General features: G+C 38.1%; 6 protein-coding genes across 6 annotated transcripts in view; 3 read left to right on the forward strand and 3 right to left on the reverse strand.

Moving 5' to 3' along the window:
• LOC122087316 (transcription termination factor MTERF15, mitochondrial-like) overlaps positions 1–561 on the reverse strand; it is a 1,537-nt gene extending 976 nt beyond the window's left edge. The window contains exon 1 of the mRNA XM_042656398.1: positions 1–561. This exon is cut by the window's left edge and continues 976 nt beyond it. Within this exon, the coding sequence (XP_042512332.1) occupies positions 1–264 (264 nt within the window). The 5' untranslated portion in view covers positions 265–561.
• A 582-nt stretch (positions 562–1,143) lies between these two features.
• On the reverse strand, positions 1,144–9,529 carry LOC122085802. Its single transcript, XM_042654386.1, has 9 exons — positions 9,123–9,529; positions 7,001–9,035; positions 6,786–6,884; positions 6,509–6,655; positions 5,774–5,937; positions 4,167–4,314; positions 3,938–4,060; positions 3,761–3,848; positions 1,144–1,953 (listed from the first exon to the last, which is right to left on the reverse strand). The coding sequence occupies exons 1-9, from the start codon at positions 9,500–9,502 to the stop codon at positions 1,787–1,789; spliced, it is 3,351 nt and encodes a 1,116-aa protein (XP_042510320.1). The 5' UTR covers positions 9,503–9,529; the 3' UTR covers positions 1,144–1,786.
• An 11,032-nt stretch (positions 9,530–20,561) lies between these two features.
• On the reverse strand, positions 20,562–21,617 carry LOC122087649 (late embryogenesis abundant protein Dc3-like). The gene is made up of 2 exons (XM_042656848.1): positions 21,341–21,617; positions 20,562–21,258 (listed from the first exon to the last, which is right to left on the reverse strand). The coding sequence occupies exons 1-2, from the start codon at positions 21,389–21,391 to the stop codon at positions 20,812–20,814; spliced, it is 498 nt and encodes a 165-aa protein (XP_042512782.1). The 5' UTR covers positions 21,392–21,617; the 3' UTR covers positions 20,562–20,811.
• An 8,034-nt stretch (positions 21,618–29,651) lies between these two features.
• LOC122087693 (late embryogenesis abundant protein 2-like) lies at positions 29,652–30,504 on the forward strand. The gene is made up of 3 exons (XM_042656894.1): positions 29,652–29,778; positions 29,874–30,008; positions 30,107–30,504. The coding sequence occupies exons 1-3, from the start codon at positions 29,719–29,721 to the stop codon at positions 30,221–30,223; spliced, it is 312 nt and encodes a 103-aa protein (XP_042512828.1). The 5' UTR covers positions 29,652–29,718; the 3' UTR covers positions 30,224–30,504.
• A 3,071-nt stretch (positions 30,505–33,575) lies between these two features.
• On the forward strand, positions 33,576–55,632 carry LOC122086684. The gene is made up of 10 exons (XM_042655669.1): positions 33,576–33,911; positions 35,917–36,039; positions 36,166–36,253; positions 37,120–37,205; positions 37,295–37,510; positions 40,067–40,251; positions 53,731–53,889; positions 53,998–54,078; positions 54,171–54,225; positions 55,249–55,632. The coding sequence occupies exons 1-10, from the start codon at positions 33,801–33,803 to the stop codon at positions 55,453–55,455; spliced, it is 1,311 nt and encodes a 436-aa protein (XP_042511603.1). The 5' UTR covers positions 33,576–33,800; the 3' UTR covers positions 55,456–55,632.
• Positions 55,633–65,785: 10,153 nt separating this feature from the next.
• Positions 65,786–67,754, forward strand: LOC122085541 (protein kinase PINOID 2). Its single transcript, XM_042654016.1, has 2 exons — positions 65,786–66,433; positions 66,752–67,754. The coding sequence occupies exons 1-2, from the start codon at positions 65,787–65,789 to the stop codon at positions 67,605–67,607; spliced, it is 1,503 nt and encodes a 500-aa protein (XP_042509950.1). The 5' UTR covers position 65,786; the 3' UTR covers positions 67,608–67,754.
• The last annotated feature ends 3,795 nt before the right edge of the window (positions 67,755–71,549 follow it).

The following is a 71,549-nucleotide window of genomic DNA, read 5'->3' on the forward strand; positions in this document are numbered from 1 at the left end:
GTTTCTGAAAAAGGAAAGAATCGTATCTGGTCTTTCTGAGGTTTCAAAACTTATCTTCTTGGAGGCAGAGACGGCAGCTGCAGGTGAGAACCCACATGAGTTTACAAGGTAAGAGACCACCAAAGGGTTCGATATCTGAAGTGTAGGGCCCTTCGTGGAGATGAATTTGAGAAATGAAGCGTTTTGTAGAAAACCCAATTGGATTCTTGAATATTGCATAGTTCTTCCGATTGGGAGCAGTTTCTTATAGAGGAGATTAAGCATTGGGGATTCGATGCTAACTTACCGGATCTGGGAAGAGCGCCGGAGGGATTCCCCTTGATTTCTCGTCCTTCTGCCCGTCTAATCCTTCTGTTCGTCCGATAGTAAAGCAATAGACATCAAATAGTCAACATTGAAACAGAACTTCTGTATCGTGCCCTCTGTTTTGGTCGTGCTGGGTTACCATTTAGCTAAAAGCTGTTGTGTTATCGAAAGATGCGTCGTACCGATTATTCAGCCGCATTTGCAATTCCATCTATTTATGTCTCAGAGTGGGCGACCATTGAGGCACAGTGGTAAAGTTGTATTGCAATATGTTGGTCAAGAGTCAAAACATGGAAATAACCTTTTTTACAAAGCAGGCGGAAGGTTGCGTATACTTGCCCCTCCCAAATCATGCAACGCTGCAATAACGAGAACCTAATGCACTGGGTTGCTCTTTTTTCCCTTCAAAAGTTTCTCAAAAGTTTTACCATGTGTTTGGCTTTGGTCATCATAAAACAGAACCAGATCCTCTCCAGCACGCCCAGATGCTATCAACCTTGGGATGTGCATTGCGCTTATTGGATCGGATATCAGATCCTCTCCAGTGCATATTAGACGGCTGGCAGCACCAAGCATGTACCCATGACTGCCGGATGCACACTAGGCGCACTTAAGATCTGATTTCGATCCGGATCCTCATATAACCCATATGTCTAAACGCAAGTGTACAATATTGGTGAAGTTAAAACAATTATGTTAGCTTAACATTGAGTTGCCCTTGAAACAATCTGGCACACTTCAATCTACTCGGTGTGAAGAATTTAAATAAAGGCTTTGTTGATTTGGGATTTGCAATCTGTGCTATGTTGCAATTAGTGGAACAACATAATCACTATGTGCAAGGAACTCTCATTAATGCTGAAAATTTAAGGCTGAATTCAGTTTGCAGTTCTCACCCATATCTTACATGAATAGTTTTTAAAAACACTCTCTCACACATTAGTTTTGTCCCAAAAAAACAAAGGTGCAATTGTCTATCATTATTTGGTAGCAGCATACACAATTGCAATTACCATTATCCTTATAATCATACAGGAAAGACCTCCACTGGTGGGATCTGGATTTCTCTCTATTCGTGCACACAGGCGAGAGAGAGTACTGAAATCACAAATCAATGAATATTAGCATTCTATAAAACATTCAAGGATCAGTAGCCGGGACTACCAGGAAACATACAAGCTCTCTTTTACTTGACCAATTTTTCGAGTACTCATCTGAATTCCAATCGTCCTTCCTCCTATATTAACTATAAAGCTGCAGAACCAGTCCCAATACATTCGAACTTCAACGGTTCTACCTGAACCCAGTCAATATGTTCAGGACTTCAGGTCAAACATGAGACACCGGACGGCGAATTTGTTCACGTCTCAGGATGCTTCTATACCTGCTGTTCTAATCATATTTACATGATCAACCTTTCAATTGGTTATGCTCAACTAAATGATCAATATCCATTTCAACTAGTGGTCCAGCTCGGTAGTCACTTGATGTTGATAGCCGCTGACATGGCACGTAGCTCCTTAGCAATCTCTGGAAAACCTGGCCTTAATTCAGGATCAGATGACCAACACCTCTCCATCAATGACCTCCATGTAGGTTCACACCAGCTAGGGACCTCAGGTCGTAGATCACCTTTGATTATACCAGCTGAAAATGCCAGCCCAGGAATAAAGTTAAAATAGAATCAAACCATATAACAGAAACTGAACAGTTATCCCACATTTTTCCATCTTCTCAAGTATGCAACTGAAACCTTAAACAACAGACATTGTAATAGATTTCTGATTATAACATAAATATAACATATAAGAAGCAAATCCTAAAGGTACATGGAGATGCTAAAAATGAATGGCAAACATGAAAATGGTCACTCAACGAACAGGATCAAGCAGAGGGCAAAGGCTGTTGTTTGCTGAGATACGTATACTCCAGCCTATCTTTCCTGGACATCATGTTTTACCTGGAGTTTCACAGCAAGGCTGTCTTAAGCTCAGTCAAATGGAAAAACTAGACCTCTCTATCAAATCAAGTATTTGAAACTACTGCACTCCATCTTATTCAATGGATCTGATCGTTATTTTTCCACCCACAAACTCTTCCCTTGAGACTTCCCAGTATGAACGAAGATGCGGGAAATTTAATACAAATTATCGCACATAGTGACACCCTATTTTATTGGTTCGCATTCTCCTACATCCACAGTTGCTGAAGCTCTAGTTCCAAGGTACGAGAATCTAAAGAAGGAAGGTGCATCGGAGACTTTCCCAGCTGCATGCAACCCTAGATAGACAAAGAGACCATTCGATCTAAGCTGTGGTCAGTCAGTCAAACTAACCTCGATCCAGGTCGTCCAGAAACATCAACATAACCACTACTATTGGGCACAGAAACCCCTCTGTCCATCTTCTGAGGCAGAGCTCAGCAGTATATCCACTGGTTTTCTGTTTTCATTTCCCTATTGTTTCCCTTCTGTTTGATCTCCTCTCTTTGCTTTTAACTTCTGATATAACATTTTTCATTACTGAAATGAAAAAGGAAAGCAGTTGTCAATATTTCTGCTGTATGTAACACCCTCAGGAAGGTGGATCCACCAGAAATCAGTATAAACTCCAAGTGCATTACTGCATCCGGTACAACATTTGGGCAGCACAAAGGACAATGACACCCAGGTCCAGCATGGATATTTCAAGGTAGAAAAGATGAATTAAATTGAACATCTGTTATAAAACCACTGTGAGCTGTATCATTAATCTATTGCCAAGTTTTCTTGGCACAAGCTGTACCATGAACCCATTAGTTGTCAGTTTGACAAACAATTGACAGTTCCTTGTGAAACCAACTATAGGATCCTTCAGTAGGTAGGCAGACCATTATATGTGTTTTATAAATCTGCTTGCAATGAGCATAGTGATCATTCCAAACTGGATCAGAATTTCAGAAAAGGAACCACAAGATTCATACTTCTCTCTAGTGTAGTGCACTAGTGTGAATGGAATAACAGACAATATGACACATCCTAATGATAAGAAATCAGGTATTCAGATCCATGAATGTACTTTGTGATACGAAAGCAATATTTAATAAGCCAAATATTTACAGCAACAATGAACTACAAGTGTTATATTAACTACTACGCCGAGTGGTAGGAATAGGCTGAATTAACATTTGTTGCCCACTGACAAAACCAAAAAAGAGTTCACATTTCCCTACACCAACTGGGTGGTACTAATAGGCTGAATCAACATTGGCTACCAACTGAGATAACCTGCAATGGTTGAACAATATAGTCACATGACCCAAGACTCTACGATAACTAGGTCAATTATTTCCAGTTTCTATTGATAGTTGAGTAGTTGATAACATAGAGGCAATTTTATTGCCTAGTTAGCATCCAAAACAATCCAATTCATCATAAAAATTAAAAAAATTAAAAAAAAATCCAATTGAAATATACCGATTATCTCCTCTGAACGCATGTCTGCATAAGGTTCATCCCCAGTTAAAAGTTCCCACATAACTATCCCAAATGAGTACACATCAACCTACAGGAAATATTTATCACACCGGTAAGCTAGCAGAAACAGAAATAAAGCATTGGCTTCTTAAGAATTCAAGCATGGAAAAAGAATACCTTTTCAGTTACCATCCTGTCTTTACTGGTCAAAAGCTCAGGAGCCATCCAAGGTATAGTTCCTCTTACCCCACCAGATACTAGTGTTCTCTGTTTAATTTTTGACAAGCCAAGATCCCCAATCTGGAAAAAAAAAAATTGGAAGCTCTCAAATTTAAAGCAAGGAAGGAAAAAAATATGAATACAAACAGTAACCAAATGGTCCCATGGATATTCTGGGGCTGATTACCTTGCATACTGGTCGGTGGGGATCCCTCATATTCACCAAGAAGTTATGAGACTTCAAATCAAAATGGACAACGTTCTTCTCATGCAGATATTGCATGCCAAAGGCTGCATCCATTGCTATAATTAGCCTTTTCCGACGATCAATTGTTCTGTAGATATGAATCCTTACAGATTTAGGGAAAAAATCAATGACAATAACAAGAATGTAACAACTTTAGGACTTATGGGGTACATAATTGCAGGTCACAGTAATGTTTTGAATAGGAGATGCATTCTGAATCACTAATACTGAAAAAGTATGCACAGTAAGAATAAGACTTCATAATTCGTCTTTACATAAGTCGAGAGGAGTTAAGTTCAATACACTTTGGATTTTCCAAGCATGATATCCTACAGTGTGTGCTCTAGCCCTTGCATGGTTACTAAATCTTCTGGGATTTTAGAACCTGGCAAATCCAGTTAGAGAACTGGTGTGTCATATTAATAGATTATTACCACAAATAGAATCATATGCCAGTTTCTAATTTATATTCCTCACTATTCATCTTTCTAGGCTTCAATGCCTTGTATGTTACAGCTTTGTAAATTTTCCTGTATCTTTTATAGGTCTGGCTGTGTAGGATGATTACGAATTTGTAAGCAAAGCTTATCTTTGACTTCTCAACTATAGTTTTGGTGACTCCTTCAAAACAACTGGTTTTTCACTCCAAAAATACAATAAAATTAGACCAAGAAAACCTTGAAGTAGGAGGCATTCACCACCTTGTTGATACTCAACCCAAAACTCATTTATTTTCAGCTTCGGTGTAATTCCATGTATTTGTGATATAAGAATTTTGAAATTATGTGCATGAAGAGAACATCCTGTTGGCCAATTACATTGAACTATATCTCACTTCTTTCTACAAAAGTAATTAGACTTTCTCTGTCTTGGGTTCGTAGCTAAAATTTAGAGATGGAACTTTAATATTCTCTCTAATACTTCATTGACTCCTTGTAGCTATGTAATTCAAATTGAGCCAACTCAGGAGCTTCTCACTGGAAAGAACAAAAAACTTTAACAAGATATCCTCCGGTCAACTTTTTCATAAATAAACATATTCCCACGTACCTTCTATATATTTGACAAGAACCTGCAAATCATTTGGATGGGTTCTTCCAAACCATCTAATTTACATGTTCTAATTATTCTACACTGTCTGATTTACATGCATTAAACCATCACTTTGCTTTAGATTCTGACATTCCACAGATGGGGAATAGCATCTGCAAAGCTCGTTAGATTTGTTGTTTACTTGTCATTATTATTCTATGAATTGCAGGTTTTTTCATACATTATCATGTCCTTTTCAGTATCAGAGTATATTATATTATATAAAACTATTGCATACGAAAACACAGCCAAATTGTAGAACCCCATATGTTTGGGTTCACTGAATCGAACAATTTTCTACCATGTCTAACACAGGAACAAAAAAAATAAAATAGAGCTGAGTTATGCACCCAAAATACAAGAGACTACATAAAGCATCAGCCATGTCCCACATCCATAGAAGTAAGAACCCTGCACTTCTATAGAAACAAAGAATAATGAAAAATATAGCATACCGATCTTTTCTTCTTAGAACATGCCTGAGGGAGCCATTCACCAGGAACTCTGTCACCGTTGCTAAATTTGTCACTGGTCCATCAGTAACCACACCATAGAATGCCACCACATTTGGATGGTGAAGCTGACTTAGCATATGAGCTTCCTTCCAAAAATCTGCAATCTGCACAGAAGATCAAAAAAAAAAAACCGAATTTGATCAGGTGTCAATGATGTTTAGATGTCAGGTTTGGCAAAAGACAATTGAAGAACTAGATGCTGGACTTTGAACTTGACCAACTCAATGTTTAGCTGTAAGGAATTTAACTAACAACATAAGGCTGTATTTGGATGTTTTGAGATGAAACTCTAGCCGGTTTAAATTCGGTTCATAATAATTTAGAAGTAGATTAAGCTTTAATTGGAATACAGTTGGTAATTCCTGCACTTATAAGAGTGTAGGACGAGTTTCAAATTCCTATTGTTTTTGGAAGGCTGGAAGCTGGATTAGGGAGACAGTCATAATCCCCATCGTGCAGATCATCTCCGCCTTATCCAACCTAAATGTCAATCTTGAGAGAATTCAACTCTAAGGATTGAAAAACTGGCAAAGTGATTTAACAATCAAAGCCCATGCTTTACTGGTACAAGTTCAGTAGAAGTACATGAAAATATGGCAATATCCTAAAAAAGCAATCACGTAGAAAACAATTTTCCCAATTGTAGTATAAAAAAAGGAAGGATAAAATAATTACCAATCGATCCTCTTCACCTCCAGTAAAGCAACTTGGCTTTATGCGCTTGATGGCAACATCAGATCCCTTCCACTTCCCATAATAAACAGTTCCATATGTGCCAGAACCAAGCTCTCTTATATTTTCAAGGTCAGAATTTTTAATGGCCTGCGGAACAAATAAAACTTCATATTCAGAAGAATAGTAGGAAGAAGAAGCATTTTGTTTCATTTTCCATTCAACCTAAGATTTTAGTGGAAAGGACATTATCCGTAAACAAGAGATAACAATAAATTACCTGCAATTCTTGAGTAGCTAAATGGGTGTAAAAGGATTCAAGATCATTACGGATTCCACCATCTATCTTAGAGCACGTGTGAGATCCCTTGAGCTCAGCCTGCACATCAAACTAATTACTTAAACTGAAGCCCAGAGGAGTTTACTATTTACCAGCTAAATAATGTTTTTATGGAGAACCTTTTCATCAATACTTAAACTGGATTGAGTATCTACCTGGTTGTCCTCTTTGAGACCAAGATCTTTACTCAACTTTGCAGCTGGATTCTTGATGGAACAATTAGATCCTAGTCCATTTGATTTCCCAATGCTTGAGTTTGAGCTAAGGTGGCCTTCATCCATGGTATCTGGAGAACTTTGTTGGAGATCCATTTCACACCTAGGCAAGGATTCCAAAACATCATCTCTGGCAGGGGAAGGTGGAAGAGTTGGGGGCTCCAATTCTTTGGATATCGACAGTGAAAGATTATCCAAAGAAAGATGCACGCCCGATGAAATATCAATACAATCGGGATTACGGGTTAATGTTTTAACACCTGTCTTGGGATCTAGTCCTGTTTTTTTATCCGACAAAGGACATCGGCTCTTATCACCCAACTTGGAGCCATTGAAGCAGCCTCGGTCAATGGAACATGTACTGAACTCAACGTCTTCTATTGGATCCATGAGTAATGGCTTCTTACTCAACTCATGACCATTTTGCTTACCAATTAAAGGGTGATGGAAGCTATCAACTGGAATTGCATGGGAATTGTTGCACACCGTCTGAGATGGAGTTTCATGCTTTGTGTGATTTAGATCACTTGAGAGATCCTCTGCAGTAGTCATATGCTTGAAGCACTGAACTGGGTTCTTAACTGAATTATGAGGCTGGAGAGGTTGGTAACATGAGCCATGGCTCATACCATGGAAAACTAAATGGTCCCTAGGAGGGTTTGGACTTCCTGTAGCTAGTAGGCCGCCCTGCCCACTTACATGATCAACTGGATATCTCCCATCAGTTGGCTGCAAAATTCGTGTTCTCAAAAGTCCTCTACCACTTTTGAGATTGAAGGGAGGTTGGGCATCCTTGCTAGATTCTATCTTCAATGCCATACCTTCCTGTGCATGCTCAAGGGCACCTGACCAAGGCTTCCAATAAAGGGCAAGATTTGATCGCATAGCCTGCCCATGTTTCGAAATGTTTGAACTCGGCCTAAGCCCAGGATACCACTTCGAGAAACAAGGCTTGCCATCAAGCCCAATGGCTCGATGGTTCCCCATCTCTAGTAGTAGATTACCACGATGGTTTCGCACATAATGTGAATTCAGCCGTTGATTTCTAACGTCTCCTGCACCAAATCGATGAATTCGGACTCCGCACTGATAATTTCCTGATGCCCTGTCGTAGGTAACAGAAGGCTTCAACGGAGAGACCCCTCCAAAGAACTGATTGCTGCCTCCAACCGGAGTTCTACATGTCTCCACTGAATCAAAACAGGTAGTCCATGGCATAACATTTTCCCCATTCAGTACTCCCATGGGAACACGCTCAATGTTTTGGCGACCCTGTTCAACATTAATGCCAGCGGTCATTGATGCTATATTAGGACTCTGTATTTGCTTCAAGAACTTAACTGTTGCAACCGATTGATCAGAACTGCCAGCATTGAATTTACCACCATTAGCCAAGCCTTCACCAAATCTACTAGGCAGAAATTGAATAGAACGATTCCTCTGCAGTCCTAGATGTCCACCATTCAGATTTAAAGACTGTAAGTGAGATTCTGGTGAGGGGTTTAAACCGCTCAGAGAATGACTCAGTTTGCAAGTCACAGGGAGATTGTAGTCCAACACATTCAAGCCATAGGAGTCGCGAAAACTATGAACATTGGTTGGGTGGCTTGATGGAACTAGTGGTTCATAGGTTATTTCTCCTTGGACTCCAACAGAGCAGGTGGACGGAAACGGATTTTCCCGTTCAGAGGTTTTCGAGATGAAAAAGCCATGAGGACTTTGAAATCCAGCTTCCTGTCTTGCCATAATCTGTTGTTCTAACACCATTTTTCTGAGTGAATCCTCGGAACGGAGTTCAACATTCTGAATCATGGGAATCTTGGGTGCTAAAGAGTGGTTTGGAAAGAAGTGATCAGAATTCTGAATTCTGGCCAAATGGGGGACAGAGGACTCAGTTTCTGCTGCAAACCCACACAAACGATCACCCAAACCAACGACCCCGTTCATGCAGGGTTTCGCCTCTGTTTTAACTTCCCTGGGAACAACCACGGTTCCCACATTAGGATTTCCAAGTTCAGAGAAAAACCCAGGTAAAGAAGAATCAGGGTTGGGACCTACATACCCGTTATCGTTGCAGACGAATAGCCAAAGACGTCGAGGCTTGCCGTGAGACAGGAGCTTATCGTACTCATCGATCATGCACCTAGCATCCTCGTCCGTGGTTATTAAAACTAGGGGGGCATATCCATCGACACCGTCAGATTCAGGGAGCTGGTACTTGAGAGAGAATGAAGGATTGAGAGGGCAAAGCTCCAATATCTTGGATCGAAGTCGCAAGAAACCAACGTTCCTGTCGACAGAGATGATACGAGTTTCGCCACCAACGTAGCGTAGCTTCCCAGAAGGTGGCCTCGGTAGAAAGGAACCATTGAAGCTGCAAAGAAGCTTGATTTTCTGTACAGATGTAGGCTTCTTGTGGCGAGAGAGTGGAAGTTCTTCCATTTCTGCAAAGAGAGTGAGAGAGAGAGAGTCAATTGTGAGATAGTTGAGGGGAGGGAAGAGAGGTGGCGTTTTCTTTTATAGTTGTTACGGATTGGAAGACAACGACCAATGATTGCCCTTGTGGGTTATTTAAATTACGGAAATTGCCCCTTCAGCTGTTCTTTATGTTGAGACTTGAGGCTTGAGAGAGTTGGGATCCCCACACAAGGGGAGCGTGGGGCCAAGTGGGAATCTTGTGAAAAGGTTGACAGTTACTGACTTACTGCAAGGGGAATGAGCTTTTGGTGGGCCGACGTGGACACCACAAATGAGATGGGCCCCCCACAGGTAAGCTTATTGTGATGATAATAATAATAATAATAATAATAATAATAATATTAAGGGAGAGGGATAGGAATAGGAATGTTTGCAGGATACATGTTAGTAGGATACCCAAGTATCAAGTATGTTAGTAAGCTTAGAACCGTCAGATTTAATTAAGTTAAATTGAATCGTTGGATGTGCATATCACTTTATAGGGGAAAGTGACATAAATCTGCCATAAATACTCTGCTACACTCTGAATCATACTGTATGATTTGTGTTGGGGGATTAAAATACATACACTTTTTATAGTATATTTTTTCTTTGACATCTCTTTGAATTCAAGATCGAGAGGCGTTTTGTTTACAATTCAGATCTCGTCTTGCTTCTTCTGAATACGCCTTCCTCTTCCCAGCGACTCCACCATTATGGATCTCAACCTCTAGTAGACATTAATCCTTTTATCATTGGAGGTACTACCAGTACTCATCTCAGAAATCGAATGCAACCAAGTAAACGTATATCATGACACATGCCGACGGCCTCCCGGAAAATGATTTACGAACACAGTACATCGATTATGGAAGTCAACAGTAACAGAAAAGCAAAATAGCTACAGCACTTGCAGTGGCAACCCTCACATTGCGACACAGATGTCAATCCTTTAAATGATTAAACACTGCTCAAGCTTAAACAAAAGAAGCCATAGATGATAAATCTCTTGTCTTGCCGCTTTAGTGAATTAATTTCGTCTGGTTGAGTAATGGATTATTTCTCAAATTTATGTCAAAAGTGTGAAATATGATATCTGATCAAGTCCTTACTGCCAACATTAGCGGCAAAATTGGCATGTACAATGGAACCAGTGACCTTCTTCGGAAATCAGTAGCAACAACAAGAGAGAAAACCAAGCACGATCTCCAATGGAACTTTAGGAGATGGAACAGTAGCAGTTTCACAAAGATACGTAGCTTCTCCCAATTGATCGATATTAAAAGTTGAGACAGATAAGTTAATCAAAACCATTAGCAGAGGCAGTGAAAGACGAGGTTTCACCAAGATAGAAGATTTTTGTTTTGGAAAAGCGAAAGTGCACCATAGCAAGAGAGAGTGAGGGGGGAGAGAGATAATGAGAAAGAGAGAGAGAGAGAGAGAGCGACGTAGTGTGTCAGTACTTGCAAGTGTATTTTCGCAGGTCATTTGTCTGGTATTTTCATTGTATATACTTTTATAGTATATAAAACCAATGGTGCAGATTTGGCCTTTCTAATTCAACGATCTAGGTTTCGCTAGTATACCTGCTGATTCTCGGGTATCCTGCTAGCATGTCTATCCTTTTCCTTAATAATAATACTAGGGAAAAGATTAGGTATGCTACGTATATCTAGATCTGTATTCATCTCTCTCTTTTTTCTTTTTTCTTTTTGGAAAAAATTCTTATATCGCTCTATTGCTCCTATTAGTTGAGCCATGAGCTCTAGAAAAATCAATGACATATCTAATCTCCTCCCTTATTAAATACCTTTAAATTAATAGGAAAGAAATAAAAAATTCTTACATATCATTTTCTAATGTAAGATGTTGTTTTGTCACATCTAATTGGTTAGCTTTTTTTATACTACACCCAAACATAATGAATGTAGTAGCACACTGGTAGTTTAACATAGGAAAAAACGGTTCTTTGAGCCCTCAGTGGAAGGTACGCAACGTGCCATTTCTCTATCTCTCTTCTACGGCATCTCATTAATGTCCTCTCTTAAGTCTTTTACATGGAGAATTCTCTCTTTTTCAGAATTTTATTTTTCTAAAACTAAATAGATTGTTTTTTTTTTCCAAACAAAATTAAGTTTAAGAGAAAGAAGTTTCTCATGACTTCCGAGTGAGAAATCCTTTTCATGCCCTCTCACATAATAAGTCATTGAATTTATAGTGACACTTTCCTCAAACAAATATTAACTCTTACGAATCCAAGAGTCCGCCTATTGTCTCTTGCACTCTCAGTGATGTACTTTTACATTTTGAGGTTGTGGATGTGACAAAACGTCACATGATAAAGTATGCACTAAATTATTGTCTAATTTCTTAACAAATTGACCATTAAGCATACATTTTTGTGAATTAATACTATGATCATATTTGTGACATTTGTCACACATATGACCTATTGAAAAAAAATTAAAATCAGATTCCAAAAACATAGTATGGTCGGCTGGACACATGTGTGGTTTGTGATTAAAGCTGTGAGAGAGAGAGAGAGAGAGAGAGAGAGAGAGAATGGATTTCATTATTTAAAAAAATAATAATAATATCAGCACTATGTTGCTCCATTTTGCTTGGGGTGAAATCGTTTCAATCCATGTGGCAACCCATGTCGCAAAATGTTAAAAGAATATTCCAAGGGAAGATTTAAAGAATCTTATCTAAATGGCATTTAGTAAAGTTGTTTTAGACCACTTAGGGGGAAATATATTCTTCTATTCTTTTAGGAAATATATGTTTACTCTCTATGATACTTACAACCTCTACTGAGAACCTTTTATATTTTTGTGTAATTGACAAAAAAAATTGAACCCTTGTTTGAATAGAAAAAAATCTTTTGAAAATCAAATTTTATTTTATAAATTTACTTTTTATTTCTTTAAATATGTTTATTTTTTTTACCTTATATGAAATGAAGTATATTTAAGCATATTGATGGAGGTTAAGGATTGAACCATTGGAGCCTATGGTCCCCTTTTTTTTTTTTTTTAAATAAAGTATTTTATGAGTTTTTAGGCCTTTTTTGGGGTGAGGGGACTCTTCAATGCTCAATTCTTTGGTGAATTGCCCCAAAATTCTATAATGACTAATCCCAACCTTTATATCCAAAATAAAATGTAAATAAATAACGATAAATTCACATATATTTTTAAAAATACAGATTGTGTAAAATGTTTTATAAAACTTGTATTTTTTGTGATATTTAATACATTGAACAAAGAAGAGACCTAGTTCGTCAATGACCTAATGCTTGGGTGGTTTGCAACATTATCTTACAAGAGGTGGGTCACAAATTCTCGTCTTATTGTATGCACCTCGAAGATTTTGTTCAGGGTAATGTTCACATGTAATTACGACGAAGATGGACTCACTAGACCAATAAGACAATACAAAAGTTTTAGCAAACAAGGCATTCATGTGAAAAGTTGTGGGTCTTTTTTTTTTCACCTTCGAAATCATCCCTCATTCTCTCCCCTATGACATTGTTATTTACTTTCTTTATTGGACCCAAAAGAGGACCCAATTCCTTTATTTACATATATATATATATATATATATTTAAAATAAGTTCGGTGTATACTTCTCTTCTAGAGTGTCTCATTAAATATATGACACATCCGTGGGTTGCCCAGATGGTTAGGGCGAATCGAGGATTGTGTGGATAAGTTCGATTCCCTATTTATGCATCTGCGATTTAAGTGGAGACCGTAGAAGTAGGTTACTATACTAGTCTCCCCGAGGATTAGTCGAGGTGCATGTAAACTGATCCAGACACCTTGGTTAACTAATAATAAAAAAAAAAGTCTCATTAGATATATGGACCCTATATGATACACCAACATTAATCTAATTCTCTTCTCTTGTTCAGGTACTCACTCCTATCGACATGTAAAGATGTCCATATAAACAAACAACATGTGGATCTCTTTCTCATTTTATAAGAGAATTATTTAAACAAGTGACAAAGAAGAGGACACCAAAGACATGCCACAAGTACCATACATTAAAATACGACAAAATAATTCCACTTAAGAAAGAGAGATGAAGATGTGATGACACCCTCCAAGATTTCATTCTCTTTTTTTTTTTTTTCTTAATAAAAAAATAGTTAGATAGGCTTAGACATTTATATATGTAAAAAAAATGGTACCCCTCACACACAGAAGATGCTCTTATGCGTTCTCTCATTACTTTACGTGATAGCATATTCTTATGCCAACAGAATAGCATTCTTTTATCAAGTTTTTTATTTAATTTTTTATGAGTTTTAAGAAAGAAAAATCTTAAAATTCACAAACATCTTTTGACGTGTAACCAAATTTTTTCAGAAAAGAATACATGGAGCACTAAAATCGATCGAGACGTGGAGAAATTGAAAAATGGATCTACTGTTCTTACGATTTAATGATCAACACTTGTCCTTTCTGTTCCTAGATATATTTTTTTTTATTTTTGTAACGAAAAAAAATTGAACACGTATTAATCACTGATCCGTACGATTACGTGATCGACTTTTTCACGAGAAATTGAACCAAAGAAAACCAAAGGTGATGCGACAGTTTCACCAATGACTCTATCACTATCTGCATGTCCTCTCAGCCGGTCCCACATGCCTTCCCTTCAGTTGGGCGGACAACACCACTGAGAGCCGCCAGTAGGACCCACTGTTACCCTATTTAGATGATGACACGTGATTACTGAATTGATAACAAAATGCGCATAGCTTTACACGTCTTCCATGCGGCTGCTTTCAGCTAATGGGGTTAGGATTTCCATAATTGAACACGTGGTAAGAAAAGGGAGGTGTTGCTTCTTTAACGATAGCCCCAGGGCCCCAAGGCCCCAACCATAAAAACGGAATCAAAGAATTTTTAGTTGGGGTGGGCGGTGGGTCTTATCGAATCGAAGGAGATCGGTCTACTTGGCAGTTTGCATGGGATTTGATTTGTCAATCATCTATTACAGGCCACCAAGGCACCAACCACCAACTACCAAGAGGGAATGTAGTCTGGATACACTGCACCCACGTGGCAGGTGCCAACATCTCTGTTTTTAAAGAACCGCGCAAGGGCACTTTTCTCACATACATTATACAGGATTAGGAAGGAGGGGAAATACATGGGACATTGAGCTTTAGATCTTTCGTACTTTTGACGCGTGTTTTACAAGTAGAGGTTAAAATTAAGGGTAATTTACAACGTCATCCCTTGGAGAATGTCAGTATTATAGGGATACCCCCTCTCTTTCACCAAATTAGATTCGGATCCCCTGCCATCAGTCAGTGTTAAGTGATACTATAAATGACACTTTAACCCTTATGAGTAAAACACCGTTATCTTACAATACCAAAAATGACCATCCATTTCTCACCGTACTCTCTTTTCCACATCTCCTTCTTTCCTTCTCTCCCTACGAGTTCAGCTCCATCCGTCCCAGCTGAGTTCAACTCCATCCGTCGCCGACGAGTACTGCTCCTTCTGTCGCCGACGGAAGTGCTCCATCCGTCGCTGCCATCTTAGGTATCCGTGAACAGCTCGTTGGTTTTAAGCAAAAGAGAAGAGCAAAGTAGAGCTAATGGACAATTGAGATAAGAGAACACTTTACTGTAAGAATTTGATCAGTTTCTCCCTAGTTCATTTGGAATTTGATGACATGCAATAATAGTGGCGATGTCGGATTTGGGTTTGATAATCTGGGTGTGTCTTGATTTTGGGTTTGACAATTCGGTAGTAATAAAATCCATGAAAAGATCTTTGAGCATTCAGATTTGGGTTTGATAATCGGGGTGTACCTTGATTTTGGGTATGGAATAAGCCAAGTTTCCCAAATTCGACATTTGAGCGTACAATTTGATCTCTACCAAGGACACACGGCGGAGCAACCTGGAGAAAGAATCCCTATCAAATTTAATCTCTTGCTGCTTAGCCAGCCCTTCCTCCTCTTCCTCCTCGCCATCAACACCACAAACTCCAGAATTTCCGTCACGACAACAAGAAGGTCTTCCAATTTCCCCACCCCTACCTCCACCGTCACCCCTGATTACTATTTTTCTTTACAGTACTTGTTTCTTTTTATATCATTTGGCTTCTTCCCCAAATTCCCTTTCGTATTCTTGTCCCTATCACCACCACCGTCTTTGGCGTCTTTGTTGCTCTTTGACATGGGTGAAATGAGTTCAACTTTCTTCTTCGTCTTATGCTCTATCCTCTTCTGGAGCTTCCCTGGGTCCATCGCCCATATCACCGTTAGCTTGTTACTGCTGAAGTCCCATTTCACGTCTTCTGTTTGAACCTCTCAAACAGAACAAATTCGAAGGACCAAAAGAATTATAAGTAGATTTAGATTCTTAAAAGAGGGAGAATAAACGGGTCTGAACATTCCACATACCTGTGCTCCTTGAAGGGGGTTCGCAGCCGCCGTCGCCGGAAGGAAGAGTGAGTTAGGTTTGTTTCTTCAATCGATTTGGGACTAAAACTAATGAGGATAATTTTGGTACTCCCTTATTTTTAAGGGTAAAATGGTATTTAGAAAAAAAATGAACTACTGATGTCAGCATTATTGGTATATTCTATAACACTGACTGACGGTAGGGAGTCCGAGTTTAATTTGGTAAAAGAGAGGGGGTGTCCCTATAATACTGGCATTCTCCAAGGGGTGGTGTTGTAAATTACCCTAAAATTAATATGCTATATATGGGATCCAATGATAAATATAACTGAATAACAAAAAAAAATTTCCAAACTTCCAATATAGGCAGCAAACAACAAGGAGATAATCCAGAAAGAGGAGAAAGAAAACAAGACGACTCTACTTGCGATGTAACAGCCAACGAGGCAAGGTAGTCTATGATGGTGCTGGTTTCCCTAAGGCTTTTTCGGTTGCAAGGGGAATGCAAATTTTTTATGTAAAGTAGAATATTTTTCCTAAAAAAAATAAATTTAGATGTTTGATTGCAAGGGAAATATATTTTTCATATAAAAAAATTTCACTTAACCATTAAAAGTTTCCTTTCTATTTCCCTACCAAAATAGGAAGAAAAAAAAAAACATACTCTCACGATCTCTCCCACTCTTGTGACTCTCACCCCGCTCATGACTATCAATAATCTTTCTCTCTCTCTCACACGACTCAATGGGGTTTGTTTTGACCAAAAGACTTTGTGTTTGAGCCAGATGGAGTATTACTAACATGTTGGGTTTGTTTTGACCAAAAGACTTTTGGAATGGGCATTTCAGTCATTATCACTTGTAATCTATTACTGTTTTCTTTGTGATCATCTTTTATATTATTTAAAATATTTATTTATGCTGCATTCATTTGATATATAGAATGAAATGATTTATTATGGTTAGTGATAGAACATAGTATCTGATGACATTTGGTTTGATTTGGTACAGACTTTGAATGACCTGATTCACATAACCAATATAAATTTTGAGGAGCTGGGTGGGTTCTGGATTGGAAAGTACTCTCCCCCCCCCCTTCCTCCCATATCTTTTGAGGAGTTTGGTTGGATTATTAGTTTTTTAAAATTTTAAATCTATTTTACATCAATTTTACATCCAACCAAACAATTATGGTAAATTAATTTCACTTCACTTCTGTTGCAACCAAAAAGCTCAAAAGGGAAAAAAAAATTGCTTCACTTGCCTTCCCTTCCCATTTCCCTTGCAACCAAACGCAGCCTAAAGGAATGCTTGACGATAAGCACATTGAATTGAAGAGTGAGGTGATGGTGGCCGAAAATGATAGTTGCAATCCTCCAAGGGCACAAAGCAGACCTTTCGCTAAGAAGGTTGGTGACTAATAAGTTGTCATTTTCAATGATGAGGTTGAGATGTTTGTAATGTATGGCATTGATGAGAGCTTGACGGATCTCAAGAGCTTCAGGAGAGAGGAAAATTCACTTCAACCCTGCACATGAAGCTGTAAATAAAGGACGCACTGGAATACTGGCACACACGACCAATACCAACATTACCTAGATTACCTTTACTGGCTCCATCCAAGTTAAATTTAACATATACGTGCAGGTGAATATACGTGTAAAAAAAAAAATTCTCTCACCAATACTTGGAGCATTATCTATCCATGGTTATGGAATCCATGTCATATGCAATGAGGGCCATTCGTCACAAATGGTTTGAAAATTGTTAAAATATCCACAAGTATGCTATTTTTCCAAACATCACAAGACATCGAAATTTTTTACCACAAGAAAAGATAGGGTGTCCATTTCGATTGTTGGATAAAAAGGCTATGATCTGTTAAATATCAAAAAATTTCAATATAATATCTTTCTCATATAATTGCATGCATCCCATTTATCTCAATGAATGTGTTATCAATTCTCTAACCATTATTATGCGTCTATATCACTTTAACTAGGAATAGATGATTTAGATAGGAGAAACCATGAAAATGAATAATTCAAATCTCTAACCTACAAAAACAGTTACAAACATATGTGACATCAATAATCACCCTTTTTGATAGACCACTAGAGGAAAAAATAAAAAATAAATAATAAATAATAAATAATAATAATAATATAGACTCTAGATTTGTAAGAGTGTCAATTTGAGCAAAAAAATCCTTTGCCACGGATGCAGTGGTGCGGCAAACATCCGATGGCCGGAACGACATTTGGACACGTGCCGATGTCATCTCGGCCGTCGATGCTCGCCACACCCATGACAGACAATCATCGAAGGAAACACATTTATTATCACTCCTCTACAGTTTAACCTATATTTTAATTATTTAAAACATCAGGGAGAAGGCGTGGTTGAAGTTTGAATGTAATGTTGCTGATGGGCATGTTTGCATATTCGGTGAATGTAAAGCGATCTGCTTACTTAGAATCTTCCCCTGCCCCCTCTTTGGCTTCTCTTTTGTCTCTTGATTAATTTTCTGGTTTTGAAACTAAAACCTAAAAGGATATTTGAACCCAAAGGAAAAACGGAGAATTAATTATTAACTTTCTCTAGATGGAAGAAGGGTTGAATTAGTTATTCCATTTTTAGCTGTGTTACTATGCCCATTTTTTCCTTTGCAAATAACAAAACTTGCTAGGAAACAAAAGATCATCCCAGATCCACATAAAAACAAAGGATCATCCCCATCCACACCGAGCTATATTTTTCAGATGAATAATTAAATATATTAAAATACAAAAAAAAAAAAAAATTACAAGACTATAAGATAGCATGAAGAAGAATTAGGTCCAGACCAACCGAAAAAAGAACAAAACTAAGGGACAGCGACCGATATATGTTATTGACTATTGATTGACGATGATTCTCAAATAATACAATAGGAAGGAAGACTACTATGTGAGGCTACCATTGTAATTAATGTTCATCTTTGTAAATATTAATAAGGGATTTAGCCGCAGAGATATATATATATATATATATATATATATTTGACCTTTTTTTTTTTTTAATGAAAAATATATTAAAGTAGGAAAGAAATATAAATACAACCTACAAAGTCAAATTGACTAGATCAGGCTGAAACCCTACCCAAGCCTTGAAGAGATGGGCCTCAAATCCCTAAGAGAGGGGACAAACCCAAAAAGGAGGGGGAAAGAAACAAGCCAAAGAAGGGAGGGACATAATGAAAATAGGGGGAGGGAAAAAACAAGCAAAGAAAGGAAGGATACAATAAAAAAAAAAAGGGAAGGAGGGGGAAACAATTAAAAAAAAAGAATGATACAAAAAAATGGGAGAAAAGTGATGACAAAGGTCCCAAAAAGATGCCTAATCTAAGGGGAAAGAGAGAAAAGAAGAAGGTCCCACAAAGAAGTCAGGAACCGATTTCTATTTGTATCCGGGCAAATAACAAAATTATGAAGAATTTTATTCCTCACATCAAAAGTAATAGCATCCCTAATCTGTTACAGTGAACAAGAATTGATAGGGGAAAAAATTCCGTTGCTGCCTAGGTTACAACCAAGTAGCTGCAACCCCATGGTAACAACCAAGGAAATAGAATCCCAGGGACAGGTTTGAAAATACTAACCCTGAGTGAATTTTTTCACCTCTACCCCTGAGATTCCATTATCCTGATTGGTACCAGGGGTTGCAGCTATTTGACTGCAACCCAGGCAGCAACCAAGTTCGTTCAATTGATAGTTCATATTTTTTTGTTTATTTCCCACCAAATATGATATAATGTTACACTAAATGCCAACTTGCCAAAATGATCACAATAAATTTTACCATTAAAAGTATTTAAAATCCATTTCCATTCTCTTTCAAATAGAAGAATAATTCTAGAACTCAAACCACTGGACGAAATCAAGAAATAACCCCTCACTTGTGAAATTATAGAAGATCTCATTTAAGAGCAAACCAAAACTTAGTAAAGAATGCTTCCCCATTCCGACTTAATTAGAGAAAGAACAATAAAAAAACAAGTGGTCAAGCCTTTCATAAAAAATCCCAACATAGACAACAATTAGGGATATAAATATTTTTATGCATAAGAAAGTCTACAACAATTAGAGACAAATATTTCTATGCATAAAAAAGTCTTTAAGTGGGAAGACAATTGATCATAACTCTCCAGATTGAGAATGAATGATTTGAAATAAAGAACCAAACAATTTTGTACAATGCATGAGACAATCGAGGCAATAAAACGAACCAAATTCCAAGCAGAGATTGAGATAAAAAAATAAGAGGAATTAGCCATCCACTGGATTATGTCGCCACTACCTCAAGGTCTCAACTTAATTGTCATTTATTCCAAGTCTCAATCAAAACATTTGAAGTTCAAGTCTCAATCAAAATATTTGAAGTACCAAGACCTTGATCCTGGACACCATCTCAAAGAATGGAAGACACCTTCGCCAACCTATCCAATCCCATACCATATCTAATTCTATCACCATTCTTAACAATTAAAACCTGACCGTATTTGACGATTAACCCATCACGGTGCCGATTATGAAGCCAGATTTGATTTGAACCCTTTTAGAGCAGAGAAGTTAAAAACCACGATTGCATTTCATAAAATGACAAAACCAAATTAAGAGATTGTTACAGTTCTCCTCCTGCCTTGAATTTCACTACCAAAAAAGAAAAAAAAAGATACAGAACATAAAACAACACACAGTAGCAGCAACCATGGCAGCAGCAGTAGTAGTAGTAAAGTAGAAAAACTAGAAATAAAAGCTGCTATATATAGCCATATATCAATTAGAGCTTGCTTTCTTTATTCAGACTCGATATTCTTGATCATTCCCTCGTATTAGTGCGAGTTGTGGTGGGTGCATCTCCGGATTCCTCAGTACCCGCCATCCCAAGTGTCTGCTTAGCAGTTTCAGCAGCACCTTGCGCCATCTCCTTCAGCTTCTCCCCAGTCTGCTGCAGTATCCCAGCTGTTTTCTCCTTCCCAGCCTGGCCCGTCTCATTGGCTTTCTCCGCAGCCTCCGCAGTCTTCAGCCTCGCCGTCTCTTTCGCTTCCTCCGCTTTCTGTCGTGCAGCCTCGGCTGTCTCATGGGCTTTCTGCTTGGCAGCCTCTGTCTTCTCGCCGAGGTAGCTTCCCGTCTGGTCCTTACTCTCCCGCGCACGCTCTTGCCCTGCTTGGGCTTTCTCCATTCCCTTGTCTTTCGCCTCTTGCGCCTTGTCTTTCACTCCTTCTCCGGCTTCTCTTGCCTTCTCCATCATCCTATCTTTCTCTTCCTACACAAAACCCACATGAAATCAATCAAGGAAATAGATGGGTTTTATAGGAAAAATCGATATCAACTATAATCATACTTACCTGGGCTCGGGCTGTGGCTTGGCCGGTTCTGCTTTCCTCGTGGGACGCCATTTTCTCTCTTTCAGGAAATTTGTCAAACACTTTCTGTACTGAAAAATGCTCCGCGAAGTTGAAAGTTTGAAACACTTCGATGTCAACGGATCAATCTGGTTATGAAGCTGTGAGGCTTTCGTGCGTGCAGATTTATAGAAATTGATGGTTATTACAAGGGTGACGCTTGTCATGCTTCGTGACACGTATATGACACGTGGCTAACAATGGTTAGAGAACAGTAGCCCTCTGTGCTGGGTTTCGAAGATTATTTTACTCATTAGTAGGACGAGGATACCGAATCACCGACAGGATCAAGGAAAAGGCCAGTGTTCCCAGAAATGACGCCACGTGTTATTGGACCAGTCATCTACCGAAACGGGGAATTAAAAACAATCAAAGTTATGTTGTCTCATACGTTCCATGCAGAGAGAACACACTTGCATGTGCGGGATCGGTTTTTAACCGTTGGATTCGTTCAAAGAGAAGGTTCATGAATTTATGATTCGATCATAATGACGATGAACTTGGACCTGAAAATATCAAGTTTGAAGTTTGGAGGTGCGAGTTTGGGCCATGTCGGCCCTTAAAAGGGCTTAGGTTGTGATACCCGAACTTAGAGGGTCGGTACTCAGGGTTGGGAATTCCTGCCCCCGAGTCAAAGTTAAGTTCTCTTCTTTTTCTTGGCCTGACGTAGTCTCTGGTTATCTCTTTCCCTTCATCTTAACCAGGGTCTGTCAATTCGATCTAGTCCTAGGGGCGGATTGGATTAGACTTTTCAACCCTTGAGTCAGGGCTGAGCCTGATCTCAACTAAGATGATTCAAGTGTCAACCCAATCTTAGGACAGCACCAGTTCAAATGGAAAGCGGATCATCTGTTCTACGAGCAGATGATCTAAATTAGTCTTACGGTTTAAAGATGTCATGTGTTCAACATCCTTACGGAGGTAAGGATCTATTAACTTATTTATTCAAAATTTTATACTTTTTTTTTGTTTTTCTAATTTTTAAGAAATTACAAATTATTTAGATTTTATTAACTTATTTTATCTTTTTTATTTAGGGAGAGTTTCAAATCGTGGATATGTATCCCAATTATCTCATTTTTTTTTTTTTTATCTTCCACATATCTCCTTTTTTATCTTCCACGTCTCTTTATATTATAGTAATCCTACTCATTAACCTTCTACCAAAAATAAATAAATAAATCCGACTCATTAACCTATCTCCCCTCATTTATCCCACTTTAATTGGAATTAGAATTGGAATTGGAATTGAACGTTAGAAAAACAATCTCTTAAGATAAACCATTACCGATTAATTTATTTATTCAAAATTTTACATTTTTTTTTCTCTATTTTTGAGGAATTCCAAATTATTCAGATTTTATTAGCCTTTTTTATCTCCTTTATTTTGGGGGAGTTTTAAATCGTGGATATCTTCCATATCTCTCTCTCTCTCTCTCTCTCTCTCTCTCTCTCACACACACACACACATTAGGATTCTCAACCATCACTTTATTGATCATGTGTGAGTACATATATGGCTGATGGCTGAAAACCATCACAAGCTTGAGTATAGTAATCGAACTCATCAATCCATTTGGTTCTAATTTCGATAAGGATCATTTTTTTTTTTTTGTTTTTTTTTTTTTTTGTAAAAGATTTGGATCAGCCAAAATTTTTTTTTTTTTTGTAGAAATTTGGATCAGCTAAATCGCGGCTTGAAGTGTGGGGATTGCCTCTCATTGGTCTCTACTTGATTTGGAATTGGAGGTTGGTAAATTATCTCTTTCTCATATTAGGGTTTTATGTATATTTTTATATAAAGAGACGTGGAAGATAAAAAAGGAGACATGTGGAAGATAAAAAAAAAAAAAATGAGATACTTAGGATACATATCCACGATTTGAAACTCCCCCCTAAATAAAGGAGATAAAATAGGTTAATAAAATCTGAACAATTTGGAATTCCTTAAAAATAGGAAAAACAAAAAAATATGTAAAATTTTGAATAAATAAATTAACAGAACGTTACTTCCGTAAGGAGGTTGGACACATGGCATCTTTAAACCGTAAGATCAGTTTAAATCATATGCTCATACGAGCAGATGATCCACTCTCGTTCAAATGGACTAGTTCTTTCCATAGAGAATTAATAGAAGGGTAATTTATAGTGCTACCCTCGAGAGAATATTACAATTATAAGAACATCCCCTCTATTTCACCAAATTAGACTCAGACCCCTTACTATTAATCACTGTTAATGAATAATATGAAATGACATTTTTGCACTTATGAGTAAAACATCGATAAGTTATTCATTTTCATTATCCAAAAAATACCCCTCTTTACCATTTTACCATTTCATTCTCTTTCTCTCCATACCTGCAATCAAGGGTTCAGACCAGTACCGCTAGTTCCGTTGCTGACGAATATTTCTCCTTTTGTCTCCGGCGAGAAGTGCGCTTTCCATCGTTGCCATCTTTGGTGGTTGGCGAGAAGGTTTTTTTTTCCCTCTATTTTTCCTATTATACAGTACTACAGATTCACCGGCAAGAATGGATGATCCAGCATCTTCAAAATTCTTTTCTCAGTCTCTTGCTCTCAATTTTTCTCTTCAATGTCAATGCTTCTTTGTCCACCACTTTCATGGCGTAAAAACAAAATTAAAAGCAGGAGCAAGAACAGAAGCAGTGAAGGGCGTTCAAGTTCAGATCAAAGAGAGTACTGCCAGATTTCTTACAGAGATCTGCGTATCTGAAATTGTTGAATCTCCGTCTTCGTAGGGGAATTTTGGTTCTTTTCAAGCTTTGTTTTAGATTCTCCATTGTTTGAATCTGTTCTTCTGAAATTTCAGTGTGGGGATAGTTTAGTTACGTAGAGGCGATCTAGCGTTCTTCTCCACTTTCTCAGTTCTTTACTGCATCTTTTGGGGGGTAGCCGGGGGCTCCGGCCTCGGCGTTTATTAGCGCCCCCTACTGCACAATCCAAAAAATTTAAACCCTTAGATTCATTTTTTTTTACTAACCCATACACAGATCGGGGAAGAGATGCCGACCATGACATGCTACCTAGATGCTGCGATTCCTCCTGGTTATGCTTTAGCTGGGGATGGCTCTCTTCCTGCGCCGGATATACTTTCCGGTGCACCTCCGGCGACAAACACCACCCCCACCCCCACCACCTCCATCCTCGACCACTCGTCCCAACTTTGGTCTCCATCCCGGTCTACCTCTCTGTACAGGATTGATGCCTGGGGGCCACCTTACTTCTCTGTAAACTCCTCCGGCAACATTGCAGTCCATCCTTACGGTTCCGATACTCTTCCTCACCAGGAGATTGATTTCATGAAGGTTGTCAAGAAGGTTTCTGAACCGAAATCCGTCGGCATATTAGGTTTGCAGTTCCCTCTTATTGTTCGCTTTCCAGATGTCCTTAAGAGCCGCCTCGATTCTCTACAGTCAGCGTTCAATTATGCTATCCATTCTCAAAAAAACAAGAAAGAAAAAAAGACATCGGGAACCTTATTGTGAACTGTTGCATCTTCAACCCGACCTCGTCACTCTCTTCCATGATTATAAATAAGTATAACTTGAGGAGTAATATCAAGGGCTTCAATCTCGGTGGCATGTGTTGCAGTGCCGAAATAATTGCCCTCGACCTCGCCAAGGACATGCCAAGAAAAAGGAGAAAGCACCCCCAACTCCACCTCCAGAACCCCTCTTCTTTTCTCCTCTATCTCTCTGCAACAAAATTAAAAGCAGACCTTTCTTGGCATCAACTTCCCATTACTTCAGGATCTCAAATTTGATCTGGTGAGAGTTGTGACACCCTAGCGTTGGTCGCCGTCCGCCCGGTGCCGTTGCCACTGTCACTGCCAATCATCGGTGGTTCAACAATTACGATTTATGTGAAAGAAATATTACCTTATTGCAAGGGTATTTTTGGTACTTCGTATTTCATAAGGGCATTTTAGTATTTAAAATAAAATATAATTACTGACATCAGAAAATAAGATATATTCCTTAACAGTGATTGACGGTAGGGGGTCTGAGTCTAATTTGGTGAAACAGATGGGATATTCTTATAATTATGACATTCTCTAGGGGTGGCGCTGTAAATTACCCTTAATATAATTACACTACTTAGTTTTGAATTTAGTTCTACCCAACAAATGAAATATGGTAATTCATTCTCCTAGTTTGCCAAGAAGGAATAATTTGGCCCTGTTTGTTTGACGGCTACCCTAAATAAGGCAAGCACCCTTAGACATAAAGCAAAGGGGGCAACCAAAAAACCATATCACGCTAGGAAATGTGAGGCCTTTACTTACTTGTATAGGGGAGCTGTCAGCCCTCATTAGAGTAAAGGTGAGTCCCTCATGGAGTTACTTGTTTTCAATTACTCAGGTTAGACTGGGAAGCAAGATATCGGTGTGTGTCACCAGGTAGGCCCAAGCTGCCCAGGGGAATCTTTAGTCGTAAGCAATGGGCAGCAATTGTCGTCTTCAGACTAGCTGCTTTAGCCTTCTTGCTTTAGAGTAGTTGCTTCTCTTTCTTGTTTTAATATCTTGTCTTACCTTGTGTTGTCAACAAGAGGAGCTATCAGGAGTTATTCGAAGGCAAGAATCACTTAATTTCGTGGGCAGCAAAAAGGAAGGCTTTTTCACAGCCACGATTAATGGGGTAATTATAAAAGGCTTGGATGGGCAAACCTATTGCCCATGTTCGTTACACCAAAACATGTATTTATATGTATCATTCAGACAAAAAAGTCCGATTTGTTTGATGGAGAAAAGTGAAAAATATAAAAAAATGTGAAAAACTTGTCGAGCAAGATCATTTAATGCAATAATTATTGTCAAGTGATGTGACAGTTAACTTTTCCCACCCCTTCCAAAGTCCAACCATTGTTGTCTACTCTCTCCTACCATTTCCTCTCTTTTCCTTAGAATTCCACCTCACTTTCATTTCGTTGATCCCACAAAAAAAATACATATTCCATTATTTCATTTATTTCTCTTTCCTTTTCTTGTCAATTCAACATACAACATGTGAGACTTACCTTCACAAGTTTCTCACATTTTTTTATTTGTCAAACAAACGGGACTAAATCATTCTCCTCTATTTGAAATAAGGAATTTTTTTTAATCAAATAAATATTAATAAATAAGGGCATATAGGATCCACCGTCACAAATTTTTTATTCTTTTTTATTTTTCAAACATTAAGAGTCAAATCATTCTTCTCTATTTGAAATAAGGATTTTTTTTTAACCAAATAAATATTAATAAATAAGGGGTGTTTCCGCCCCCCCCCCCTTCTCTCTCTCTCTTCAATCCATAGGTTCTTGTAGTACTGTTCTCTCTTATGGGTGCGTTTTGGCATTGTCGGGTGTTTCTTAAAGGTGTTTAGTTTGATTTCGATTGGCTTTTCAGTTTTATTGGATCAGATAAAAAACGAAGTAATAAAATGTAGTCTACAAGAATCAAAACGAAATCAATTCGGACCAATCCATTATCAATTTCTTTTAACGGTCCAATATATTGGGTCATTATCGGTCACTTGATTATCAGTCTATCATCGGCATGGCCTTGATTTTTCATGTATAAAAAATAAATAAAAAATGTAAAAATGTATGTCCACACACAGTCCAGAAGTTCCATGCAAGGTCGACCCCCATCGTTTCTTTCTCCTAGTCTCAGTCCGCTGAAAAACTACTGTGCACAATTGGCCCAAGTAAAGATGCTTGTAGACCACTGTGGCTTGCTCGACTTATAGCCAAAAAGCTAGGGGCGCTTAAGCTAATGATGCCAACCACGGAGTAAAGAAAATACCGATTGCATTAAGCATTTCAATTCTGAAGATTTAATCCTGAGATTAGACGGGAAAGACTTAATGATCCGTCGCACTTTGAGCTCAATCGTAACTCAAATAACTAAGGTCGATGGAAAAAGTATATATAGTAAACCTTGTTTGGAAAAAGGAAGCCTTTATACTCAACCCGAGTCTGGACACCCCTTTTGGTCTCACCACCTGAAAACCCAGTCCACAAAAAGAAATGGACAGACATTGACAAAAACCATAGCCTAGGCGCATCCAGCCTGGGTCTAGTTCGTGGGGAATTTCATGCTTAAAATTTGATGAACATTAAATTTGGGGATAATTTTCTTGTCACTTAAGTGATGAAATAAGTAGTAACTTTATTTTAATTATCCTTTATCTTATTCCTTATTCCGTGGATTAGATGATTAGTATGAATTGAAGATTGTATGGATAGGTGCACCGTCCCAGGTACCGTGAATGTGGGTTAAATAATGGTTTCAAAATGTTGAAAGGTATTTAATGCAGTTTTTATGTGGAATGACATGATTTATTCTCATTGAAAAGGAAAAACGTGTTGTACTAAAAGGGTAAGAAAGTAAAATTACTAAAAATCTTGATTACATTTCCATTAATTTTTTTTTTTTTTATTTTGGTTCAAACGACCTGTCTTATTGGTCCATCCAATTATCAATTTCGATCTTCTAATTGTTCTAAAAATCAAAATCAATACCGTACCGTTAAAGAATTCTATCAGCTAATTTCAATTTGATCCAATCAATTTTGACACTTTGCGTCTATGGTATTGGGATCCTCTTTAATGACTTTTCAATCTCTCACATGCTTGGAATTGCATGTCGATCACCTGAGGGTTGTGGCTGCAAGCACTCGGGTGTTAGACTACATGCATGTGAAAAATTGGAAGAAAATTAAAAGAAAAAATCATTGAAGAGGATTCAGACCAACGTCTACGACACACTCATCGGCGGTGTCTGATCCAACCTTTCTGGATCCTATGTGATCGTTATTTAGTGCTTTACTCTGGAGCACTAGTTTTGGGCTGGGCATGTCCAGGTCTGGGTCGCACTAGGGTTTCCAGTGGCTCCAGCCCAATCAATGGCTTATTCCACTCTTCTTGTTGGGTAACGCATATTTACCCACCCACAACCCCCCCCACCGCCCCCAAAAAAAAAAAAAAAAACTTCATATGGCATTTTTGTAATTTGGTAAATAGAAAACCATGTTTCCATACGTGATAACACATGCTACAAGGGAATGGATTGTTTATATTTCTATAAAAAAAAAAAAAAAATGGATTGCTTATATGAACCATAGATAGATTGAGGTTGATGGCAACAAGACGAGCATCATAAACAATACTACGAACTTGAAAAACCATGAAAAAAATTAGGAAATTAATAGGGTTGAATCATGCCAGATGGTTGTTGACTTATTGTATTTAAGATTGTAAATATACCTCTGGTACAAATTAGGTTCTTGAGAATCAACCTTCAAGATAAAACGAACACTTCTTAAGACTATACTAATAGTACTGCGTTCATTGATTCACCACTGAAGGACACTAAAAATTGTGCTCAATTGGGCATAACAAAACCATGAATATAAAAATCAAGAGAAAATAATATTTGAGATTATCCCACAAAATTGTTAAAGAAATGGACTAAACATCCTCTCTATATATTAGAGAGGTAAAGACACCACCAATCCAAACACTGTCTTTACCCACAAGACATATTTATTAAACATTCAAATATTTCTTCTAGTAGTCATACACATATTGGTTACTTAGATGCCTATTAAAAAAAAAAAAAAAAAATACTTTAACAAACTTTTTATGAAATAAAACTATTATTTTTAATCATCATTTTAAAAGCATATAAAATTCCAACAAAGATTATGTGTGAGACTACCTTCCATCATTTTTGTTGATGTCTTAATCTTGGATCCCCTAGTCATGTAGATGTTGGAGGAATCTTTAGAACTCGCAATGGAGAAATTATATCAAGGTTCCAAAGTATGTTGAATGATCATATGCATGCCGCTCAATATTTAGTACTGATTAATAAACGGTTTGATTTTGATTTTTATCAATTAAAACTAATTTAACCATTTAAATCAGAACCAAATCAAGTAACACCCTAAGCTAAAGATAGAAGGCTGGAGTATAGCAAGAGGGCATCTTACTCATTGACCAATTCCTTCTACTCCTATTGATAAAAGGCTGGAGCAGATCAAGAGGGCATCTTATTCCAGTATTCCACACTGACCAATTCCTTCTACTACTCCTACCTTGAAGGTGCATCCACAAACCCCTGGTCAAGAGGATCCAAACATTTTTTCCTAACCATTTTGGTCACGTGTTAGGACAGTTTTCATACGAGGGACCCACCCAAGGATGTTATAAATTCCCCTTCCATGGCAACATGGTTCCAACACACCAAAGCATACCTAAAGCTTTTGTTTGAAAACTCAGACTCCTAAGAAGAAGAAGAAGAAGAAGAAGATGTCGTCCCAGGCTCAGAACCTTAAATCCCAAGCTGGTGAGGCCGTCGGTCAGGCTCAGGTACTACTTGATCACCATCTTCTTATGCATGGCATGGATTATTAATACTAATTCCTTGTATGTTGTTTAATCATGTACCTCTTGGATTTTAACAGGTTAAGAAGGACCAGATGATGAACAGTGCTTCTGGTACTGCCCAAAATGCCATGGGTAAGACGTCTGAAACTGCTCAGAGTGGCCAAGAATCTATGGACCAAACCAAGGACCAAGCATCTGGTTTGCTTCAACAGGTACTACTTATAAACCTGATAACCCATGAAATCAGATTTAACTAGGGCTATTATTATCATCCAATCCAACCCTTTTAATAATAATAGTGTTGTTGCAGACTGGGATGCAAGTGAAGAACATGGCACAAGGAGCAGCTGATGCAGTGAAGAGCACATTGGGGATGAACAGTACTGATCATAACAATCCCATCAACCCAAAGAACCCAACCAACTAGATTTGAGAAATGATTAGCTGATTCCCTTTTACTGTTTTTCCTTCTCATTTGGTGTTTGTTTCCAAGTTAATATGAGAGATGAGTGGTTTAGACTCAGCGATGCATGCTTCTAATAGAGGAGCTTTTTTTGTTTTGTTTTGTTTTGTTGAGGGGTCATATTATTGTTGGATATGTGTGTCCATCAAACCCGAATGCCAACAATTATAAGAGAGATCAGTGTGGTGATCTCCTTGATTGAATCTGATTATGTTCATTAACGGAATAAATTTTTTTGTTCCCTAGCTGATTTTCCTCTCTTTCTTCTCCACAATGCCCGTGTATTATAGCCCTCTCACATAGTGTTTTTATTCCCCTCTCTCCTACCCCTATGCATGGTTTTAGGTATGGATATCAATATTGATCATTACGGATATATATTGATCCAGATCAGCTGGTATCAGCCCGCATTAGGTTAGTATCAGGTGCAAATTTAAAGATAAACCACTTTTTGACTAATACTCCTGATCTATGACAGTATCATACTGTGATTAGTTACCTGTGATACTGAAATGTGTATCAATTTTATAATACGATCCCGATTCCTAAATCGATGACCCTAGGCTAGGTAGCGTTGTTTTTCAGTAATAATAACAATGAGAAATATTTTTTTACCTACACATGTGTATATGTTTGGGGTAGTTATTGGTGTCACACGTATTGTGACATTTACGTAAGGTGCAAAAAGATTTGAACCATCTATTCTAATAGTTTATTCTATTGAAGCCGTCTATTTATGTTCTTAGTTGAAAGACTACACAATATTGTTAGAGGGTTGATGATACAAATACATAATATACATGGGATGTATACCAATAAAAAATGATATTTTATTGAAAGAGAAGGGATAGGAACACTGCTCGCTCCGGGTAGGTTGGCAAGCAACATGCACATGAGAAGGGGGAACATGGGAAGGTAGAAGGGTATTTTCACTAGAAGGGAGGAGAGGGGCAAACACAAGCTGGGACATTGCTAGGTTCTCACGAGACTCTTAAATTTGACAGGTGACTAATCGAAACTTTATCTTTCCTATCCAACCATCATAATAGACACATCATCTATCCACATGATTGATCAGACCCCGTGGGATTTAAAAAATTAACACGCCCTTTGTGACAATAATGTTTGCTATATGTAAATCAATGTTGTATTATTATACATCAATTATGATAGTCAATTATTAACCTTTAGCCCTTATCTTGCACCCATTTTATATGCATATGAAAACTAGAAGGCGGGCTGAACCCACGGCCTTAAGCCTAGCCTCAGTTCGGCCAGATCTTGTGCCTACAAAAGCCCAACCCTAGCTCACCCCGCAAGCTGAATAGCCCAACCTAAGCCCTAAAAATTATGATATGCTTTGGGTGGCTTCGGAGCGACAATGCCATACTTGCATCACTGCTTAGGAACAAGGTACAGGATTCGGACATATCCTTCAATCACCTAATAACTATGGTTTAAGGGTTTTTTTACAAAAAGGGGTTTCCCAACAAGCGGAATAGAGGACCGTATTAATGAGGTATGACAAAATAGTATATATTGGAGGGCAATGGAGTTATTTCATGTGAGAAGCAGAGAGAGAAACATAGAGATGCTATCATACTTTGCCCGATGACTTGGAGTACCTCATCCCCCCACCCTGAAAAAAAGGATGAAATATTATCATCACAATAATATAATATTATATTTCTAAACATCATAAGACACATATTCTGCCATATAGATAGATGATTATGTACATTCTGACAGTTAGATAGAGAAGATATGATCGTGTTTAGTCACATATCTAATTTCAGTCTTATTTAGTTTAACATTCCCATATATATTTTTGCATCTCATGTATGTCATGCATGTGTATAAATACTTTTGCTATTATTAATATGTACTTTCCCTTTGTTCTAGAAAGAAAAAAAAATTGTTCTTTCTCAACTCTATGTTGGAATAGTCAATTTTTTCAATTCTTGCTTACAAACAAGGCAACAATGTAGCCGATGCTCTAGCCTCTTCTGGTTCTCTAACTAGTTTTTTGTTATTTGGGATAGCATTTCTCCCTGGCATATTCCCTTATCTTTGATTCAAATGTTGCGGGTACGTAGTCTTCTATATAATTGGCTCATTTCTATTTCTAGTCCAATTCTTTCCTTGCATGCAATGCGTGTATATTTTCAAAATCCAGTGATAGTGAAAGTTTTCTGAAATTCAAATCCATTTAATCCCTCAAAGGCATCATTATTCCATAATCGTTGAATTTTGAAAATGTACTAGGATCATGTTGATATAGAGAATTGAAGACGGGCAAGATCCATCTTCTATCCATCTTCTACTATTGTTGTAAATATTATTCCTACTTCAATATAAGTATATTTTCTATAAAAATAAAAAAAATAAAAAGGGATAGCATAGTTGGTGAGCAACGTATGCTTTTAGTGAAAGTTTAATGGTTATCATTTAACCCCTTAACAAAAAAAAAAAGACAATTTTGATAGAATAATTATAAAAGTGGATGACTCGGATCTATCATATTATTTTATAAAACATCACAATCAGCTGAGTCAATGACACCAATAACTATTAAAGAAAGGGAGAGGGTTTTGTGAGCAAGCAAGGTTCATAATGATTTTTTCAATCATTTAAAAAAATAATATAATAATCCCATGTGTGAGAGCGTGCAATACATCTCAAGCTCAATGAACCTTTTCCCTAAAGAAAGAAAAGTAAATCGTGAACCTAATTTTTAGGGGAAAAGACTATTAAACTATGTGGCAGTGGCACCAGTGCTATACATGAAAAAGGTGAAATGAATACCCCACCTCTCGTTAAATAAAATATCCCACCCTTATTAGATCCCACAGTGTGCATTCTCATTTGCCCCCTTGCTGGTGCATCAATTCCCCTCCCTCATTTTTAAGAAAAAGAGAAACGTGCCTAGCCTTGTGGGCCTTGCTAGTAGACACATGAATATAAAAAATTATTAATCAAAATAAAAAAATCTTATTCATGTTATGTCCCAACACTCTCTCATTGGTCCTCCACCAGGTAGCGATCCTTTGTCCTAATTTTTTATTTTTTTTTGGTGAGAATTTTTATTAGCCAAAATGACCCTTTTTCACATTACAGGTGCATTTATTTGCCAAAAAAAAAAAAAAAAAAAGGTGCATCTGCACAAATGCTCGCTGACGTAATCATCACCTTCCATGGAGAAAGCACCGCTAATATATCCATATTGATACATGGCTTTTAAACCGTTAGATTTCGTAAGATCATCATCGAAATCGACCAATCGAACAGATTATATGCCTCGTTACCATTTTGTTATACTGTTACGAGTCTCATAACATCAAGCAGACGAGGGGTTTTTCGTTTCTCTGAGTCTCAGATCCAGTTGCCCAACCCACCTTCCTTCCAAAATCTTGCTTCTTGCTATACAGAGTATAGAGGAAGGGACCTCCGAAGATCTTAAGAATCTGGGTTTCGTTTCAGTCCCCTCTTCAGGTTTCGGGGAAAACGTTGGAAGCTTGAAAGAGGGAAAAAGAAAAGGAAAATGTCTCTAACAAACGTGAAAATGTCGGAGGATGTCTGGTTAACTTGCCTCACCCACGCATTGTCTACGGAGACGGAAGAGATCATGGGTCTTCTCCTTGGAGACATTCAGGTGGGTCTTGATAAATTTGATTCAATCTTGATTTCTCCTGTTCTCTTTCGTTTATTGGAGTCTTCGGATGGGATAGGGAGATATTGGGTTTTGTTTGGTAGGATCATTTGAGGAGTTCTATTGGAAATGGGTCTCCTTATGTGGCTTTGGGGTTTTATTGACTCGTGCAATCTTTTGTGGAGTTTCCTGAGAAGTGGTATTTATATTGCTAAATATGAACTGAGCTGAATTTTGAGTGTTTAGGTATTGCTTGTGCATACGCCTGTGGTTGTTTCCTGTTTGGAATATACTATAAAGAGTTATTAAGCTTTCATGGGTTTTTTGGTGGATGGTTGAGCAGAGTTGAGCTAATTTGGCATATTGGCTGTCGTCGATTCTCATGCTTTGTTTCTCTGCAATTCCGTGTGCGGACTGTTCTGCAATTCTCTATTAATGCAATTTCGTTTTCTCATTTGATTTGGAATGGCCGAATAGGATTTCATGTAATCAACCTATGTAATGGCATTGGGCACTTGTCTATCTGAGCAGAGTCCATGTGTAAATAGATAGGAAAATTCTCATGACTTGGATCCGCAAAATTGATAGAACATTATTTATTAATTTTTTTAAAAAAATTTTCCATCACTTTTTTATTTATTTAGGTGTGAAATGTGAATTAGATGGGTGTTGTACTAGAATTAGCAGATGTTATTTGTGGTGGGAATAGGACTACTTGTATTGGTTGTTTCTCTTTGAGGGTAACAAGTCCTTATCTTTCTATCAATTAATTTATGGGTCTTCTTTTGAGTGGGTGTAAAAGTTTTTTTTTTTTTTTTTTGTTAATAAATAATTTCATAAATAAGAAGAGAGAATATACAAGGGGCGAGCCCAAAGGACCAGACCTCAGGGGAGGCAGCGCAACAAGGGGGTAGAAGGCCCAACTAAGACGGGATACATCAATTGGGGGGAGATGATAGATGGAGAAAGACCCCAAGAAGAAACTATACACTTGTTCCTAGGGGAATCGCAGATAGGACGATGATGAAGGCAACTGTGATCTTGGAGCTGACATCAAAATAGATGGATTTCCAAATCTTATCGAAGGATGGGGTGCTGGAAGTCCATCTACGGAGATTGCACTCCATCCAAATATGACTAACTGTGGCACCAAATGCTAGCTTCCAATTGTGTCTTAAATAGAATGACCTCCAAAAGTCATGTCGATCTAGATCCATTCTCTATCCAAAGGAGGGATTCTTTTGCTGGAGGGCCAGTAGGATTTGAGAACTCTTTTCCAGATGGAGGAGGAGAAGGGGTAGGAAAAGAATATATGGTTGCATCTTCAGAGCCGTTCCAGTAGAGACAACAAGTGGGGGGGGGGACCTGGATGTGCGTGAAGATGAGGAAGGACTAGGTGGGGAGACAGTTGGAGATTGCACCCCAAGCTGTGAAGTTGTAGTGAGGGATGTGGCCTTTGAACCAGATAATCTCGTGCCATGGCACGAGGGGACTTTTCGAGCAGATGTAATTCCAGGCCGAGGCAGAGGTGAACGATCGCAGAGGTGTAAAAGTTCTTATTTCATGTGAACTTCATTAGCTTTAGTGAACTAAATATGTTTCCTTCAGCATTACCATTAATACTGTGTTTCAGGTGTCCACTGAAAATCGTGATCATTCAGACTCAGCATTGGAGAACAAAAGTCAACCCTTTTATGCCTCCTTTTTACTCTCAGTGGGATTTTTTTCTCCTTTTCTTTAGTTTGTAAGTAATGTAATATGTGATAAGTTTCCTCAAGGATATCACATTGCTTGGGTTTTACAGGATCACTGAATCTAGCTTGTGAAAGATTGTCGAACATTTACTGCTTTTCTTGGTCAATTATTACATCTTAAGTGAATTTTGATTTTCTTGAGTTTGTGTGAGGCCTCTATCAAGTTAGAAATAATTCAACATGAAAGATAAATAGTGCTATCAATTTGGTTATTCTCCGTCTTTTACTTTGGTTCTGATGTTGGAATTATTCAGTACAACAATGGGAGTGCCACTGCACTAATCTGGGGAGCATCACCTCAAACACGGTCTGATCGACGAAAAGACCGAGTAGAGACAAATCCTGAGCAATTGGCTGCAGCATCAGCTCAGGCCGAGATATCCTTGACTTTCTTTTTATCCGCTTACTTTATGTGTGCTGGTCAATTTTCTATATTAACTGCAAATTTAATACTTGAGGCTAGTTGGTAGGTTTTGTGGTTGTTTATCTTAATCTTATAGCACAGAATGACACTGGCTACAGGAAGAACAACAAGAGTGATTGGGTGGTACCATTCACATCCGCACATTACAGTTCTTCCGTCCCATGTTGGTAAGGAAGATTGGAGATTCTTATTTTCTGTTAACCTTTGCTTATCATTCTTGAAGTTGTTTCTGTATATTTGCACAACAATGGGATCTCTTTATATGTTATTCTACATGGCTGTAGGTATTTATTGATTTTCTGGTGCTAAGAAACACTCTTCCAACACCTAGCACATTAAAAAGTTTAGAAACTGGGAAAATATAGAGGAAATAGGCTAACAAGGAAAACAAGAAAGGTATGGGATCATACTTACAGAAACTGAGCACTGTAGTTGACTTTATAATTTTGGTTCCTACATACATGAGCGAGAAGGGTTAGGCTGTCTAGTTATTACATGTTTACCGTTGTAATATAGTATATTGTCTCATTGTCTGATCTGGATTGGAAAGAAGCATTCATAAGCATTGGTTGTGAACTTTATTTTCTTTTTTTTTTTTTTTTTTTTTTTTTTTTTTTTTTTTTTTTTTAAATTTAATGATTGAAAAATTTCTTTTCTGGCTAGAGTGGTTCATTGCAGCCCCCTTTTACATTGACTAAACTTCAAATAAAGAATGACCTACTTAGATTAGGACTTTGTTGTTAAGGCATGAGTAAAATACTTACTAAACTGCGCTAGAACAAATAAGATGGAGTAAGAGAAGAAGATTTGAGCTGACAACTAGTCTCTTTAAAATAGCTGAACATGACTAATTGCATTGCCTAACATTTTTTTCCGAATAAGGTAAAAGAAGATCTATGCCTAACATTTTTTGTGGCTAAATATGTTTTATTCTTTTTCCATATTTTTTTTTGTTAAAGTTTTTCCTTAGTTAACAATATCATTGTTTCATTGACATGGAAATTGTCTTGTCTCTGCATTCTACCTTCTGCAGATGTGCGGACTCAGTCCATGTATCAACTTCTAGATACTGGGTTTATTGGGCTCATATTTTCATGTTTCAGTGAAGATGCGCTCAAGGTCTGGATCAAAATTTAAAACTTTCTCTGAACTTAATGGTGTAATTAAGTATGTCTCATCGTGATTTGAACATTTAAATTTTATTTTAGGTCGGAAGAATCCAGGTCATTGCATTCCAGTCCCTGGATGGGAGGCAGAAGCACATAGCTAGACCTGTTTCTGTGTCACCTGTCAACAGTTCAGTTATAGAGATTGATACATCTTTGAGTCCCTCTGAGGTTACGTCAGCTAGATCTGGATCTTCAAAGGTAGACAGCCTTGAACGGGACACTGGTGATTCAAGAGCATCTGCTGGAGGCACCAAGGTATTTGGCAACTTGTCATGGAGTTTCCCTCTGTGTTAATCCTTGCTTGTTGATCAACTGACATTTGCACCACAGAGTTCATGGCTTGTTGGGTGTTGCCACCATTAGGGTTCAAAGTGATGCATTGTGTAAATGTACATTTTTGGATTTCAAACTCAAGTGAATTGCTTGTTTTGGCTGACATCCTGGCTGTAGGTTGAAAAAACATTTGCAATTTAGAAAGAAATTATCTGATAACAGTGCTAGTTGATGGGTTCCTGTGAGGAGTGCTATTTTTTTTTTTTTTTTTTTGGTAGAAGAGGAGTGCTACTTTATTGGCTTCAAAACTTGGATGCCATGTTCTCACAAAACAGCATTTAACACTGCACTTTAAGTCATTATGTGGGCTTGAGGCATCTTTGTGGTATACCTTGAATATAAGGAACATTAGAGACTCTATAATATTACCTAAAAAGTATCAGTATGCAAGATGTATGTATTATGTTCTGTGTTAGTGAAATGATGTATAATGTGTTAAATAGAAAAAAAAGGGGGGGGGGGGTTGGCCACCTTTCTTACGATGAAGAAATTTAGGCCCATCTAATATAAGTAGTTACTTCGCTGTGGCCCTCTTTTCTCTCTGTTTCATTTCTAATATAAGAGGAGTACTTGTGGATAGTCTTTATAGAGTAATTGTTACCCTAATGGTGGTTTTCAGTCCAAATTAATGACATTAGTGTGCTCTAGGAGCTCCTTTGGTATTGCTTAAAGTCTGAGGATGTTCAAAATCAATGGCCTGTGAATGTTGAAGAAATGAAGAACTCTTCTAAACATTTTTATTGGATCGTGGAAGCTGACAGCATGCAGAATTCAAGTATGATGAGAAAAGATTTAGTAATTCAGATTAGTATTCAATTATAAAGGTTGCTGTGTTTGGTTCCTTTCCTTCATGATATGGGGAAAAGAAAATCTGGAGATGTGATTGTTTGGTTGCAGTATTGGAGGAAAAACTAGGGGAAAAAAGTAACTATTTTTTCAGAAAAGTTATCCCTAGTTTTGTGTCTCACCCATTATGCGAGAAAACACAAGGAAAAGAAACTCTTGAGGAAAAAATGGTCACACCCAAGGATTAAATTATCGGTATCAGTCGGCTAAATTCAGGATATGTATTGGAGGGTATCGTATCTTATTGGAGATATGTTAAAGATATGCACATAATGTACAGGGAACACATTTTTGTAGAGTTTTGCATTAAAAAAAAAACTATATATAACATGTATCATGCATAAACACTAAAATGGAGAACATCATACTTAGAGACAAGTTTATTCAACTTAAATCGTTCAAAAGGATGAGGTTTCTTACATGTAGTAATATTCTATTTTCAAACTTTCTAAGAAATTTTAAAATCTATGAACAAATTGATGCAACAATTCATGTCAGATGCAATGTTTTAGTTTGTTATACCTAAATATACTCGAACATAGCAAAAAAAAAAAGAAGTAAACCAAACTTAATTGTTTAATCTTGCCATCTGGCTTCTTACAAAAAATACTACTAGAACACTGCAAAAGGGATGGCAGTAACTTGGGATACAACGTTTAATTTTGTAGAAGGATCAATCCACTTGGCTTGCTGCAGGGACAAACAACATTACATGGAAATGCTGACACCTGTTGTCATGATGATTCTTATAGAAATTAAGAATTAAATGGAATTGGGAAATAAAATGAAAGACACTTATCTGGCTGCAAGGACTCTGCATATGTAAACTGAAGGAGATGATCAACATGAGGATGCTATAATTCGTGACAAGGAGGATATGAAAGAACGGTAAATCAAGATTGTAAAATCTGTTGGGAGTGCAATTGTGCTTCAAATTTTGGAAACCTAAGAATTTCCATCGAGGAGAACAAACTTTGTTTCGAAAGTGATATGGGTTCTGTAGATACGTATCGGTGAGTATACGAACCAATACATATGTAATTCAATCGTTCTGGGCTCAATTTGTACGTATCGAGAGTACTGGTACGTATCAATGAGTATTAGAGAGTATTAGATATGGTATGATATGCTTCGATACATATATTTTTTAAAATACATGTATTGTATTGGTGGGTATCATGTCGGGTGCCGACCGATACCGATACGGATACGGATCGGCCAATGCGGTACGATATGCACCGATACTTTAAACCATGGTCATACCTAAATTCATCTATTGCTCTTTTAAGGTGGGAAATGATCAACTAAAATCCATGGAAAGTCAAACAACAATGCATATTTTTGTCATGTTTTCTCATGATTTTCTTGACGCAACCAAACAAGCAGCGAAGGAAATTTTGTCATTTCTTTTCTTTTTTTATTACCTGAGACAGCAACCAAACCCAGCCTTAGTGAAAGAAATTCTTATTTCTCATTGTGCTTATCTGTCAGTTAGGAAAGGTAGATCCCCCCACCCCTTTTTCCGATGTTTAATTTATTGCCTTTTATTCATTGTTTAATTTTAAAGATGAGACCACTTGTGTTTCAGTCACTCTCTTAACCATGAATAATGAATGTTATATGGTTGGCTAGGGTGGAAAAAAAGCTGCAGATTTGGAGGGATTTTTTGCTCATGCGGATGTCAACTATCTTGGGAAAGAGAAAATGGTAGCAGATTTCCACAGTGACAACTTACAAAATGCCATTGTTGACATAGACTCCATGGATATGACAGCAAGTATGCAGGAAGCAATGCACCGCTCAAATTTGGACATGAGGTATTACATGAGTACGTACTTGATCACCTAACACTTGCTTCATACTTTGTATATTTAAGTATGAATTTTTTGTTAATGTTGCAAAGTAAAGTAGTCGTTGCCAACCATAAAGGAGACAGAAATCGGTTTCTTAATTCTTAACCTCCCAAGGAAAAAGATAAAGAAAAATTCATTATCGTATGGGATTAGCAAGCTTCTCTAGAACTTTTCCATGCTTTCCCCTATCTTTACCATTTATAGGACTGTATTCCTTGCTTTGCTCTCCCATCACTGTCTTGCACAGGGCATGAGTTTTGGTTTAATATCTCTTGCCTCAGTCGGTAGCAATGTTTTTTTTTTTTTTTTGGGCCCCAGGGAGAGTTAAACTCACGACCTCTTAATTGTGAGGTGTTGAAGTTACAGTCGGTAGCTATGTTTTTTTATTGTGTCTCAAGATCATTTCCTTTTTTTTTTCCTTCAGAAACATTTTATGGGTTTTCCCATTTTAGGAGATAATTTTCTTGCATGATCCCATGGCATGTGAGTGTCCACAGTTTTTCTGCAGCTTTTCGGTTCTCCATCTCCAATTTCTTGATCACTTCCTCCTCTCGCCCAACAACCAGTATTATGTCTTCTAGTCATTTTCATCTAAATATGATGATGGCTATGATGTGTTACTAACAAATCAGATTCAAAATAATCAACTTATAATGTTTGTAGTGATGGTGATGGTGATGGTGATGACACTGAGTCTTTTTTTCTTGTTTGGATGAAATGAATCTGGGGAAGAAAACCTAAAATGAATTGAGAAAAATAAAATCCTGCATTTTTCTTTTGGGATTCACCAATATGAACATGGTTATCCATCACGGGAATTAGGCCACAGTGGTGGTGAACACAATAATAAAAGAAATGGAAAGTAAAGAAGGGAAAGGTCAATATGCCTATATGGTATAGTTGATGTTTTCTTTTAAGGGTGTTGCTTGTTGTGTAATTTGATTATAAAAACTTGTTAACAAGGTTTTCCAGATCCAAATGGAGTGGGAGAGGTGGAGAAAAAGTTATTATCATCGAAGGTTAAGGCGTATGGAGATTTTTTCATCCTATACCATCTTAATTCTTGGGCTGTCCTAATTTATGAGTCGGCCCTGCAGATCAAAGAACTCTGTTTTGGTTAAGCAGATACCTGGAGAGCTAAATATCAGTGGCCAAGGATATGTGGGTGATACTGTGGATTTGCTTTAAACATCCAAATGTATTAATTTTGATTGATTTCTTGGATAGTGCAAAGCTTAAATGATTCTAGACCACCATGGATATACCGCACGTCTGGTGGTCTCTGAACATACTAGCGCACCTAAAGTTATGTAGTTCAGGGTTCTAGACAATATTCTAGAAACAAGAACTACAAGTATACCAGGATCTATATTAATTGGACAGAGCGGGAACAAATATTGGATGAAACAAAATTGAAGAAGGAAGATGACCAAATTTAGCAATCTGATATTGATCCAGAAAGAGGGTTCCACTGGGTGTTGAATCAAGAGAAGTAAGAAGTGAGAATAAGAAGAATAGTAGAAGAGAAGAGAGTATGATCGCACCTGATAGGTAATCAGGTTTGGTATACCAAATCCCGTATGCATTGCTCAACAACACCCAAGCTCTTAAAAAAACTCACATTCTATATTCAAATCATCCTTAATTGATGGGGGGTGTATTACATATATAAAGACCTTCAAAAATTTATGAATTGACTCGTAAAAGGACTCCAATGTCCAAACCGCTCTCATATAAAAAAAAGAGCAACCCAGTGAACGAGGTTCCTGCTATTGTAGGGTCTGGGAGGGGTAAGTGTACGCAGCCTTTCCCCTGCTTCGCAGAAGAGGCTGTTTCCAAGTTTTGAACATGTGACCAACATGTTGCATAGTGCAACTTAACCGTTGTGCCACAGGTTCGCCCAATAGTCCAAACCACTCTCATATGCTGAGTTAAAATAAATAGACTCAAGACAGAATTCTTAAAAGCTATTAAATATCCTAATCTAATAATTCTTAAAAGCTATTAATTGTCCTAATCTAACCTAGACACTTAATTACTAATTTCTGCTAACTTTACCCTCACTTTACGGCTTATAAACTAGGCCAATTATAATGATCCATATGTGTCTTGAAACTTGTGAGGAATAACAAACTCAGTTGGAGGATGTTTAAACATGGAGGTTACCTCCTTGCCATTCATGGTCACATCTTGCTGTACCTGAACAATTGAGGCTGTACCCTTTTAATCAACGAACTTCTATTCTTCTTTTGCTATCACTTGCTGTTTTTCCTCAATGGGCTTACGATTTTATTATGGACATCAAGCTCTTCTATAGGGACGTTTTCTTTTGGCTTTGAGGATTCTGCATCTACCAGTCCTTGAAGAACTAATGTCTGTCATATGTGCAAGGTTCAAGATCCTATATGAATCATATGATGAAGTACCACATGAGTGGATATATAGGAATTAAAATCTGCCGAATCACTCATGTTATGATCTTTTACATCCTAGGTCTCCCCGTTATTTGAGGGGCTCCCTTAGTTGTAAACCTCTATACATAGTCACATCTTTGATCAATTCACCTTTGTCTTGCATAGCTGATGATGTACATAGTCACATCTTTGATCAATTCACCTTTGTCTTGCATAGCTGATGATTCTGTTCTATTGGAAAGTAACATGGTTTCTTCTAATATGCCAGTGCTTTTTAGCATGTCAAGAGTGAAGCAGCACCCTTTGGTTCAAGACTATTCCTTTCCTTGATCTAACCACTTTTGTTCCTAGAAAAGATTTAAGGTTATCAAGGTCATTAATTTCAAACTTTTTCTTCATGGATTGAGAGAGCGATGGAACCGAATTATTTCGGGTATCGACCAAATTTTGGTTGAAACTCTACAGGGGTCGGTTCTTGGTGGTCAAACAGCCATATTTTGGGCTGTAAATTGGCAGAGACCCTAATTAAGCATTCCTAAGCACAATGGAGCCTTTAGATTGTTGAAAAACACACTCAAATTGTTCATTTGGTTTCGTACCGTAGGTTGGCAATGCACATCGTACCTTACCTGTTTTACACATGATTTAGTACTTTAACATACCAAATATAAAGAAACCAATTAAAATATGCAATTGCAAATGACAAATGGAGAAAAATCGTTTAATACTATTAAATTTCAGAACATTACATCAAAGGTGCAAGTGTCCTATCACTAGCTTCACAAACCACAAGTTCACATCAAATCCCAAAGGTGCAAATGAGCATGAGTCCCTTTCCCTTCCTCCTAGTATTCTACTCTTGTCATTACACAGAGTTCCGGGTGGGGTCGAAAGATGACGAAGATTGCTACCGTCGACGAAACTGTTCCTTCGACTCGATCACCAAAAATTTCCATGTCATGGTATGTGAGAAGAAACACTCAAAGTCCATCACAACAACCTGATATGTCCCATGGTTCACACACTCTAGATACCTTAACCTCGGATATGCCTCCCCAGGTCTGGAAGATATGCAAACGTGCCTCCATGGCTCCATTGTAGTTGCTTGGTGGACTGGACAGTAGATACTTGACAGTGGTTGCTTAAGCCACATGACTGGAGGCAAAAAGAGGTTTGAGAGACTTGAAAAATATGAAGGTGGTGCAATAAAGTTTGGGAATAGTGATGGTGCAAAATAGTTGGGAAGGGCACTATGAGTCTCAATAATGGGAAGGTGAAATCCCAAAGTGTTGTATATGTTGGAGGACTCAAGCACAACCTTCTTTGCATTAGTCAGATTTGTGACAAAGGACCAAGGTTCAAAATTTCGTTTCGTTTCGGTGGGTTAAGAAACTGAAATTTCATTTCGTTTCGGTGAAATTTTGGCTGAAATGGTTTTTTTTTTGTTTTGGTGGTCAAACGACCATATTTTGACCTGAAACTTGGTGGGTAACTTATTTTAAGGTTAATAAACATGCTTAGAACATAAAAATGCAAAAATATTAGGACATGACATTGTTTTATAGTTGCACATTTGTTTGGCAGCAACAGTCGAACTGTTTTGAAAATTTTACCTGGTTTTGGAGAAAAAACTTTACCTTTCCTAAGCTTTGAATGTGTAGATCTTGTAGAAGTCCAATGGAAGTCAAAATGTGTGATGATGTGGCTAATTAGAGGCTTGTTGGAGTGTTTTTCCTTCAAAATATGCAAATGGAACCGAAACCACCGATACAGTCAAAATTTCGACCGAAATACCAAAATTTCTACCAAGATATGGTATTTATAAGACATGGAATGTACTGAGACAGGTGAGATACCGAAACGATACCAAAATTTTGTACAAATTTTATTTCGGACCTTATTTCGTTTGGCCAAAAAAAAAAAAAAAACCAAAATTATGAAATTTCGACGAGATTTCGAACCATGCAAAGGACATGAGCCTGTGTTCAACTACCAAGCATAGTTTTTAAGGCGGTAAGGCGACGGAAGCATTTGAGGGTCTTTCGGAGCGCCTTAACGATAAGGTGGGCATAAAGTGTCACCTTATTAACTAAAGCATTCCTGTTTAATTTTTTTATAAACCAATCTATTTGACTCAAATCCTAGTTGAATCTTATTACTCATATGTTAATAAATATTAAAGCTCCATTTTCATACCAATGTAAGAATTTATCAAGAAAACAAATCAATAAAGTGAATAAACTAAGTTCATCTTCATCAATCATCAATCATCATAACATATTAGCATATAATATAAATACATAATTATGAAACAAAATTATAAATATAAAGAAAAGAAGACATAAAAAACACAAGTATTTATTATATTTACCTCTATGATGCCAAATGAGTGCCTAAGCCCTAAGGTCATCCACTATATTTCTACTCCTGTCAAAGTAGAATGAAGCTCACCGTTGCCGGAGCAAAATGGTCGCCTAGATCAGTGGTTCTTCCTTGTTCTTTGATTCCTTCTCAAAGCCCTTTCTTAAAACCCTTGACAAAATCCAAACTTTGTTTGTGAATCGTGTTTTTGTTTTGTTTGTTTTGGTTATTTTTGGTGGAGTAAAGCTGATCCTATACATCTCAAGTGTTAACAAAATCATACACCTACCAATAAAAAATCTATATTTGGAATCTTCATCAAGTAATTTTAAAATGTGTTTAAAAAAAAAAAAACCCATAAGGCCCCACTTCACGTAAGGTGAAGCACTGCCTTACCATCTCTAGACCGCATTAGAGCCAAGCCTTACCAGCGCCTTAAAAACTATGCTACCAAGGCTATAAAATTAGAAGATTAAGCATAGGGAAGCTGATGGTTATAGGTCAGAGAACTTCAAGGAATATTTACACCTTGATTGAGAGTCAACTATTTATGTATGGTCAGTGTAAAGGAGGAAACATGGATGTGGCACAGAAGATGTGGGCATATTGATTTTGACAACCTTGCTAAGATTTCTTAAAATGGGCAATGAGGGATATACCGATGTTGAAGAAGCCCTCCAACCCCATACATGCATCATGTCAAGAAGGAAAATAGACAATAATATCCTTCAAGTCAAAGGAGTATCACACCAGTTGCCATTGAAGTGCACTGTGTCTCTAGGAAGACATAGAGCATCACATGAGATGTATGTTATATTGTTCATTGATGATCACTCCAGGTTGACATGGGTGATGTTCTTGAAGCACAAATCAGAGGCTTTAGAAAGATTCAAGTTCAAAAAGCAAGTTGAAAATAAGACAGGGAAAGAAAAATCAAGTGTCGGGGATCTAACAAAGGAGGTGAGTACAGCTGGGCAGAATTCTTCAAAGAATATTGTTATGATAATGGCATTAGAAGACATACCTCAGCTGCTAGAACCCCTCACCCCAACAAAATAGTGTAGCAGAGAGAATGGCATGTGTAATAGATTCTGAAGAGATAATTCAGATTGTAGTATGTATTTATAACAACTGCATGTTGAGATCCCATAAGAGCAAAAACCCCAATGAGCCATGGTTTGGTAAGAAGGCTACAATATGACACTTCAAAGTCTTTGGTAGCAAGTGTTACATTAATCACACAAATCCAGATTTGGGGAAATTTGATTATAAAGTTGATGAGGGCATCTCATTAGGCCACTCCATTTCAAGAAAAATTGTGTAAAGTGCATATGTCAAGTTTAATGAACAGAGAGACATTCCCACAAGTTCAGGAAATGAACCCTTTGTTTTTTAAGACCTCACTAATGTGAATGACAAAGGTGAGGATAAGTTTAAGGGGAAGGATGGATCTAATGATGAAAAAGCTGATATAGAGTCATATGATTAGAGAAGATAGAGCAGAGTTGATAAGCCTCATCTAGATGAGAAGATCATAGGTGACCCCATTGCAAGTGTTCAGACCAGAAGAATGAAGACCAACACCTATTCACTTCTTTCACAATTTGAGCCAAAATTTGTCGATGAGGCTAGTAGGGATGATAGTTATATGAAGTTAATGAATGAAGAGCTTGACGAGATTGAAAAAAATCACACGTGGGACTTGGTCTTTCAGAAATAAACTCAGTGAAAAAGGTCAACTAGTGAGAAACAAGGCAAGGCTTGTGTGTAAGGGATATGCTTAGGTAGGGGGTATTGATTTTGAGGAGACTTTTGCTCCTGTGGCCAGATTAGAAGCAATCAAGATGTTCTTAGCTTTGTTAGTGTGCACAAGGGTTTCAAAGTCTATCGGATGGATGTAAAGTTTGCAATTCTGAATTGGCAACTTAGAAGAAGAAGTTTAAACAGAGCAATCTGATGGATTTCAATTAGTGAGGACCCCACACTTGTTTGTAGATTGAGGAAGGCATTGTAGGGTTTGAAACAGGTTCCAAAGCATGGTATTCTTGATTGGATACCACCTGTGTCAGTTGGGCTTTAGGAAAGGAATGGTAGATAGCAACTTGTATGCGAAATCAGCAGTTGATAGTCAAATTGTGGTCGTGGTGTATGTAAATGACATTTTTTGTGGCCACAAGGATGAGCTATGTAAGGACTTTGTGGAGAGGACGCAGGACGAGTTTGAAATGTCCATGTTGGGTGAGCTTTCCTATTTTTTTGGTTTGCAGATCAATCAATTGAGGGGGAATTTTCATATCTCAGACCAAGTATGTGAGGGAGTGTAAAGAAGTTAACTATGGAGGATTGCAAGCTTCTTGGTACACCCATGATGACTGGATGCAAGTTGGCTAAAGAAGATGCATCACCATCAGCACCATCAGTTAACCACATTATTTATAGGCCAATGATTGAAAGCCTCTTGTACTTGATAGCTAGTAGGCCAGATATCTTGCATGCTATGTGTATGGTAGCAAGGTTTTAGGCTAGGCCCAAGGAGACTCATGTGAGAGCTGTGAAGAGGATCTTCAGGTACTTGAAGGGAACTTGTGAGTATGGCCTATGGTATCCCAAGACCAAGGACTTCACTTTATGAGCATTTTCAGATGTAGATTGGGTTGGAGATGTGGATGTCAAGAAGATCACCACTGGATGTGCATTTTATTTGGGAAGTAGCCTAGTGGCTTGGCGTAGTAAGAAGCAGGACTCAATGTCCCTCTCCCATTACAGACGGAAAACCCTTTGGTGATCTACTGTGATTATACCAGTGCCTTCAACATTTCAAGGAATCTGGTGCACTCAAGAACCAAGCTCATTCCCATCTATCATTTCTTGAGAGAGGTCACAGAATAAGCAGTGAGATTGAAGTTTGTCCCCACAGCAAAGCAATCAACAAATATCTTCACTAAGCCATTTTCTAAGGAGCAGTTTGTCCTTCTTAGATAGAAGTTGGACTGGTCATTCTTCCCAAGCACTAAGGTGCATAGGATCAAGGGAGCAACTTAATGTAGATTTTTTCCCATATGGGACTCAGGGTAGGTCCATCAGCATCCCTTTGTATTTGTTGTCAAAAGGGGGAGTGAGAATCCTCATCACTGTATGGGGAGATAGTTGTTCCAGGTTGCGGGAGAATTTGGAGGTTTTGCAGATGGGGGGGAGTGTGCTCAGAGTCTATACTATCAGGCAGTTGATAAGAGGGTTTCCAACAACTCCAAAGGGGGATAATGAGGTGGTAGTGTACAATCATCTAATAACATGGTAGTGCTCAGGTAAGTGTCGAAGGTTGTATTTGTGTTGTGGTTATACTGGAAAGATTGGTTGTGGAAGATCATATCATATTGTGGCACTTTAACAAAGTCCATGTTCAAGGGCATTTTGGTCATCTCGACCAGTTTGGCAGATGGTTTCTTTTGGAAAGTTGTAAAGCATTGAGTCGTGAATCCAATGCAACTGGAATCATCTCAATTTGACTCCGGATGAGAGAGTTATGTTTGTTTTTGTACGGTTGCTCTAAAAGTGTTTGATGAAATGCCCATGTGAAGTGTTGCGCACTTTACAGGGTCATGCGGGCTCCATCTGGTGAGGTGGAAGTGGTGGCAATATATATTTCATTTTTTGTTGATGTGGCATGGTGCCTCATGACATGGTGGAGCTGGCTGCGCTTGGAAGGCAGCCATTGCACATGGCTGCGGCACGCGACATAGCACCCTTAGGCCTTGCAGCCCATAGGTGCAGGCTTGTGCATGCGCAGCACGCATGGGCAAGGCCCTGGTGTGCACAATGACATGTAGGCAAAGGCCCCTACATGCGGAACCCTAGCTCTCAAGGGTGTTAGCCAAAATCAACTAAGTATATTTCCAAGAAAAGTCTTTGTGATTTAATGCCTTCAGGGGTTTGGTTCTGAAATTTCCAAGTCTTATCGTCCAGACGTGCTATTATTTAGTGTGAGGAGCTCAGTTGGAGTTCCACAATTCATTTGCTTTTTCCTAAAGGACCTGGTCAGGCTGTTGGATTGGGATCTGGAGGGATGGATCCTCAGACTACGAAGCTCAAGAGTCGAAAAGCGTGGACTAGCAAAAGCCTTAAATGCCTATGTGCAAGTAGCCATTGGTTACGTGTAGGGCTCTTGGGAACCCATAAGATGCTAGATCATTTCCAAGCTCAAGTGAGCACGTGCATGCTTGGCTCCTTAATGATTCCATTTGATAAATTATGGCAGTTTATTTTTATAAACATTTGGATGATTCGGATTAAAGATCCTCGATCAAGCCAATCAAGGGTCGAAAGGTCTCAAGCCACCTTTTTTTGTGATTCCAATCATCGAATATTGCGCATCTAAAGGCTGAAGTTATATCTCCATCTGCAAATGGTGCCAGCTGCCCCTGACTTCATCCAAAGGCTAAGAATCAGCCCTATTCACTGATATCCAGATCTGAAGGCTGGGCTCACTTCCGTGTTTTAGTGCTTCTCAGGATCTTATAATAAGGTTCAAAGATTTCATCTCTAAGCATCTTAGCTGATCTTTGCAAGGGCATAACCCTCTACCTAGATTTCTGGTTGAGTTCATTCAAAATGGATTTTACTCCTTTGTTCGTGCTGTACTTTCTTGCAATAAGAAACAAGAGAGTTAAGTGAGAAGAAGGGTACAAAAATAATCCAGGAAGGTCCCCCTCTTTGCTCAAGTACATTGAATGTATTCACCTCAAAAGAGCTTTGTAGGTTCTATTAATGGTGGTTATGTGTTAATGGTTGTGCATTGAAAGCAAAGGAAAGTAAGTGCGAGACAGTGAAGGAAAGAGAAGAAAAGTGGAAGAATGGTTGGTTGTGTGGTTCCCTCCATGGCAATGTACACTTGAAAGCTCCAGTACTCCAGTAAAGGTGAAATTGATAGTTCCAATGAAAAAAAAATCATCTTAGGGAAATCTCAAGTACATCTCAAAGTACCAGCCATCTCAGACAAGGGATTGTAAACACTTTCCATCCTTGTATTTATTTCCATATATTTTCTGAATACATGTATGTATGCTAGGTAATAGTTGATATGGTAGACCTATACTAGCTTGTGCAAATTTGGAGGGCATTGATATAAGCCCGTCTTTATTGTTATTATCTGATAAGGGTATTTAGTGGGTGCTGTCATCTGTATTGGCACTGTGTGTGCCCTCTTAGTTATATGTTGGGAAAACTTCGGTGTGAGTGCTCCCACTTGTAGTTGCAGCATTGGTAGTGCATTGAGTAGAGATATAAAGCCCTTATAGGCACTACTCTGAGGATGGGCATTTTACCGAACCTCATAAAATTCATTTGTTTTGGTTTTGATTGCTTTATTATTTCAGTGCTGGGATTTGGAGTGTTTTTGTGTTGCAGGATTGGTGTGCACACTTGGAAGTGCCTATGATAAGAGGCTGGGGGTATGCATGACTGCGTGTTTTTTATGTGGAATGCCAACATGGATTGCTATTTAGTGATTGAAGGACACAAAAGGAAAGAATTTTTGAGTCATAGATTCACCCCCCTTAGGGACGGCCATATATCAATACTTTACCCCCACTTTATTGGCTTATAATTAGAGGCATTACATTGAAACCCATAAAAATAAAAGGCCCAATCTATGATTAACTACACAAAGGTCAATTTCATCCCATTTGACTGCCACCAACACCTTGTGGGCCTCCCTAGCTTTTGCATAGGCCTCCATAAATATTAATGTCTAATAAAATTGCATCATACAGTTAATGGATGTATTAGACTATTAGAGGCTACCTCATGGACCAGTGATACTTAATGGGTGGTTCAATTGAGGTCCCTTATGAGTCACATTGGGGTCAGCTAATCAACTACAGCCTCAGGGATGTGAGATTTCTATGGCAGTTTATGTTGTATCTGTGTTGAAGACTTCAGGACTGTTTTATCACTGCAATACAAGGCAGACCTGTGATGATGTTGGTAACCATGAAGTTAGTGTTCTCCACGTGCACAGCTTGATTGGTTTTTTCTTGATTTTGTGATTAGTGATAGATGATTTAAGGGAAATTTACAGTCCCACCCTCTAGAGATGCCACTATTAACAAAACACCCCTTACATTACTGACAATTAGAACCGGACCTCTTACCGTCAGCCTTTGTTAGGGAATATACCTTTAGTGCTGACATCAGCTGGGTTATTATTTTTTTAAAATATGAAAATACCCTCATAAAACCCAAACTACCAAGTATGCCCTTTACCTAATATCTCTTCTTCCCCAAATCAAAGAACATCATCTTTGCCGAAATCACTGCAAATCAGAGACCAGAATCCGACGACGAAGAGGACAACATACCAGGGAGAAGGATGCGGGTGGCCAGCCAATGTCCAGAGGTACAACTGTGGAAGCATTATGGTTGCGGCAGAGTCTTTTGCACATTGTTTTGAGGAGCGGGTACTGGTGACGGGGAAATATTCTCAAGAATGAAGAGACCCTCCCTTATCTGGGTTATGGAGGTCTGCAAATGCGTCTGAGTGGCCGGTTTAGGATTGCCGTGTCTTGAACTTGGGCAGGTTTTGGTTTCCACTCTTTGCTGCAATTGAAACAACAACAACCCCTTCTTATGGAACTTTATTGGCCAGGCCCTCTCTTTTGGCCTCTATTCCTTCCATGTCCTCGCCCTTCTCTAATAATCACGGTGGAGTGCTATGCAATTGAACCTTTGGTTTCTATAAAATTGATATTTTTTTCCCGCAAGTAAACAGGGAGAGGAAATGATTTAATGGTGGAATATTACCAGCCTAGCTCCGCTCGCCACCATCCCCGACGCCAACCCCACCTCCGACCCTCTCAACCTCCGCCCTTTGCATCTCACACCTTCCCCACCCACCGCAACCACCATGGCAATCCTCAACCAAACACTTAAATTGGACTTGCAAATGAAGTCCCCTAAACTTCTTGTAGTTGTGGGTTTAGATCTTGAGCATTTTCATATTTCAGAGATTAAAGATTTTCTAGGTATGGATCATATTTTTTGGTTTATTTCTGGGGACTGGACGTGCAAGGAAAAATAGCTCAGTTTCAATTTCTTCCAATCTAGAAATTTCTTGTCGATTTCCCACTAATTTGTTCAATTTGCTTAGAAATCATCCAAAATTTTCTATTTTCAAGCTTTTTAGAAGGGTGGAAGATGAGCAGAGTAACGGCGTTAACAATGGTCGCCAAGGTTTCCACTGTCTTCGTCGGTGATTGTCAGAGAAAAGTAATACCATAATGGAGAAGGTTTGTAGGTTGAAGAAGCTCACCGCTCACTAGGGGTGAAACAGGACCGGGTTGGGCCGAGTTCCTTAAAATCCCAACCCGATCCTAGGTTCCCAAATCTCAACCCAAGCCCATCCCAACCCTGCCGGGTTCACGCTTAGGCCCAGCCCTACAGGGCTCAGGGTTGCGCCGGGTTGACCCTGGCTGGTCCTGTATTTTTTTTTCTTACAAAGGGTGACAAATGTAAGTCTACTTACCAAAGGGGGGGGGCAAGGAGATGTTATGACTATTGCCAGCCCTTTTCCGCCCATAATACATAAATTTGCAGCAGCAAGATTGTCAACTTGGTTATAAGGTAGACCTTTTAATCGCTTGGCATCACCACATCTTCTAGAAATTGGATAGGCCAAAATTTGGCCCAATTCTTCATGATTGCTACTGTATCTAAAGTTCATATCAATACATGGCAAAAGACACAAAGACAACCTATGTAAAGAAAAGGGGGAAATAGTTTGGCCAGTTGGTCGTCTTAGCTCAATAGGTAAGAATATGTGGCTTGTGTAACACATGATGTGGGTTGAAGTTATAGAGACAGCTTGTGTAATGCTTGTGTAACACATGACGTGGGCCTAGGGGAAGGGGAACACTATTACTAAACACAATAATAGATCAAGGTTAAATCGGGTGGGGTTGGGCTGCACCGGGCTGGGCCTAGGTCTCAACCCAGGCCCAGCCCAACCCTACCTGGTTAGATAGGGTTTGAGCTCAGGGCGGGCCAAGGCGGGTTTGGGCCGTCAGAGCCAAACTTACACCCCTACCGCTCACTTGTCCATTGGTCATTGTTGCTTCACGATAGAAGGGCTAGGTTAGTTTGGGTTAGGTTATTTGTGTTTTAGGAAAAAGAGTAAGATAGTCAATTCAAATTCACACTTAATAGAGATTGACAGTAAGGGGTCCGGTTCTAATTGTCAATAATGTTAGGGGTGTTTTGTTAATAGTGGTATTCTCCAGGGGGTGGCACTGTAAATTTCCTATGATGTAATGGCTTGTTCCTTGGTTGCAAAGTAAGTTGTGTGGGAGGTAGGAACTAGGTGGTGCTGATAAGGTTCTCTCCCCACGCCCCTTAATTGTTGCTATTTTGTGTGTATGTGTGGTGGACCCCCATTTTCACTACAGAAAATGAATAATTCAAACACTTGGGACAGAAGTCCTCTAAAAGGGTTGCTGGGTTTATCATTCTTATTTAGTTTTAGGATACATTTAAGATGTTAATTCTTATCTCATTTCTCCATGTATTGATCATATGAGCATTCTGTTAGAATACTTTGTATGTTCAAACTTTTTACTCGTTAGGAATACTTTCTGTTATATCCTCTAATTGGTCGGGATTGCTACTTGGTTGATAGTGGTGCAGAATATGTCAGAAAGGAAATTCACCTTCAAGTTTTGCCAACCTTTTCTCTCTTAAGGCTCGATACACCTTTAACTTCATTTACAGAGTTGCAATGTGTGCTTTTTGAAGAGGAGTGTGCTGCATATAGACAGGCCATCTTACAGAACATGCGGTAAGTAAATTATACCCAGCCACACTAATACTCATGATAAGCATTTTGCAGCTCGATTAGTGATTTTTTTTTCCTTTCCTTTTTTATTTCATTTGGATGCATTGCTAGGGATGGGAAAGTGCACCCCCTTGCTTTCATTCATCACACATCAACATACCAGGCCTCCATGTGCAAGTTAATGGAGTATTGGTTAGAACAATTCCTCCTATCATTTCTACTAGTTTTGGGTTGAGAGTGTATTTTCTTCTAATACTCACTGTTTTCGTTTATTATATTTGCAGTTTAAGTCCAGCTATCAGTGTTCTGCAAGACCGTCTGAGAGAAAATGAAATTAGGGTATTGAATTATTTGTTTTCTGCAGTGAAATGAGTTTCTGGAAGACAAGTTGAATGGTTAACAGACTAGTGGTGCATTTGGTGTACTGTGTACACATTGATAGGGTGAAGGTTGAACACCATAGTTTGAAATGGTGTTCAGGGGTGCAGTTTGATGCTGTAGACTGATTATTACATCAGCCCAACCACATTAGAAGGAAGACATATATGACTCTTATGGGAAATACCTTCCTGGTAAAAGATGCTTTTCATGGATGGTGCTTTCCATTCACTTTGTTGGGCCCACAGTGCTGTCACTGTGCTGAGTAGTAAAAGATCTGCACTTGATTGGAGATTTTTTTTTTTTTCTTGATAAATAACAGTTTATTAAAAATAGAACAAATTTCTATGGCAGGATACAACAGTACCAACCGAGACCCCTCAACTAGGAACTAAGCAGTGGGTTGAAGGCCTAGATATCAGCTGTTAAGACTCTCTCCCTAGTAACCCCTAATGTAGCCAACTCACCAGCAACTAAATTGGCTGCGTGCATCCTCCAAACAAAACAAAAGTCTGGCTTTCTGGATCAGGTGCATGTATCTCCAAGATCCACCAGTCCCATCTTGAAGCAGTCGGACGTCAATCTGGAGTTGCTTTCTATGATTAAACTCATCCACCCTCATTGAAGAACAATCCCATTGGCTTGAATGGCTGCTTTCAAGATGCTATTTTGGAACTTGGGAGATTTTATAAAAAAAAGAAAGAAAAGAAAGATATGATAATCCATTTAAGTAATTTCTTGTGCTGTGAAAACTATGCTAAACAGGCATAGCTTCAAAAGTTAGATAGGATAATCCATTTAAGTAATTTCTTGTGCTCTGAAAACTTCTGTCCCATCAAGGTGGGTCCTTAGCTTCAGGGCTGGACCTCAGGTACTGCATCCCTATCTGTAGACCATCTACTTGATACATAACTTAGATAAAGCATTTCTATAATCTGGAATAATGTTTTGAGAGGGAGATTGACCTGCTTTTGTGAAAAACAGTTAGCTTTGCTGACAGAGGAAGCTAAGACTTTGGAGATTGAAACCTTTAGCGGGAGTCAATCCAGTATGGAATCTCCTCGGAATTTAACAGCTCAGGGGTTCCGGAGCGGTTCCCACATGGGTCAGAGGGACTTATATTCTTCAGCAGAGTCGAGTAAACTGAGGAATCCTGCTGGTATTGGTAGCCGGAGCAGAAAAGGTTCTTAAATGTACAGCAGTTAAATCTCTTTCTCATGCATTATGTAAGTTCTATGTTTGATTGGATGGCCTCTGTTTTTTTTCCTTCCTTGCCTGTTCTTTCTTTTGTATCTTGCAGATACTCAGTGCAATATTCAGACTGTATGATATCAGAATGGAAGAATGTTCAAATGTGCATTTGATAAATTCTAAGCCCTGTAAATGTTGTGCAAAGTTGCTTCTTGGATGCTATTTATTTTATCAAGATTCCAAGTGAAAAAATTGTTTATGACCTTGTTTATATTGGCTTCCAGGACTTTTGGAAAGATTTTGAATTAGTTCATTATATTGATGGAGCTTTATATGCTTTATAAAGAAGTGAACAATGACCAAAACCATCAATATTGGGTATGGGTCATACCATCACTTCATTGAACTAATTCATCTGATGCAAGTCTTATCTGGAATAAAATTAGATCATATGAAGTAGATATATGCAGAAAACATTTTAGATAAACGTAAGTCATTGCAATGAAATGACATTTTGGTAATGTAAACAAATACACTCTGAATTTGGAGAACTGGATAAAATAAAATGCATATGCATTTATGAAAAAAATAGCCAAATGTATCTAGCTAATGATGCAATGAGAAATTAAATTAATAAGTAAATAATAAAATTAAATGGGGGAACAGTACAAAATATGAAAAGAAAACAAAGATGTTGCTTTGGGAGTGAAATGAGTAAACTAGACATACATGCATCATAATTATTATGACCGAAGTATGAAATAAGATATGTTAGGCAGGCACATACATAATTGATAGACTCTGAAGTGCGAAGGATATTAACAGCCTTTGGTTCATGGCTTTAAATAGGGTGGAATGGTGAAATAGGAGGTTGGAAACTTGGAAACAGCCTCTCCTGCGTAGCAGGGGGTAGGGGGTAAGGCTGCGTACATTTGCCCCTCCCAGACCTTGTAGTAGCAGGAGCCTTGTGCACTAGGTTGTTCCCTTTTTTTGTTTTTGGGGTTCGGAAAAGGCTTACTTGAATTGAAGTGTAAAGTTATTTGAAAGGCCTGCGTATATACGCAGAATAGTTTGGAATCAAGTCATCTGATCTACATCATGACCTATCAAATGAGCTGTTTATTATATCTATATCTCTATTGACACTGTTAATGTCACTACTCCTTAGCATACTGTCAGTGTAGACATTTGTCCAGTCGAAGAATAAAAGCCATGACAATCATGCTTGGTTCTTCATTTTCTAAGATTCCACCCGTGGCATCATTAGTCCAGTAATACCAATTCAATATGGAGCCTTTCTTTAACTTCAAATCTGGTAGGACTTGGAAGTTGGTAGTGAATTGTTTTCCATGTATGGTTTTACAGAAGATCAGCCAATTGGGAACTACAGCTTTTGACCTGGAAGTCAGATCATTATGATAGCAACTAGTTGCGAGGGTTGGCTACTAGGACAAAAGACTATGATATGTTACTGAGAAATATATTTTATATGAGAAACCTGTTTTGCCATTCCTTCATGTGCATTGTTGGGGTTACATGAGGCATTCAGTCTTTAACATAGGATGACTGCTACCATAATAGTGAACCCATAATTGGTAACATTAGAGCCCTCCATGACCTGTAAGACCCTACCTTTATCACACTCCAGAAAAGCCTCAAAGGACCACCTTAGTTGAAAATCTTGAAGATGGTTAAAGATCAAATAGATCATGTGTGGGGGTTTTGGGCTTTTATTTGTCATGTTAAATTGATAAAGAGAGGGGAGGTCCCAACATCCAAAAGCTAATCTGTAACAACTGCCTATTGTCATGGGTGACTTCAGAAAATTTTTGTGATTTGACACATTTTGGGGAAATTGTTTCTTAAGTTACCATAAATTGTGTCTTTAATGCCATTAGTATGTGTTTATGTCATTGACGCACACTATGTTATTCATCTTCAATCCATTCTATGACAACCTGAGATCTTGTGAATTTGCAGTGCTTGAAGTACCTTAGATTTCTCATATCCACAGGCTTTACTATGAATTAAGTTCCTTTCTGCATGTGTGTTAAATAAAATGTGCCTGTCAAGTGTTTACAGTTGGAATTAGAGATAGATTTGAGGTGTTTGCCATTGAATCTGGCAGACCCCATTGAGCAAGACTATGTAATAGTAAGTTTGATCTATGTTGCACTTGATTTAGTCCTCTACCTTCTAAGTTTTACCAGAGATTGGTGAAGTTGAGGTGCTAAATGCAGGACAGGGGAGTGAAGGATAGAGATGCTGTCTTATGTGAGTCTAGTGAACACTTGATCTCTTAGACTGTTGTCATGATATTTCTTTGGTAAGGAATTGAATGGGTCTGTTTAGGATCACATTTGGGGATCAGTTTTTTCCCAGATGGTTTTGTTTGCAGTGCCGAATAATGGAGTTTCATTCTTGAATCTTATTGTTGGAAAACCAGGTATTTACATGGCCAAGTTGCCCTAGTTGAGTTTTTTTCGTTTGTTGTTTTTTTAATCTGCTCTAGAGTCTTGAAGACTCACCCAAGTTAAAACTTGACAAGACTTGGCCGAATCGGTCTGAATCTTTCTTGAGTTGCATGGTTTTCTTACGTGTGAAAATCGTCTGTAGCCGTTGCAATGGTGCAATGAGCATCGGGTGGTTGGGAACCCCTTGGGGCACGTGCCCAGATGCTCTCAACTGTTTGATGCTCACCGCATCTCATCGCTCGCTGCAGAGGACATGGACTCTATTTTTACTTGAGTCTACGGAAACTTGTTGAGATTTTATCATTTTTCCTCTATTTTCGGTTGTTAAGACAATTGTTTTGGTCTATAAGCACTTGTATGTATTTTAATTCTTGTTTTTCCCAATGATTGAACAATCAAAATTTATAGATTTTTTATTTTCTGATTGTTTTCATATTTATGGATATTTTTTTTTAATAATTTGTGTATTTATTGTATCTAAAAATAGGAAAACTTGACTCACCATGATCCGGTTTGACTTGCCTGACTCACCAGGTTTTGTCGAGGGTGAGTCGAGTTGTAAAATTTGGTATTCCAACAAGGCCTAATACAGTATTATTTGTTCTCTTAATATTTCTTAGGGAGACGTTTTTTCTTAAATTTTTTTTTGGGATAAATATTATTACTATAATTGCTATGGTCAAAAGACGTGTAAAATTTCAGCCACAACCGGTCAGACCAACTTAAATTCTAGTTCAAGCTTGGTCGAACCAAATACTTATTGGGCTGGCATTGGTCTGAGTTTTTATGAAAGCGGTATAAACAGAAACTGACCGGATGTACTGAAACTGAAACAAAACTGATCCGGACCTGATCAAATATTAAAAAAAATAAAGAAAAAGTAACAAGAGGCCATTTGCCTAACAACAACAATAATGATAACTTTATCCCAATTAAATGGGGTTGGCCACAGAGATCCGATAATAAGAAAGAAATAAGCTATATAAGTTAACTAAGATGAGGTAAAAAGGGGGTAAGAGGAGAAGTGAAAGCGGTAGTCATAGAAGCATCATAGGAACATCCCTTACAAGGTGTCGAGTACACGGGTCTTTGTCCTCTACAAAATACTATCCATGGTCATATTAGAATCTCTTTTCTGATCACTTTTTCAATTGTCAGTTTGAGCCTGCTCTACCTCTTTTAGTTCCATCCAATTGAATCTGATTACTCTTCTTTATTAGGCATCCAAAGAGCCCATTAGCCCAACTCGATACAAATCCGAAATTAACAAAAAAACCGAATGAAATCAAATCTTTCCAGGCTGGTTTCAGTTTGTCCTAGCTCAACCTGATCAAGATAATCCAGATCTAACCAACCGATTGATACCCTTAGGTCCAAGCCTCAAAACTAAGCTCGGATCTGTGACAACGTATTGGATGGATGCAAATACAGTATCATTGAGGTAGACATTGGGCAGCTTCGTCCCATTTAGAATAAGCCCTTCTGAAACCAGTAAGCATGATTAAAAGGGATCCAAGTTCTGTGGTCGTACATTTGCAAGTGATTACACTACCTTAAATTTGAGATTAAAGTGTTAACAAAAATAGAAATGCCTCTAGATTCCACTATAGGGATGTTCTTTTTTTTTTTTTTTTTTTTTTTTACCATTTCTTGTGTTTGTTTTGAGTTAAAATTGACTTATGATATGGATGTAAGGTCCTTTGATTCTTTTTTACATATGGTTTTAATGTTCTTTGGAAGTTAAAAAAAAAAAAAAAAAAAAGAGTAAACCAACGCATGAGGCTCTCGTTAGTGATACTGCAGGGTTTGGGAGGTGGAAATGAACAACAGCCTTATCCTTTGCTCCGCAGAAGAGATATTTCCAAGTTTTTATTACAATTAAAAAGATAAATTTTTGAAAACTAATTTCCTAATGAAACAATGAGAGATCATGGTAGAAGTTTGAAAAATATTGCCTTTTCCATCCTATGAAGTTTTTTTCACCTTCAAGTCTGGTTTCTCAATTTAATGGTCAGTTGCCACTCCCACTCCACACCTTGTCCCCCCTTCTATCTCTCTACTTTGTAACCTAATTTTTTTCCCCACCCTCTGATCATGAATTCATGATTCATGTCCGAATTATTTGTGAAATGACTCACGTCAAAAACATAGTTGTGCCAAACTTGGGTGGATCCCTCAACCCTGGGAGTGGGGATATCATTTCTATTTTACTAAAAAATTAAAGTGAAAACTAAATAGACATTCTACCAAAAAGAAAACTAAATAGACAAAACTCCTTAAAGGTGGCCTGACAGTTACATAAAATTATAGAAACGCCCTAAATTGCATTATAGAGAAATGATATAATATTATGGGACTTTAAATCACTTTTTGATCACAATGGGATTCTCTGTATCACCTTGTTTTAGGCTTCGTTTTAACCATGAGTAAGGGTGACGCGATCAATCCTAACTGTTAGATATATGAAAGAATTTTTGGATTCACCAGATGTCAAATTTTAGGGTTGCAATACAGATTATGACCAATCTTTTGTCATATTCATTTTTTTTGTTTTTAAATTAATTTCAGGTATGAAAACAAAATTTCAAAGCATTCCATGATGCATATAGAATTCTATTTGGATTAAAACTCGACACCTGAATTTTAAAGGGGGGGGGGTGACTAGGAACTATTTGTGGGAAATATTTGGGTCCCACTTGATTTATTGAGTGTCATCTATAAAAACAGTAGGATTTGGCTTGTCTTCAATTCTTCTTCCACCAATTCTCTATCAATTCTCTACGTGTGCGAGACATATGTCCCATTCTAATCCAAAGGTTGTGGATGTTTTCAAATCCCCCTTCCCCCCCCTCCCCCCCCAAAACGATGAAGAAGGGAGGGAGGGAAGAAGAGACTCCTACGGTACAAGTGTCATGCTCAGGTAAGGAATTAGCTAGGGGTGAAATAGGGTTGGGTTGGGCCTGGTTTCTCAAAACCCTAACCCAACCTTAGGTCTTCAAAGTTCAACCTAGGCCCAACCCAACCATGCCGGGTTCATGGTTAGGCCCAACACTGCCAGGATCATACCAACCTAACCCAGCCCTAATTGACCTTGTCAGGGACGGGTTGGGCTGTGTTGGGTTGACCTTGGCTTCTGCAATGGTTGGATTAACCTTGAATGACCTATTTTTGCCATTCATATCTTATACATTAAAAAAATATAGAAAAATAAAATACCAATAGGAGCTCTAAATCTAATATAAAAATTTAGGGTTGAATTTCGAGCCAGGTTGGGTTGAGCTGAGGCCTCAACTCGAATCCACCCTCAGGGTAAAAAAACTTGGCCACAAACCCTCTTCGGGCTCAGGGTGGGCCAGGGCAGACTCGGGTTGTCAAGGCCAAACTTTCACCAGTAAAATTAGTGGATGAAAAATTGGAGACTAGCCAAATCCGTTGGTGTAGCCACGCATGTAGGCCAGAGTTCTTTTTCCATAAAAAATACATGAGGTAAAGAAAGCTCCCTGCCAGCACGGGGCGAACAAGGTCGACAATTGGGCATCAATAAGATGGTAGGGTTTTTGTATTTAACAGGGGTGGGGATATCATTTCACTCCCTCTCTCTAAGTGTAGGAGTTGCGATGAGGAATGTTCTTTAGCTCAAAAAATATACCTAAAAGCAGTGATCCAAAAGAGGGAAATAAAAAGGAAATGTTTCAGAAACTATCATGGTTTTAGGAATCGAATCAGATTGGATCGACCTGAATCAATTTTATCGGATTGATATAAGCCATGACTGAATCTAATTCTTGACTGATACTGTATCAGTGGATTGGTAGGGATGAATGGTAAAATGTCAAGAAAATGATTTTTTAATCGAAGGAAGGGTATTTTTGTCCAATTTAAATTTATCCAGATCGGGATTAAATTGATATCGATCTTAACTGATCCGACTCCGATTCCGAGTTCTTAAACCATGGAGTCAAGGTCCACATAGCCCCCACTCCACTCCTTTGGGGAGAATCCTCTAACTTGTGGACAAGAAGGACCAGAAACTGTTTCTCTGCCAGATACTTATATCCAAGACCCTCTGAAATCAGTCCACTTTCACTGAAATTTATGGCTTTCCCTTTTAAAATTGTTTAAAGGAACCGTTTGGGGGTTTTCCATAAACTGGTTTTATATTGTGTTGTGGGGTTGTCAGTTTGGCCATGCTTGTCTTCTTTAGTGTTCTTTGAATCTCTTCACATAATTGAAGGGGTGGGAATCTGCAATTTGGATATGATTGTAGGGAAGAAACTGCTTATCTTCTCAGATCATGTCTCTCTATTTTCTTGCTCTTATTTGATTCTGAGTTGAACCCATAACATGTTCCTTAGAAGATGGCCTGTTATGCCACATATCTTTTCAACCATGAACTGAGCTGGTAAGTTCATAATTTGCTAGAATTAGAACTAGAAACCAGATATGGATAGACCTGGACCAGACTTCTTTCAACTGAACCTATTACAAAACAGGCTTTAGGAAGTAGGAACCATTGGGTTATATGAACAAGATTGGATCTTCAGTTTCGGGTCTAGGTCCAAGGTCTTGTGAGTTATGATTCTAAATTGAATCATGTTTTCCTTTACTCACGGTGAAGGAGAATCCTTTGATCGTAGGGTTTCAAATGCGTATGGAAGGGTATTTTGGGTATATAATTAAAACCTATAGGGGTTTGTGAACTCTAGGATCATGTGGTGAACTTTTCCAGATTTTCTCCAATAAAAATTCTCCCTTCGTTCTTTGGAAGGGTTGGGTGTAAAAAAGTATGCTTTTGGGGGGAAGGGCATCAAAACTCCTCTTATAGTTTCACCTATCATTCAAGATCCAAGAGGCCTAACCTCTCTAAAGATGGACTAAAATCATGCTTCCTTTGGAGGGAGTGCCAAGAAAAAACCCATTAGAGGCTTGTGCCTACTATTATAGGAAAAATCAAGCTTGACCAGAAGGTGGTCATTGGTGGATTGTTGACTTGTTGGTTTGAGTAGATGGTCTTTGCATTACACATGATGGCAGGAGAAGTACATGGACTGTAATTTTTTTTTGCTTTTTTGGGGGTACTCCCATGGATTGGAAAGCTATTTGATAGAAAAGAAAACTAACTTGAACATATTAATGAATTGAATTAATTAGATTCATTAAGCAGGGTGGCTCCACAATCAATCTGGCCTGGATTGGAACTGGGTCATTAAAAGGAGAAGGGCTTTGGACCTCCTTGAGGAGAGGGCATGATCCTGAAAAACCTAGACCATCCAGTAAAAAGGGTTTAACAGAAGCTGGCCTCTGGCTTGCTGGGAGTAAAAAGAGATTTAGATGTGTACTTGTGGTGGGTTTGATGGGTCAAAGGTCTTCTTCACAAGGAAGAGTAGATGGGCATTTGAGAAATGAAATATTTGAAGGGGAGTGGTAACCCTGGGCAAGTGGTGGAGCTTTGAGTTTTCCAATATATTTGCCTCTCTGCAATGCTGCAATTTTTGCTGGGGTTGCTGCCTGAAATTGAAACCAAAAAGGAGAATGATAAGGTCTTGCAGGAAAAAAAAGGCAACGGAGGAAAAGTAAGGAAAAATATGAAAAGAAGAATAGTATAAAATATTAAACTTCTTCTGTGATCTGAATAATCCAAATCTTCTCAAATGAGGGAGAAAGATTCGCTATGATTTCCTCCACTTCATGAATGATTTGTGTCTCCTTACCAGTTCTAGTTTTAATATGACTAATCAAATAAGTGACTAGTGAGAGATTTTTACTCTTTTGAGTATTGATGATTTGTCATGGAATCATGGAATGCTATTATCAGGACTTGAATAGAAAAGTAAGGATTAGAAGATGAGAGAAATTATGTGGTGCAATTAGAATTTTGAAAATGATTCCCCATCAATCTCAAGGGGTAGCTCAGTTCTCATAAGTTCAATTTTCATTGGGGCCTACTTATGGGCAAGAGAATGCTACTCTATCGGTGTAGGTACATGTTAGTGTACAGGCCAATGGAAGGGTATGCAGGAGCATCTTTAGTGGGGACAACACGTTCTTTTCGCACCTATTATGTTTAGGCACATGTAAATGCCACTGGATAGCATTTTTTCTTTTAAAAAAAAAAATCTCCATTTGATTTTCACTAAAGATACCCTCTAGGGGTGGCACACCACTTGAATGGTCTAAATCAATAAGTTGGTAAACTCATACAAATTGATTGATGCCATTGACTCATGGTTTGATACCTCATGGACTATGGGTTCTCATGTGGGAAGAAGAATAGATTCATGAATTTTTGGGTATCTCATTCTCTTTTTTTTGTCCACCTTCCCATTTTTTCCCATTATTTCATAGAATTCTCTCTTTTTATGCACTTTTAAAAGTGTTGTAATTTCTAGTAGATAGTCAGCTAAATTAAGAGTTTGAGATGAAAAAAGTTTCTTGCATCCTTGGTGACAAATGGTTCACCATGTCAACTATTTCTGTTTTTGGGAAGGGATGATTCTATCAACTTTCCAATTCAATATATAAAGAATTCTTTGATCTCACAACAAATTCAATGACCTATCTCAATCATATGACTCACTGTACATAAGAAATTTTCCCTTTTAGTTTATAGCAATTTAAGTTCTTCGAATGCAACTGATATTTTCTCAAGTAAAGACACAATGTTCAAGCATGGTGAGGTCTGAGTGCTGAACATAAAATTAACAATGATTACATAATGATGTGAACAACATAAAATTAACAATGACTACATAATGACGTGAACAACATATTCACTTGGTTTGAAAGACAATCTAGTATGTTGGAATGACATTTGACAGTGATCAAGGAGCTGGATGAGAAGAACCTTCTCATGCACAATTCTACAGTGGAGATGGAATTTACAAATTATCATTATTTATAACAAGAAAAGAACTAGATATTCCATGAACAACATGGAAGAATGAAAGGAGTATATTATCGTGTCAATCATATTAATTTATTTTGACAAATACGTTCTTCAAGCTGTAGAACTCGCTTAGATCAAGTATGGACAAATAGTAGTATGACAATGAGCAATGATGTGCATCAAAATATATTAATTGTCATAATATATTTTTTGTTGAAAGGAAAGTGGTTTTTTGTTCAGCACGTGGCCTATGTCAATGTTTATGTGTCTATCTCTCTTCTCATTGAAACAAGAGGAGAGATGTCTTTTCATATGAAAAGGAGTTAAAGATAAACATATGAGAATGCTGACATGGGATATCACGGGACAAAGTTCTCTTTCCCTAATTAAATATACCAAATATGGGGGAATAAATTGAAAACCATTACTGAAATTGAATTGAACGTCCCTTACATGGCTACATATAGGGTTCACTGTTCACATGCCACACGAGTATATCATTAAGGGATAAAAAGCTCAACTGCATACTTGAGGTGGAAATTAATGTGGCACGGGTGCCCCATGCATCCATAAGAATCCCCAAACCCTAAAGAGGAGATTACAGTTCAGAAAGATTGAATTTTTACAAGGGCTCCTCATTTTTGTTTAAAATTACAAGAGGGCATGGAGCCCACCCCACTTCTGTCTTGGTTTGTTGTAGTGGAATGAAACAATGAAATACCCAAAATGCCATCAGTTCCAAAATGGGTATTTATTTTTAGACACCTTCGAAGCCTAAAATCATTTCTTAAGGGTCTAGCTAATAATAATTCATGAATCAATATTTGATTTAGTTCCCAATCATTAATCATATATTAGACTTATGAGTTATGGCACATCATTGTAAAATGTTGCGAGGGTTGGAGGGTAATAGTGTAATTGAGTGTCTCAGTCATTTTGATTCAGTTATATATAAGAAGCCACGCCTTGCAATGTTGGAGAAGTCTCTCTTCATACAAGTCTACAGCAGCAAAGCAACAAAAAGTAGAGAGAGAAAAAGAGAGAGAGCCATGAAAGTTACAAGCCGAGATGAATCCGATTACGACAGCAGCAGTTCTTCGATCACTGTGCCGGAGTCGGGTCACAGCTTTATCAGTGATCTCAGCTGCCGGAGCTCAGTCTCCGCCTGTTCTAACGCCGACAACAGCCTCTACGGCGGTGCTGGAGGTCAGAAGCCACATAAGGCAAACCAAGCCGCATGGGAGGCCATGAAACGCCTGAGGGGAGAGAAAGGACGAGTTGGGCTGGACCACTTTCGTCTAATCCGCCGACTCGGCAGCGGCGACATCGGTAATGTTTACCTCTGCCAGCTCCGAAGCTCAGCGGTGGGCTTGCCAGAGAGCTTGTACGCCATGAAGGTGGTGGACAGAGAAGCACTTGCGTTCAGGAAGAAGCTTCAGAGAGCAGATATGGAGAAGGAGATACTGGGTATCCTTGACCACCCTTTTCTTCCCACTCTCTACGCTGAGTTCAACGCTTCCCATTACTCTTGTCTGGTCATGGAGTTCTGCCCCGGCGGTGACCTCCACGCCGCCCGTCAACGTCAGCCAGGGAAGCGCTTTAGTATCTCATCAGCCAAGTAAGTCACCCACTCATGATCCTGCTTTTTGTTCTAAAACTCAGTGAGTTGAATCGGTCGAGTGACTTCATACATGAGTTATTTTTATACGGACTCGCCAAATTGATTCTCTTGGATTGGTGGTATCCTGTCTTGTTGGGACTCGGGTATACTTATCCTTAAAATATTTTAAATCTTTTAGGACTTAAGAGTCTTTGTATGCCTTTATATTGACGGATTATTGACATCTGATGTGGGATTATTACTTTCGCGTGGGCACTGAGATTTTGTCAGAGGGATTTTCTTCATCCTAACCTAATGATTCTTCAAACTACACAGGTTCTATGCAGCAGAGACCCTCTTGGCTATGGAGTATTTGCATATGATGGGTGTTGTTTACAGAGACCTTAAGCCAGAGAATGTGCTGGTTAGAGAAGATGGGCATATCATGCTTTCTGACTTCGACCTCTCCCTCAAGTGTGATGTTGTCCCCAAGCTCCTCAAAACCAAGCTTGAACCTCAAGAGTATCCTCAGCATGAGGAGAAATGCTCTCTCCCCTCATGTGCTAAACCCATGCAACCTGTACTTTCTTGTTTCTCATCACCTAGCAGGAAGAAGAAGAACGAGGGCATCATGGACAAGGAAAGGACACAAGTCGATTTGCAAGAAACTGATACAGAAATGGTGGCAGAACCCATCAATGCTAGATCCAAATCCTTTGTTGGAACTCATGAGTACTTGGCACCAGAGGTGATCTCAGGATCTGGTCATGGAAGTGCTGTGGATTGGTGGACTCTTGGGGTGTTCTTGTATGAGCTTCTGTATGGGAGGACTCCATTTATAGGTGAAAACAATGAGAAGACCCTCATCAACATCATCAAGCAGCCATTAACCTTCCCAAGGATTGGTGTTAGTAGTAGTAAAGAGTTTGAAGAAATGGTTAAGGTTCAAGATCTTATAAGCAAGCTTTTAGTGAAGAACCCAAAGAAGAGGCTTGGAAGCTCCAAGGGCTCTGTTGAGATAAAGAGGCATGAGTTCTTCAAGGGTGTTAATTGGGCTTTGATTAGATCAGTCAGGCCTCCTGAGGTCCCTAGAGATATACTGAAGATGAGGAGCAAAGCTTCCATACCTAAATTAACCAAGAAAGAAAGAGATGCTACTTATCAGATCCCTCACCATTTTGACTACTTCTAATTGTATAAAGAGATAATAATTAATCAATAGATAGGAAGCTGCAGAAAAGAACCTTGTGTTACCCTAATGGAATAGCTATTTTAATTTTTTCTTTCCACTTCATACCTCCCTACTGCTGCTAACTAATGAAAGGATTAATTTAGATAACAAGGGCTTATTATCTCCTTGCAGTGTTTAATGTTATTATCTTGTGTGGATATCTTTGCCCCTACATCTATTTGAGGCATGCATGTCCTGTACCAGAAAGAGAGGAAAGATATAACAAAAAGGAGGACCTATGATTGTTTCTTATCATTTTCTTTGAATGAGAACTTATTTTATAAGATCTTCATGAGAACTCATGTGGTGACAATAATGACACTTGTGAATGATGAAAGAAATAATAAAAGGAAAAGTTACAGTGAAGTTGAACCAACCCCATTCTTGTATTAATTAATTTTATGTTTTTTTCCACCCTATTCTTCTTAGTGGGTACTCACTTCTACAAACACAATACAGATGCACAGGTCTCTTTACCCATTTTCAGAAAAAAGAAAAACAGGCCCATCATGTTCACTTGCCTCTTTTACAAGAGTGCTCGCTTTGTAATTTGCTTCCAGCCAATTGAGGTCTCAGTTGCACTCACACCTCAATCAGGGGTTCCCACAAGCAAATTATACCATACCATGAAAAAAAAAAAACCCCCACCATAATTGATGGGCAAAATAGATTTTGATATATCCTTACATCATAGTCAATTTAGTAGATTAATCCTTATTTGAAGATTAGATAAGGATCATTAGTTAGTGAGGAACTTTTGATGATCTGATGAAAGGCTAATGAGTCAACATTTAGCTAAAAAAGTCAAGGGGCATTATGGTCATCTGCTGACGCTTTTTCCCCAAAGACTGTCAACTCATGGTGCACGCGAGTTTTACTCAAAGTAGGACTGTGACAGAACATCTCTCTTTCTCAAACAATTGATGGGTGGGGTGGGAGTGGGAGGATGGTTATGGAAATGATGAGAAGTTTGAAGCTTTTCATGAATCATTCAAGGAGTTCACAGCTTTTTGCTATGGGTCTAGATTCTGATCTCTATGTGCTGATGAATCATGTCGTCTGATTTCTAGTTCCAAATAAAGATTGGTTATTCCCATTATCCCATATTGTTTTGTTATGAGGGGAAGAACTCAAAAGAAATCTTACTATATGACCTAAAATATGACACCAGAATAAAGAACTGAAACATTAATCATCACATAACCTGTAATTTTATTATTTTTTTTAATCTAAAGGCAAGATTACCCCACTCAAATTGAGAACACAGCTGCACTGCAATCACACAAAAATCTTTGTTTGAATTGTCCACTATGACTTATTTCATGTTGTTTGTACCATTTTTTTAATTAGCATTGTTAAATGTTTTTTTTTTTTTTTTGGGTATTTTTTTAATGGAAAAAAGAAAATTCTTCAAAAGTTATTAGAAATAAGTACATCAGAATTTGGATGAATTAAGCCAAATCTTCTGCCTAAGCTGATGCTACTAGCGATATCGACTATACAATGCATGTATTACCGGATTTAGTCAAGGATTAAAGTATCGGTATTGATCACTGAATCGATCGATCAAAATTAAGATACGTATCGGAAGGAATTGTATCGTATCGGAGATACGCTAAAATATGCTAAAGATACATACATAAATAGATAAGAAACATTTTTTTTAAACACTTTTGCATAAAGAATTTGTTAAAAAAAACTATTGATAACATGTATTATACATAAACACTAAATTGAGGGTATCGCACTAAGAATTCAAGGTTTGTAATTATCCCATAAATGTAAAATCCTTGTTCCCAACCTTAATTTCTACTTTAGTTAGATAGAAATATGGTTGACAACAACTTTGGAACAAAAACCCTTAAAAAAATTGTGTTTTTCTAAAAAATTACCCATCTTAGCCATTATATGACCGTAGCGCACTGTATCGGTACATACCGATACTCATCAATACGTACCGATTGATATTCACCGATACGTATCGATAGATACATACCGATGCTCACCAATACATACCGAAACATACATTTCACCTTGATTTTATATTTTCCATGGAGTCATATCGATGCATATTGTATTGTATTGATGTGTATCAGTGATATATTGATGCATATCATTATGTATCGTGGGATATATATCGATACAAAAAGATTTTAAAAATTCCATGTATCATATCTGTGTGTATCATATCGATCGACTAAACTTAAGATACATATCAGAGGGTATCGTATCAGTATTGGAGATATTTTAAATCATGGATTTATTTTGTTGCATTTATAATAGAAGAAAACATGTTTGAATCTTATGTATATTTCCTAAAATATTGTAAATGTATGCCAAAATCATGATTTTTTAGAAGGTGGAATAAGTTGGAATAAATCCTGAGATGTGGACCAAACTTCAGTGATATTTCAGCTCATGTTGGAGCCAAACTGTAGGCTTGCATGATTCCACAAGCTTCAGTCTCTCCCTGATTGTTGAACTTTTGAACGCCAAATTTGATAACTATAAATTGTCCCTGAAGAAGAATACCAAAAGCATATCCAGATTCTGTTTTCAAATTGTTAATGACACCAATATACAAATCAAAATAGGATAGTTCAAAAACGGAAGAATTGGATATCTCTCTAGAATGCACTATGGATAGTTCCATTGGTTAATTCTTTGGAGCGCAGAATCAGCATTAGAGGAAATATCTTTTGCAAAGACATTATTTTTATAAATCCAAATGAAATACATGGTTATGGCAAAAACATTAAAACATCAAATGAGTTCAACACTACAACATCAAATTTTTTTTTTTTGGGATAAATTCGTTAAATAGATTCTAACATGGTTTTAAAACAAGGAATTGGTATTTGAAATCGGGTTTAACGATGGATCAGCCGCTCCGGAATTGATTAGATTTCACCTGAACCCTAGAAACTATATTGACACCCACTCCGGAGCATCAAGAATCAGGATTGTGCTTAGTTGATTCCAATTCGATTTGGTGATCTGATTTCAATTTTTTTTATCCACAATTCTAAAACAGACATATTGCAAATAAACATTCAGAAGCCCTAACCCTAAATTGGAAATTTTATAAACATTCAACTATGGTTGTTTACTTGCGGGGATGAGCTAGAATGGATGAGCTTCTAGCTCAGTGAGAGGTGGTTAGATAGTTGAGTTTAACTTGAGTCCATGGAAAGTCGAACATTCGACCTCATCTTGAAATATTAGTAATAGTAATAGTTATAGTTAGCAGTGTACTAATAAGTGTGGTTTAATGGACTCTTGCTGATCCTTCATGGGTCCTATCTACCCTGTGTTGGGTCTAACACCAAAAAAAAAAAAAAAAAAAAAAAATTTTGGTCTAATTGCTTTAGTGGAGAGAGAAAATAAAATCAATGAAAATTCGGGGCGACCCCACTAAGGAGAAGCACCCTTCCAAACAAAGGGCTTACATTTGTTAAACGTGGCCATTCATGCACTTCAAGGCCTTGGGACAAATTGAACAGCCCATGTGTATTCCAACAGCTGCAGATTGAACTGTTCTACCTTCCAAACAAACAAAGCTCATAAATCCAGAGATAGTAAGCAAATGTACGGTGTAAGGACTTTTCTTCAAGTAGAGCTAGACACCAAATGGGTTGGCCAGCTCTACACTCTTCTGTAGACCCAGGGATGGTGATTGATGAGAAAGTTATGGAAAGGAAACATACTCCCTCTTTTGGGATCTGTTACAGGATTAGGAGGTAATGGAAGAGCCACGGAAAAGCTAAGTTTCACCATATATGTGAATTTGTGATCCTCTCAATTTTGTGTAGAAGTTCAAATGGAAATGTTCTGGTTGGTGACAAAATTTGTGGTGAATGTAAGTATTGAAAGAAAGAAGATGTGTAATGAGGCCCATATGTT

This window comes from Macadamia integrifolia, chromosome 8 (genome assembly GCF_013358625.1).
Source record: "Macadamia integrifolia cultivar HAES 741 chromosome 8, SCU_Mint_v3, whole genome shotgun sequence".
In the NCBI taxonomy this organism is placed as follows: domain Eukaryota; kingdom Viridiplantae; phylum Streptophyta; class Magnoliopsida; order Proteales; family Proteaceae; genus Macadamia; species Macadamia integrifolia.

Bases quoted from the DNA above. Each gene is read 5' to 3' on its own strand.
- LOC122087693 (XM_042656894.1), top strand. From the start codon at position 29,719: ATGTCGTCCCAGGCTCAGAACCTTAAATCCCAAGCTGGTGAGGCCGTC. The intron at 29,779-29,873 runs GTACTACTTGAT...GGATTTTAACAG, and splicing joins AGGCCGTCGGTCAGGCTCAG to GTTAAGAAGGACCAGATGAT. The intron at 30,009-30,106 runs GTACTACTTATA...GTGTTGTTGCAG, and splicing joins CATCTGGTTTGCTTCAACAG to ACTGGGATGCAAGTGAAGAA.
- LOC122085541 (XM_042654016.1), top strand. From the start codon at position 65,787: ATGTTGGAGAAGTCTCTCTTCATACAAGTCTACAGCAGCAAAGCAACA. The intron at 66,434-66,751 runs GTAAGTCACCCA...CAAACTACACAG, and splicing joins TTTAGTATCTCATCAGCCAA to GTTCTATGCAGCAGAGACCC.
- LOC122086684 (XM_042655669.1), top strand. From the start codon at position 33,801: ATGTCTCTAACAAACGTGAAAATGTCGGAGGATGTCTGGTTAACTTGC. The intron at 37,206-37,294 runs GTCTGGATCAAA...ATTTTATTTTAG, and splicing joins TCAGTGAAGATGCGCTCAAG to GTCGGAAGAATCCAGGTCAT. The intron at 54,226-55,248 runs GTATTGAATTAT...TGTGAAAAACAG, and splicing joins TGAGAGAAAATGAAATTAGG to TTAGCTTTGCTGACAGAGGA.
- LOC122087649 (XM_042656848.1), bottom strand. From the start codon at position 21,391: ATGGCGTCCCACGAGGAAAGCAGAACCGGCCAAGCCACAGCCCGAGCC. The intron at 21,259-21,340 runs GTAAGTATGATT...GGTTTTGTGTAG, and splicing joins AAGCCACAGCCCGAGCCCAG to GAAGAGAAAGATAGGATGAT.
- LOC122085802 (XM_042654386.1), bottom strand. From the start codon at position 9,502: ATGGAAGAACTTCCACTCTCTCGCCACAAGAAGCCTACATCTGTACAG. The intron at 5,938-6,508 runs GTAATTATTTTA...TCTTCTGTGCAG, and splicing joins GAGGTGAAGAGGATCGATTG to ATTGCAGATTTTTGGAAGGA. The intron at 4,315-5,773 runs GTATGCTATATT...TCATATCTACAG, and splicing joins GTTCTAAGAAGAAAAGATCG to AACAATTGATCGTCGGAAAA.